The following is a 72,089-nucleotide window of genomic DNA, read 5'->3' on the forward strand; positions in this document are numbered from 1 at the left end:
GTCGGAACAGAGCGACCGCTACGGTCGCAGTTTCGAATCCGGCCTCGGGCATGGATGTGTGTGATGTCCTTAGGTTGGTTAGGTTTAATTAGTTCTAACTTCTAGGCGACTGATGACCTCAGAAGTTAAGTCGCATAGTGCTCAGATCCATTTGAACCATTTTTGAGACCATGGATGAGGTTACCGTTGACACTGCATCACACACAGGAGCGTATGCGATGGTGTACTCAACGTCGAACCTGGGTGCACGAATGGCAAAACGTCATTTTTTCGGATCAATCCAGGTTCTGCTTACAGCTTCATGATGGTCGCATCCGTGTTTGACGACATCGCGGTGAACGCCCATTGGAAGCGTGTATTCGTCATCGCCATGCTGGCGTATCACCCGGCGTGATGGTATGGGGTGCCATTGGTTACACGTCTCGTTCACCTCTTATTTGCATTGGCGGCACTTTGAACAGTGGGCGTTACATTTCAGATGTGTTGCGACGCGTGGCTCTACCCTACATTCGATCCCTGCGAAACCCTACATTTCAGCAGGATAATGCACGACCGCATGTTTTAGGTCCTGTACGGGCCTTTCTGGATACAGAAAATGTTCGACTACTGCCCTGGCCAGCACATTCTCCAAATCTCTCACCAATTGAAAACGTCTGGTCAATGGTGGCCGAGCAACTGGCTCGTCACAATACGCCAGTCACTACTCTCGGTGAACTGTGGTATCGTGTTGAAGCTGCATGGGCAGCTGTACCTGTACACGCCATCCAAGCTCTGTTTGACTCAATGCCCAGGCGTATCAAGGCCGTTATTACGGCCAGAGGTGAGATTGTTCTGGGTTCTGATTTCTCAGGATCTATGCACCCAAATTGCGTGAAAATGCAGTCACATGTCAGTTCTAGTATAATATATTTGTCCAATGACTACCCGTTTATCATTTGTATTTCTTCTTGGTGTAGCAATTTTAATGACCACTACTGTATTTGTCCAATGAACACCCGTTTATCATCTGCATTTCTTCTTGGTGTAGCAATTTTAATGGCCAGTAGTGTAGTTGGTTGTAGCCAGCGAGAAAATGTGAAAATCTCGCTGGTGGTTTACAAAGGCCAGCTATAACATTGCGGGTTGCGTAAAACGACAGCTGTAGGAGCAGCTGAATCATGCTGTATTTATATCTCCCTTGTCGCACATTCCAAGAAAATGTTATACAGCTGTGCATTTTAAATTTACTGTCACTAATTCTCGCTTAAAATCATCGATTGATGTTGGTCATCTCCAAATGTTGGTCGCCCTATAATATGGCAGGGGAATGTAGGTGAGTAAATGTATCCCTTAGGACATTCGAAGAAGCAGTATACTGTGTTTTCAAGAACAACAAACAACACTACTGTCCATTAAAATAAAAACTACAGGAAAGATAGCTTATATGGAAATTCTACTTATTATGCTTTACGCGTATACTGTAAAGTAGGATGCGCACAACATAAAATTTATAACTGATTTTGGGACACACAGGTTACGAAACAGAGTACAAAGACCTGCCACTTCTGGCAGCAACAACGGTTCTGCAAGTGCTGGCCATCGAATGGAAGTGATTTGGATGGCAGATACGGCTACAACATTTCATACTGCTTATACTCTGTCCCAGTGTTCATCGGTCGTCTTGGCTGCCGAGTACTGGTCTACCAGTGTCTTGGTAACCCACGATCAGATGTTTTCAGAGGATGAGAGATCTGGAGAACGTACAGGCTAGGACAACAACCTATTCTGCATCGAGGTAGCCCAGCAGAGGTGCTGATGCTGTGTACCCAATGCCACCCCTAACCATCCTATAGCTACTGGGTCCATATGACGGTGACAAATTCTATCTGGCAGCGTACGTTCTTCCCAGGGCTTCCGAACATGGATGCGTCCATCGCAATGCTGTGCGTAGAACTGGGAGTCGCCTGAAAAGACGATTGGGGTGACAGTAGAGTGTCCCGCGTTAACGTACCATTCTCGGCGCGTTTCTCTCCCCTACATCGTCAAGGGAAGCCAAAACACCACTCGCCTTGTGACAGTCCGTGGTGTTCCAGGCGTCGTCACATTCGGGTTCAAACCCGCGTCTGGCCATCTTGATCTAGGTTTTCCGTAATTGTTGTCGCACAGATGACAAAACGGTAGATATCGAATTAGACGACAGAAGGATAGAAAAACAATTAAAATCTCTCAAAAAAGGAAAGGCCGCTGGACCTGATGGGATACCAGTTCGATTTTACACAGAGTACGCGAAGGAAATTGCCCCCCTTCTTGCAGCGGTGTACAGTAGGTCTCTAGAAGCGCATAGCGTTACAAAGGATTGGAAAAGGGCACAGGTCATCTAACATCGATGAGTTGTAGAATTTTGGAACACGTATTACGTTCGAGTATAATGACTTTTCTGGAGACTACAAATCTGCTCCGTAGGAATCAGCATGGGTTTCAAGAAAGACGATCGTGTGAAACCCAGCTCGCGCTATTCGTCCACGAGACTCAGAGGGCCATAGACACGGGTTCCCAGGTAGATGCCGTGTTTCTTGACTTCCGCAAGGCGTTCGATACAGTTCCCCACAGTCGTTTAATGCACAAAGTAAGAGCATATGGACCATCAGACCAATTGTGTAATTGGATTGAAGAGTTCCTAGATAACAGAACGCAACACGTCATTCTCAATGGAGAGAAGTCTTCCGAAATAAGAGTGATTTCAAGTGTGCCGCAGGGGAGTGTTGTAGGACCGTTGCTATTCACAGTATACATAAATGACCTTGTGGATAACATCGGAGGTTCACTGAGGCTTTTTGCGGATGATGCTGTGGTATATCGAGAGGTTGTAACAATGGAAAATTGTACTGAAATGCAAGAGGATCTGCAACGAATTGGCGCATGGTGCAGGGCATGGCAATTGAATCTCAATGTAGACAAGTGTAATGTGCTGCGAATACGTAGAAAGAAAGATCCCTTATCATTTAGCTAAAATGTAGCAGGTCAGCAACTGGAAACAGTTAATTCCATAAATTATCTGAGAGTAGGCATTAGCAGTGATTTAAAATGGAACGATCATATAAAGCTGATTGTCGGTAAAGCAGATGCCAGACTGAGATTCATTGGAATAATTCTAACGAAATGCAGTCCGAAAACAATGGAAGTAGGTTACAGTACACTTGTTCACCCACTGCTTGAATATTGCTCACCAGTGTGGCATCCGTACCAGATAGGGCTGATAGAAGAGCTAGAGAAGATCCAACGGAGAGCAGCGCGCTTCGTTACAGGAACATTTAGTAAACGAGAAAGCGTGACGGAGATGATAGATAAACTCCAGTGGAAGACTCTGCAGGAGATACGCTCAGTAGCTCGGTACGGGCTTTTGTTGAAGTTTCGGGAACATACCTTCACCGAGGAGTCAAGCAGTATATTCCTCCCTCCTACGCATATCTCGCGAAGAAACCATGAGGATAAAATCCGAGAAATTAGATCCCACACAGAGGCATACCGACAATCTTTCTCTCCACGAACAATACGAGACTGGAATAGAAGGCAGAACCGATAGAGGTACTCAAAGTACCCTCCGCCACACACCGTCAGGTGGCTTGCGGAGTATGGATGTGGATGCAGATGTAGATTTCCCTAAATCCCTTAAGGCAAATGCCAGGATGGTTCCTTCTCCACCCTTCCCTAAATCTATCTTCTGCTCCGTTTTTAATGGCCTCGTGGTCGACTAGACGTTCTCCTCCTCCTCCTCCAGGCGTCGTTACATTCTCCGTACTGATACTAGTCTTCGAATTACTGACTCAAAGAGCGTGACGTGACTGTACAATCTGCATTACCGAGCGAATAATATGTCTATATTCCCGGGCCCTAGTCGCGTGGCGCCACTGAGGTCCCACATGGCGTTTAGTATTGGCTTCCTGAATCCATTGATGCATATTCACATGGAAGACGCGGGGTCGTGATCAACATTTATCGGGGCATCACACGATCTTGTCACAAAGAACACTCAAAAGTGATTTATGAATGAGAAATCCGCTGTGTGTTTCCTTATTCAGGGAGGTCCATTGATCGTGAACGGGCCAAATATCTCACGAAATAAGCGTCAAACGAAAAAACTAAAAAGATCGAAACTAGTCTAGCTAGAAGGGGGAAGCAAGATGACGCTATGGTTGGCCCGCTAGATTGCGCTGCCATAGTTCAAACGGATATCAACTGCGTTTTTTAAAAATAGGAACCCCCACTTTTATTACATATTCGTATAGTACGTAAAGAAATATGAATGTTTTACTTGGACCACTATGCCCCTTTGTGATAGATGGCGCAGTAACAGTCACAAACGTGTAAGTGCGTGGTATCACGTAACATTCCGCCAGTGCGGGCGGTATTTGCTTTCATGATACATTACCCGTGTTAAAATGTACCGTTCACCAAATGCGGACATGTTCGATATCATCTTGATGTATGGCAATTGTGATCAAAATGCCCAACGGGCGTGTGCTGTGTATGCTGCTCGGTATCCTGGACGACATCATCCAAGTAAGTGTTCGGACCGCCGGCCGAAGTGGCCGCGCGGTTCTGGCGCTGCAGTCTGGAACCGCGAGACCGCTACGGTCGCAGGTTCGAATCCTGCCTCGGGCATGGATGTGTGTGATGTCCTTAGGTTAGTTAGGTTTAACTAGTTCTAAGTTCTAGGGGACCAATGACCTCAGCAGTTGAGTCCCATAGTGCTTAGAGCCATTTGAACCATTTTTTTGTTCGGACCGTTCACCGGACAGTTACGTTATTTAAGGAAACAGGAAGTCTTCAACCACATGTGAAACGTTAACCACGACCTGCAACAAATGATGATGCCCAAGTAGGTGTTTTAGCTGCTGTCGCGGCTAATCCGCTCATCAGTAGCAGACAAATTGCGCGAGAATCGGGAATTTCAAAAACGTCGGTGTTGAGAATGCTACATCAACATCGACTGCAGCCGTACCATGTTTCTATGCACCAGGAATTGCATGGCGACGACTTTGAACGTCGTGTACAGTTCTGCCACTGGGCAGAAGAGAAATTACAGGACGATGACAGATTTTTTGCACGCGTTCTATTTAGTGGCGAAGCGTCATTCACCAACAGTGGTTACGTAAACCGACATAATATGCACTATTGGGCAACGGAAAATCCACGATGGCTGTAACAAGTGGAACATCAGCGACCTTGGCGGGTTAATGTATGGTGCAGGATTATGGAAGGAAGGGTAACTGGCTCTCATTTTATCGATAGGAATCTAAATGGTGCAATTTATGCTGATATCCTACGTAACGTTCTACCGATGTTACTACAAGATGTTTCACTGCACGACAGAATGGTGATGTACTTCCAACATGATGGATGTCCGGCACATAGCTCGTGTGCGGTTGAGGCGGTATTGAATAGCATATTTCATGACAGGTGGATTGGCCCGCACGTTCACCGGATCTGACGTCCCCGGACTTCTTTCTATGGGGAAAGTTGAAGGATATTTGCTATCGTGATCCACCAACAACGCCTGAGAACATACGTCAGCGCATTGTCAATGCATGTGCGAACATTACGGAAGGCGAACTACTCGCTGTTAAGAGGAGTGTCGCTACACGTATTTCCAAATGCATTGAGGTTGACGGACATTATTTTGAGCATTAATTGCACTAATGTGGTATTTACAGGTAATCACGCTCCAACAGCATGCGTTCTCACAATTCATAAGTTCAGCAAGGTACATGTATCACATTGGAACAACCGAAATAAAATGTTCAAATGTACCTACGATCTGTATTTTAATTTAAAAAACTTACCTGTTACCAACTGTGAGCCATATGTTCGTGACTATTACAGCACCATCTACCACAAAGCGAAAAAGTGGTCCGACTAAAACATTCATATTTCTTTACGTACTACACGAATATGTAATAAAAATGGGGGTTCCTATTTTAAAAAACGCTGTTGATATCCGTTTGACCTATGGCAGCGCCATCTAGCGGGCCAACCACAGCGCCATCTGGTTTCCCCCTTCAAGCTAGAAAAGTTTCGTCCTTTATAGTTTTCATGTTTGACGCTTATTCCGTGAGATATTTGGCCCGGTCACGATCAATGGACCACCCTGTATACAGCAATCGGATGGCGAAACTCCCACCTACTTTTAGTGCTGTTACAATGAGATGCTAATCATTTGCGTGCTCAAGCATGTAGTACTCGTAATGTCAAATCAACATGTTGCATTCCTCTTCATGGTGTTGCAGTTGTGTATTGAAAGTTGTGTGCGAGGTGAGTGCTGCAGTTCTTGATGCCTAGAAAAGTAAACATCAAAACGTATTCCTCAGCAAGTTTTGACCATTTTAAAAAGAACCCAACCGATTTTCGGCTCTAGTTTGTTATTTTCGAGGCGACATGGATCCTCTACTTCTCGTCAGATATGAAACAGCTGCAATGCAGTGAGTGGAAGCCTGAGACTCTGCACCAAATAGAGGCACGATCGATTTCATCTCTCTCAAAGTTTATGGTCTGAGTTTTGTAGGAAGGAGAAATTTTCTTCGTAATGATTATTGAATTAGTACCCTATTTTTTTAGTGAGTTTTTAGTCTTATGGCTTCCACCTACTTACACACATAAGGAAATCTTTCATAGACCGTCCACAATTATGTTTCCCGTCATTTCTCACACTTCCTTACAGCAGATGCCGTGATGACACGTTGGAAAAGGATACGGCAACTTCGTTTCTCATCTTTAGCCAACCCGTTCTCGTGAATAATCCATAACGATTAGACGTTAAACTGCAATCCTCCTTCCAACAGTGTCATCCGCCAACAGTTACACTGAGCTTCCGACGCTATACATCACATCATTTATACACATTGTTAACACCAACGATGCCATAAAACGCCCGCAACTACCATCAATTCCGACGATTTCACGCCTTTAAGGACGACGAGCTGATCTCTGTTGACTAAGATTGGATTTGGATTGTTTGGGGGAAGAGACCAAACAGCGAGGTCATCGGTCTCATCGGATTAGGGGAGGATAGGGAAGGAAGAGGGCCGTGCCCTTTCAAAGGAACCATCCCAGCATTTGCCTGGAGCGATTTAGGGAAATCACGGAAAACCTAAATCAGGATGGCCGGACGCGGGATTGAACCGTCGTCCTCCCGAATGCGAGTCCAGTGTGCTACCACTGCGCCACCTCGCTCGGTGTGTTGACTAAGAGGCTGTCGATACAGTTACTAAGTTGGTCCAGTGGCCCATAAGCTAGTATTTAGTTCCCAGAATGAGATTTTCACTCTGCAGCGGAGTGTGCGCTGATATGAAACTTCCTGGCAGATTAAAACTGTGGGCCGGACTGAGAGTCGAACTCTGGACCTTTGCCATTCGCGGGCAAGTGGTCTACCAACTGAGCTACCCAAGCACGACTCATGCCCCGTATTTAGTTCATTAGGCAGGCGACAGCGTGTAACTGTATCGACCGCCGCTTCTGGAATTCATGGGTGTGCATAGCAATCAGATTTTAACAGACTCTCTGTTCTCAGAATCCATGTTGATTCTTAGGCAGAAAGTTTTCGGTCTCCATAAAGGTCAAATTACATACAATTCTGTAGTTCTAGACCGACAGCGATATAGATATCTGTATGAAGACATTTCTTGAAAACATAAATGACTTGCACACCTTTTTCTTCCAGCAACTTCTAACACTTTGTTGCTCTAGCGAGCGATCTACACTACACTGCTGCTATTTCTTTGGCATAAACTAAACTCTGTCCGAACAGGCCTTGGAGACCCAACGGTACCGACTGAATACTGTGTCACCCTAAGCCCGTAGGCGTCACTGTATGTCGATATGAAGGGGCATGAGGCCACCACACCGCATTCCCGGCCATTGTCAGTTTACGAGACCAGAGTCGCTGCTTCTCTGTCAAGTAGTTCCTCAATTTGCCTCACAGGGGCTGAGTGCACCGCGCTTGCCAGCAGCGCTCGGCAAATCTTGACGATCACTCATCCAGATTCTAGCCAAGCCCGACAGCGCTTGCCGCGCGGAGTGGCCGTCCGGTCTCAGACGCCATGTCACGGATTACGCGGCCGCTCCCGCCGGAGGTTCGAGTCCTCCCTCGGGCATGGGTGCGTGTGTTGTTGTTAGCATAAGTTAGTTTCAGTAATGTGTAAGTCTAGGGACCGATGACTTCAGCAGTTTGCTCTCCTAGGAAATCACACACATTTTAACATTCTACATCTACATCTACATCTACATCTACATGGATATACTCTGCAAATCACATTTAAGTGCTTGGCAGAGGGTTCATCGAACCATCTTCACAATTCTCTATTATTCCAATCTCGTATAGCGCGCGATGAATGAACACCTATATCTTTCCGTACGAGCTCTGATTTCCCTTATTTTATCTTGGTGATCGTTCCTCCCTATGTAAATCGGTGTCAACAAAATATTTTCGCATTCGGAGGAGAAAGTTGGTGATTGGAATTTCGTGAGAAGATTCCGTCGCAACGATAAACGACTTTCTTTTAATGATGTCCATCCCAATCCTGTATCATTTCTGTGACACTCACTCCCATATTTCGCGCTAATACAAAACGTGCTGCCTTTCTTTGAACTTCTTCGATGTACTCAATCAGTCTTATCTGGAAAGTACCTCACACAGCGCAACAGTTTTCTAAAACAGGACGAACAAGCGTAGTGTAGGCAGTCTCCTTAGTAGGTCTGTTACATTTTCTAGCCGGCCGAAGTGACCGAGCGGTTCTAGGCGCTAGTCCGGAACCGCGCGACCGCTACGGTCGCAGGTTCGAATCCTGCCTCGGGCATGGATGTGTGTGACGTCTTTAAGTTAGTTAGGTTTAAGTACTTCTAGGTTATAGGGGACTGATGACCTCAGCAGTTAAATCCCATAGTGCTAGGAGCCATTTGAACCATTACATTTTCTAAGTGTCCTGCCAATAAAACGCAGTCTTTGGTTAGCCTTCCCCACAACATTTTCTATGTGTTCCTTCCAATTTAAATTGTTTGTAACTATAGTACCTAGGTATTTAGTTGAATTTACGGCTTTTAGATTAGACTGATTTATCGTGTAACCGAAGTTTAACGCGTTCCTTTTAGCACTCATGTGGATTACCTCACACTTTTCGTTATTTACGGTCAACTGCCACTTTTCGCGCCATTCCGATATTTCTTCTAAATCGTTTTGCAGTTTGTTTTGATCTTCTGATGACTTTATTAGTCGATAAACGACAGCGACATCTGTAAACAACCGAAGACGGCTGCTCAGATTTTCTCCCAAATCGTTTATATAGATAAGGAACAGCAAAGGGCCTATAACACCACCTTGGGGAACGCCAGAAATCACTTCTGTTTTACTCGATGGCTTTCCGTCAACTACAACGAACTGTGACCTCTCTGACAGGAAATCACAGATATAGTCACACAGCTGAGACGATATTCCATAAGCACGCAATTTCACTACGAGCCGCTTGTGTGGCACATGTCAAAAGCCTTCCGGAAATCAAGAAATACGGAATCGATCTGAAATCCCTTGTCAATAGCACTCAGCACTTCATGTGAATAAAGAGCTAGTTGTGTTTCACAAGAACGATGTTTTCTATATCCATGTTGACTGTGTGTCAATAGACTATTTCCTTCGAGGCAATTCATTATGTTCGAACACAATATATGTTCTAAAATCCTGCTGCATATCGACGTTAACGATATGGGCCTGTAATTTAGTGGATTGCTCCTACTACCTTTCTTGAATATTGGTGTGACCTGTGCAACTTTCCAGTCTTTGGGTACGGATCTTTCGTCGAGTGAACGGTTGTATATGATTGTTAAGTATGGAGCTAATGCATCAGCGTACTCCGAACGGAACCTAATTGGTATACAGCCTGGACCAGAAGACTTGCTTTTATTAAGTGATTTAAGTTGGTTCACTACTCCGAGGATATTTACTTCTACATTACTCATGTTGGCAGCTGTTCTCGATTCGAATTCTGGAATATTTACTTCGTCTTCTTTTGTGAAGGCTTTTCGGAAGGCTGTGTTTAGTAATTCTGATTTGGGAGCACTGTCTTCGATAGTATCTCCATTGCTATCGCGCAGAGAAGGCATTGATTCGACAGCGCTTAACTTCGGTGATCTGACAGGAACAGGTGTTACCACTTCGACAAGGCCGTTGACAGTTCTTTCGCATAACCTTTACGAAATCGTAAAGGTGTCCCACAAGGTCCACAGAACATCCCTCTATTGAGCAACTTCAGTTGATTTTCTATTCCGCGATCTGTTATTTCATCATCTATAATTACATCTGCCTGATTACATGTCGTATTGGTGACTGATCAATTATACTCGTGCTGTGCACTTGAATGATAGTGGCACAACTGAAATAATAATTAAAGTACAGGCAAGCACAAGAGGACGCCCGTGCTATATAAACCTGACCTCCATCGACTAAATTTTGTAGGTTGTTCGGTCAGGTACCGCGCCATCGTGGCACGAGAAGATCTAACGATGTTTACAAAACAGTTGTATTCAGAAGTTCCATACGACCCAGGGGTTTTAGTTTTCCGGCGGATTATGTACTGGGGGCTCAGAGAGCGTGATGGGTACCGAGATGGCAACACAAAATGAGAAGACATCAGAACAACAAAAAGAACAATCTGAAGGAATAGTACTTATGCTTAGACTCCACCAAACCAGTGAGAAGGGGCAAATCTTGAAAAAGACATATAGCAGCAGTGGCTCAGAACAGTTGGCCAGTATGTCAGAATCGAGCACTGTTTTCGTCTCACGGTGGTAATAATGTGAGCCAATTTATTCTTGAATTAGAAAGATCAAGACTGGACCTTTAATGAATTGAAGAACGTGTTCTTCAAAGATGAACAGATACATTATACTATAGTTTGTAGAATTATTATCGTCGTATATTCGTATGGTATTCCGTCAGTGGAAGCGGTAGCCGGCTCAGACAAAGAAACGTTACAGAAAAACATCAGTGGTCATGGGGACGTTCTATTGAAGGCATCATGCTGATGGGTGTACGCAGCTCTCCATCTTCGTTAGCAGTCGGAGGAACACTATTTACGCCCACAAATACAAAGATGAGATACTGCAACCACACGCGTGACCTTTCGGCAGAACGTTTGGTCCAGATTCCTTCCTCATTGATGGCAATATCGTTCAACACTCAGTTTCTCTCGTGTATGGTCTTCCCATAGGCGAATATATCATTCCAGGGAATGGCCAGTAAGGTCCCAGGATATGAGTCCCATACAGGAAGTATGGGATACATCAAGGAAACGAATCACATCTCTCTAGCAGCCACCAAGGACTATTCCAAACTCAGCACACCTCTTTCTCAGGAAAGTGAAAGACTACACACAGAAAAAGGAAGAAAAATTAGAGTATTACAAGCCATAGATAAGGACATCATTTGAGATGGAGCGCAACATCAGATTGTACAAGGATGTGAAAGAAACCCACCGAGTCCTTTTCAAAGGAAACATTCCAGAAATTGGATAACTGGATAACTAGATGGAACTTTAAAACCCTCTCCCTGCCCCCTTATGTGAGTGCACTGACTCAGCAACTGTGCCGCATCGTTAGGTGCAGGTAAACAACATTTGTGGTCGAGGTATGCTGCTATGTGTTCCCTCTTTTTTTTTCTTTCTTTACATAAGCCTTCTGATTAGTTTGATGTGGTCCACCACAAAGCCCTCTCCTGTGCCAACCTCTTCATAGCAGAGTAGCCTTTTCTCCCAATGTCCTGAGTTATTTGTTGGGTATAACCCAGTCTCTGTCTTCCTCTACAGCTTTTTACTCTCTACAGCGTGAGAAGTATTTAAACCGACAAACTCTGGGTGGTTGTAGGGGACATCAAAACAAATATTTTTCCCTAATGTCATTTTTTCCTATGAGGAGTAGTTAAACCGGTAGAGGAAGATTTCTCTGGCGGCAATTAATTAAACCAGCAACCACTTTTCCATTTTTTATGACCAAGAGACAACAACTAGGTAGCAGATACGGCCCAATTAAACAGTCTCCAACAACACAGACCCACACATTAACGAAGAACCGCACTTTATGAGCGCTAGTAACTGTGGCATGTGGGTCATCCTCATTCCAAACATGCGAATTGTGCATGTTGAAGACTTCATTACGCCCGAATGTTGCTTCATCGGTAAACAACACAGAGGATGGAAATGTAGGATGCATTTCACATTGTTCCAGGTACCACTGCGAAAACTGTGCTCTGGGTGGATAATCAACTCGTTCCAGGTTGTGGACACGCTGTATGTGAAATGGACGTAACAGTTGCTCTCGAAGGACTGTTCTTACATTCGTCTGATTCGTCCCCATGCGACATGCAATTGCTGATTGAAAGATCCCGCTCCACATGCTGCAAGACAGCTTCCTCAAATTGCAGCGTTCTTACCGTGCGACGGCATCTCTGTCTAGGTAATCTGCTAAATGACCTGGTCTCACGCAGACGTTGGTACACAGCATCAAAGGTCTTATGATGCGGGATACGGCGATTAGGATATTGTTGTTGATAAACCCGCTGTGCAGCTCGTCCGTTGTGTTTCGCTATGTAGTACGAACCAACCACATCAGTGTACTCACTCCAGGTGTATCGCTCCATTAGTAAACAGAGACAATGCACTACTACACTGGTGGACAGCAATTGCTTACAACTGAAGAGCGTAATACGCCCTCTAACAACTGAAGAGCGTAATACGGCCTCCAACGGTTTAAATAATCCTCGTAGGAAAAAATGACAGTAGGGAAAAATATTTGTTTTGATGTCCCCTACAACCTCCCAGAGTTTGTCGGTTTAAATACTTTTCACCCTGTATAGCTTCCTCAAGTACCATTGAAGTTACTCCTTGACCTCTTAACACATGTCATAATCATCCTGTCCCTTCTTCTTACTAATGTTTTCCACATGTTCCTCTCTTCACTGATTCTGCAGAGGACATCCTCATATCTCGTATTTTAACAGTGCGGACAGTTTTGAACATTGTAAGGTGGCGTGGTCTCCTGACCTTCATTTCTTACATTTCCACCCTCACAATCGTATTCTGCACATCAAGATGCTTCATTCGAACCCAAACTCGATAAGGTAGAGCCAATTTTGTATGAATTCATGTAAGTGATATGCAAATCTAATAAGTAAATCGCAAGTTCGCACCGAGGTTGAAAAAGTCGAGGCTGGCGTACACGACATGATGGCCACAGGAATTTTCGCTCTAAAGAGGAAACCAGCCCACTGGGAAGACCGTCTCTTCAGACAGCTGGGTCAACAACATACCTGCTTCGGCCGAAGCGACCGCCCAGAGAGAAGACAGCTTTTGCCAGAGGAAAGGGATAACGAACCTCATGTTCGACTTAAATTCCGCTACATTGTATGGGAGCGCCCAGAAGACGCATTTTTTCACAGACCGACTGCGTAGTTACGGAGTTCTCACGGGAGGACGGTATACGCCTAATGGAGATGCTATAGATTTCCGCGTTGGTCGACTCAAATGAAACGTCATTCTACCGTTTAAAAGACCAACGCTGATTGGCGGTATATTTCTGACGCAAACAGCCGGAGGAGTGAGGGAAGACAGCGAATGATATACCCTTGCAACTTTTCCAGAAAAAGGGACCGTTCCGTTGTCGCTCTTGGAGTGGGAACACATAACGAGAGCGAGTGCGCTCATATGTGTACGCAAAGAGCGAGGAACAAAGTCTCTCCTCAGTACTTCACTGGGAGAACACCTCTGTCGTTAGCGAATCGGAGTGACACTCTATACTGATTCGCTCGCGAGTAGGCGTTGTTCACTGTGTTGGCCGCCACACTTATTGTGCGGTGTGAACACGGACAGAGTACTAGTTAAACGCTTGCGAGCGAGTATTGATTGGCATCGCGGTGGACTGGTTATCTGACCTGTGTACCACGCCAATAGTTAGACTACAGGCGGATAGGAGTCCTTGACTTCATCGAGAGGTAGGGAGAGTTTGATTGGCGAAGGTCAATCCAGATAAAAAGAGATAGTTGTGTTATTTTTCAGCAGCGAGCGACACAGGCAACAGTCGTCGCAGCTCACGGTACTGTGTGCTACGTGGGAGCCCCATCTGTCCTCCATAACAGCACACTCCTTTACATTTCTCACACGACAGCCTTGACCGTACCTAGAAAAGTTATTCAAATTGTGTAGGCGCAGCTCTCAGCCATTCTGCCGAGTAAATAAAGGGAGAAAAGAATCTTTGCATACTTTGTAAAATAATAGCACTTCTATCCACAAGAGGCAATCTACTGTTCCGAAAAGAACCCGGAAATTTATTATTTTTTATATGTAAGAAAAAGTTTCATTTGATTTATCAGAATTTTTTGCAATAAATAATATTTTTCGTTCATTTAATGTTTTTCTTACAGTAACTAGCGATTCTCCCGTAACCAAGTATTCCACTAGTTATGTAAGAATATAGAATATTTTTGTGTCTTTTCCTTACAATGGACGACTCCAGAAGATATTTGTTGCTGAATGTTTTTCAAGCAGTTCTTTTTGGTACATTAGGAGCGACTGTCTGACTTCTGTAGTAGTGCGAGGTGGAAATTGTTTCTTACAGCAGCCAAAGGGTACTTCTTGGATCAATCCATTGCTCAACTTGACAGAATAAAACCCACACACTCACAACATCCTTCAATAGTATCACATCTGAAAAGCTTCAGTTCTCTTCTTTTCCAGTTTTCCCACTGTTTCGTACGACTTCGTACACTACGATAAAGAGAGGTGGGCTACAGAATGGTGTGGCAACTGCTGTCGTAGGAAAGCTGGGCAAGAGCAGAAATGATTAGCGAACAAGTAACACAGAAAACAGAAGATTTACTTAACTTTTATTTCTCCAAAAGGTACAAAGACTCGTTACAAGTCGTGCAACAAGAAACAACAGTAACAACAACGGAGTCAGAGAAGAGACCAGGTGGCTTCTGCGAAGCATCCCGAAACAAAGAGGCTCCAGACGCGAGTGAATTGAGCAGCTGCCACTGGCTGTCCCATCCTGCGGCGGCAGAGGGCGCTCGAAGTACAGAGCTGCTGGAAGTATACAGTCATGGAAACAAGTATTCATACAGTAGGTGGTGACAAACTGCGATGGTGTGTTGGGATAGTAAATCACCCACAGCGCCGATACGAATTAGTACGATGATGTAGCGTCAGATAACCATGTTCTTGGTAATGAAGCTTCCCGTACGCCATGAATCTATTCTGGGAAAATAAAATATGTTCCACTCAGCACGGTGTACGGCAGGGTAAAATGCATTCATACAGCGGACTACTTTCAACCAAACTAACGGCTAACGCAGCCCCGGAGTGCATGTCACACTTGTGTAGTCGTGTGGCGGCCGTGAAGCAACAGCACGTTGTACGTGGGTACCGTGGAACAGCAGAATGGGTCGCAAGGGGAAGGAAACGACCATCGAGGAACAAAACATCGTTGTCGCCCAATATCTTCAACACAATTCGTATGCCGAAACTGCGAACATCATAGGACGAAGTCGAGCGACTGTACAATCTATCATTAAGGGGGGTACGACGTCAAATGGGCCGACTTGGAGCAGGAGAGGCACCACAGGACATTTTAATTTCCACTGTCTATACTTTTACAAGTAAATTCATAAAACTTTGTCAGCATGCCCAGGAAGGATTCAGGATTCGCACTCGTAGCAGCGGAAGTTCAAAAACATAACAATTTTTTTTACATGTGAAATTTCATCATTTTTTCACTTACTATTGGCTGCATTTGTTGTTATAGGTACACTTTTCAACATAAGTAAGAGAGACTGTTCGATGAATTTTGAACAGCATACAAACCATACTTACAGGTGTCTGAAACTCTAGAATCTATTTAATTTACGAAAAAATGAATGAGCTGTTACGTTTTAAACTTTATGTTTAGAAAAAAATCAAATTTTGTAGTTAATGATCTCAATTTTTATCGAGGTTTTTAATAGATTTGGAAAATTCTAGAGTTTCATACACCTGTAAGTATGGTTTGTATGTTGTGCAAAATTCATCAAAGAATCTCTCTTACTTGTGAAGAAAAATGTACCTATAGCAACAAATGCAGCCAATAGTAAGCGAAAAAACAACGAAATTTCACATGTAAAAAAAATTATTTTGTTATGTTTTTGAACTTCCACTGCTATAAGTGTAAATCCCGAATCCTTCCTGGTCATGCTGACAAAGTTTTATTAATTTATTTGTAAAAGTATAGACAGTGGAAATTAAAATGTCCTGTGGTGCCTCTCCTGCTCCAAGTCGGCCCGTTTGACGTCCTACCCCCCTTAAGAGATATACATGCAGTAATAAACAGTGAACGACACGGTCGTCCACAGAAGCTTACAACAAGACAGACTAGAATGCTACAAAGAATCATCAAGAAAAACCCGAAAACGACAGCGTCGGCACTATCCGCATATGTAAATGACCACTTCCGAAAGGACATCACTCCAAGGGCAGTTCGTACCATTCTCAATCGTTCGTGTTACAGAACCAGGGTCCCGAGACGAAAGCCCTTCATCAGCAAAAAGAACAGGAAGTGGCGGATGGAATTCGCGAAACAGCATGTATCCAAGACAGCAGACTTCTGGGATACTGTATTGTTTAGTGATGAAAGCAAATTTAATATCGTGCACAATGATGGTAGCATCTTGGTCTGGAGAAGACCGAATACAGACCTCGACCGAAACAACATTCAACCCACGGTGAAGAACGGAGGTGGTGGAATGATGGTATGGGGCTGTATGTCAGCCTCCGGTGTCGGAAAATTAGTGTTTGTGGAAGGTACCATGGTCAGATTTGTGTATATGAACATTCTCAAACAGAACTTACAACAGAGTGTTGACGCCTTGGGTCTTCCTAGAAATTATTACATCCAACAGGATAATGATCCCAAACGTACGGCGCAAGTTGTCCGGCTGTGGTTGCTCTACAACACTCCTTACACTCTTAAAACACCAGCTCAGAGTCCGGACCTGAATCCCATCGAACACTTGTGGAGTGAGCTGGAAACACGAGTGAGAGAACACGATATCCGTAGTAAGGCCTCTTTGAAAGAGGCTCTCCTTCGAGAATGGGAAGGTATCACGTCGGAAACTACAAGAAAATTGGTCCATTCCATGCCACGGAGGTTGCGGGAAGTAATACATCGGAAGGGTATGCATACGAAGTATTAAACATGTTGTGGCTATGTTAGAAGTGTCATTTTCTGCTGGTGTGTGAATACTTAATTCCCATCGCAGTAGAGAACTTGGCAGACGTTTTTGTATTTTGTTTTGTAAAGGCTTGTTCATTCTCGTTCTATATACCAGCATAGCTGCATTGGCGACTGGCCAATGTGTATAGTGCTTCTTATTGTCAATAAAGGCAGTTTATTTTTCCACGCTCTAGTGTATGAATACCTATTTCCATAACTGTAGCTCAGCAAGCACGCTTCATTGGGTCCGTCAGGTCCAGTACGACCATTACCGGCTTTGGACGGGAACTTGTTATGGTTCAAATGCCTCTGAGCACTATGCGACTTAACTTCTGAGGTCATCAGTCACCTAGAACTTAGAACTAATTAAACCTAACTAAGCTAAGGACATCACACACATCCATGCCCCAGGCAGGATTCGAACCTGCGACCGTAGCGGTCGCTCGGTTCCAGACTGTAGCGCCTAGAACCGCACTGCCACACCGGCCGGCAGAACTTGTTATTCCACTGCCAACTGTCATACGACGGTATTGTGGTATCAGTATGTGATACAACACCAACAGTCCCTGATTCACATCCATACAATTCCATGCTCCAAATGTACAGTCTCAGAAATTTCTACCACGAATTATGCCGAGGTTTAATAGCAGTAGACTTCTTTTGGCCAGGAATTCCGTCTTTGCCTGTGCTAGCCTGTAGTTTAAGTCTTATTTGTCTCGTCTGTCATGTGTTATGTAGCATCCAAGATCCGCAGTTCGTGGACTAGTGATTAGTGTCGCTGCATCTACATCCCAGTGTCCCAGGCTCAATTCCCGTAGTGTCAGAGATTTTTTTCACTCGGGGATGAGGTGTCTGTGTTGTCCTACTTATTTCATCTTCATCGCCGCGAAAGTTGCTGAAGTGGCTACAAATGAAAAGACTTACAACAGGAGGGCAAATAACCCCAAAGAAGGTCTCACAGCCAATATAGCCGTACAATAATTCGTTCCTTCCAACGTAACAGAACTTCTTTACGTCGTCTTCTTCGCAGTCCATAATGTTGACTGAAAAATCTGCTGCAGTTGTAAATGTAGTCATGCTATTAAAATATCATTTACAACTGATCTTTCTTTCATAATTAATTGAAACCCTCAGCTGCCGACAGGTTTTATTGACATGCCGTGATGGGGACAGCTGAAAATGTGTGCCCCGACCGTGACTCGAACCCCGGATCTCCTGCTTACATGGCAGACGCTCTACCCATTCTTTTTTTTCCGTTGTTGTTCGTTGGGTTTGGTCGTTGCGGACGTCACATGACATCCGTTGAAGTTCGTTTGTTGATCCTTCCACTCAGTTTTTATTACAGAGGCCAACCACCTCTCTGACCGAACACGCTGAGTTACCATGCCGGTGTCCATCTGAGCCACCGAGGACACAGATGAATGGCGCGACTGCAGGGACTTATTCCCTGCATCCTTCCCGTGAGACCCACATTCCCTACTGTCCACAGTCTACATACGTAATGTTCCTAATAGGTATTTTGCCTATCCAGTCGTTACTCGCGCCCACGCAAGCTGACCATTCTCGTAAGAGTTCGGGTAACCTGTGCGCACTCGCACAGACGAAGGTCAATGGCCGGGTAGCCATTTAACTATATATGAAAATAGTAACTGTTCTCGAAAGAACAGATACGTTTGATGACCGTGCAGCTTCTCTAGAATAAATGATAATTATCATTTATTCTAGAGAAGCTGCACGGTCATCAATGGTATCTGTTCTTTCGAGAACGGTTACTATCTTCATATGATCTTTCTTTACCCGGGTTTTTTCAGTGTGATCTTCAGTTGTAGTTGTTCTTTATGTTTCTCGCTAATCTCGTTTCTGCTATTCGTCATTACTTTTGTCTGTTTTCGGTTTACTCTCAGTCCATAACATGAGTTCATTAGACTGTTCATTCCATTCGGTAGGTCCTGCAGTTCTTTCTCACTTTCATTGATGACAGCAATGTTATTAACGAATCTTATGATTAATATTCTTTCACCTTGAATTGTAATCCCAGGCTTGAATCGTTACTTTATTTCTGTCATTCTCTCTTCGATGCACACTGAAGTGACAAAGAGACTGGTAAAGGTATGGGTATTCAAATACAGAGATATGTAAACCTGCAGAATACGGCGCTGCCGTCAACAGCACATATATAAGACAACAAATGACTGGCGCAGTTCTTAGATCGGTTACTGCTGCTACAATGACAGATTATACCGTGAATATCAGGAATCCGACTAAACATCAAATCTCCAACATCGCTGCGGCCGGAAAAAGATCCTGCAAGAACGGGACCAACAACGACTGAAGAGAATCGTTCAACGTCACAGAAGTGCAACCCTTCTGCAAATTGCTATAGATTTCAGGGCTGGGCCATCAACAGGTGTCAGCGTGCGAACCATCCGACGAAATATCATCGATATGGGCTTTCGGAGCCGAAGGCCCACTCGTGTACCCTTGATGACTGCACGATACAAAGCTTTACGCCGCGCCTGGTCCCGTCAACACCGACATTGGACTGTTGATGATTGGGAATAAACTGTAAAAGATAATGGTTAACAAATTGTAATATAAAGATCTGTTAATTTGCTATAGCGTTCTTGTTATTTCCCTACCCTTTGCGTACAGAGTGAAAATTGTTGTTTATAATTTACCACATCCTCTTTCTATGGTGTCCATCACTAGAATGGAACCACCTACTCGAGTGCTCTAGTATTATGAGGAGGACGAGTTTCAATCCCATTGGTGCTGAGGATGATCTTCATTTTCATACCCAGAGACCACGTGACCAATTCCCAGAACTGCTTATCAGTCAGCTGGTTCGAGGCATTACATCAGATAAGTTGGCGGTGACCTTAAATATACCTAGTACAGTTTCCTCATGTGTAACCTGTAGTCTCTCGCAAGATTAAGTGTAACCTAACATTGGACTGTTGATCATTGGAAACATGTTGCCTCGTCGGACGAGTCTCGTTTCAAATTGTATCGATCGGATGGACATGTACAGGTATGGAGACAACCTCATGAATCCATGAACAATGCATATCAGCAGGGGACTGTTCAAGCTGGTGGAGGCTCTGTAATGGTGAGGGGTGTGGTGTCACCGCCAGACACCACACTTGCTAGGTGGTAGTTTAAATCGGCCGCGGTCCATGTAGTACATGTCGGACCCGCGTGTCGCCACTGTGATCGCAGACCTAGCGCCACCACCAAGGCAGGTCTCGTGATACGAGAGTGGACTCGACCCCCAGTTGTACGAGAACCAAGCTACCGCCCAGTTGTACGCGAACCTAGCTATCGCCCAGTTGTACGAAGCCTTTCTCTCTCATTAGCCGAGAGACAGAATAGCCATCAGCTAAGTTAATGGCTACGAACTAGCAAGGAGCCATTTGTATCAGTGCCTATAGCTTCGAGTATTCAAGAGAGATGTATTCCAAGGAATCAATAAAAGTTAAGTAAAAAGCATCTACATACTTTTCTTCTTATTCATTCATAAGTTCTCATGTTCCAGACTTCACGCCCGTCTGCGTTATGCCGAGCGTGCACTATCGGCCACAGCGTTAGTTTAGCATTCCTTTTCAGCAATCCACATCACGGTGTCGGTCCAGCTACCGACACTACAATTATTGGCGACGAGGGAAAAGGACCTTTTTCTGATTGCTTACATTTATTTCTGATTGCTTACATTTATTTGTGTCATGGCTTCGCCACATTCTCCAGATGTACTGTCCGAATTTTATCGCTTGCAGACTCAGCAGACGCAGGCGTTACTGGATGCCCTTGGACAGCTCGTCCAGGGTCAACGTACCATTCAAACCGATGCGGCCGCCGCCGCTTCTTCGCTACCGCTGCCACTGAACGCTGTTGCACCTCCCTTTCGACCATACGTGGCAGCCGATGAGACCTGGCAAGAGTGGTCTCGTCAGTTCGCCTTCCACCTTGCTGCCTACAGAATTCAAGGTAATGAGCGGCAGCCGTTTTTGCTTTCTTGTGTCGGTGTGTCCACATACCGTGTGATAGTGAAATTGTTTCCCCGCCGCGACGTAGCAACTTTGTCATACGAGGAAATTTTGTCTGCATTAGATGCCTATTTCAAAGAAACAGTTAATGTGGTTGCAAAACGGTATACGTTTTTTCGTACGAAACGTACGGCCGGTCAAACTAATAGGGAGTGGGTAGCAACATTGCAAGGACTTACTAGGGACTGTGCCTTTGAATGTGACTGTGGTCTTTCTTATTCAGATACAATGGTGCGTGATGCAATTGCACAGAACGTTTCTGATGTTCGCATACGGGAGCAAATTTTGAAACTCGTTAATCCCTCCCTTCAACACGTGATAGACATATTGGATAGACAGGACACACTGGACTGTGCTCAGGAATCTTTTGAAACTTCGCCAGCCGTGTGTAACATTAACCGGCCCGCTGGACGCGCTGCGCGGCCCGGTAACCGGGCCTCGCGCACGGACACACAGCGACCGCCGCGTGCTAAGCCAGGTGTGCCGCGCCGGCCCACAAATGCAGTGAAATCATGCCCGCGGTGTGCTACTAGACATTCGCGTGACCATTGCCCGTCACGCCAAGCTATTTGCTTTTTCTGCAATAAGAAAGGACATGTTCAAAGTGTTTGCCAGAAAAAGCTCAGATCAGACAATCACGATCATTCCAGGCCCTTTGCTTCGCGCCGGAATCGAACCAAGGACACTCAGGCTCGTGGACCTTCGCCTATGGACATTCATGTCGTTAATTCCACTTCGTCCAGTGACACTTTCTCTAACAGTGACTGTGATCGTCCCACAAAAACTGTGCGTCGACGTCGCCGAAAATCACGTCAATTAGCAAGTGATTCTGTACCAGTGTCTGTTCCAATTGCACAAAACAGTCGCTCTTGTCGTCAGCAGGACAATAAACTTTTTGTGGACTTAGACTTTGAAGGCCAAGTGATACCATTCCAGCTCGATACCGGAGCTGCAGTTTCATTGCTCAATCACGACACATACAAACAACTGGGCGCACCTCCGTTGCGTGCCGCAAATGTTAAGCTAACTACATATTCCGGACAGAAAATTCCTGTGTTAGGACAGTGCAGCCTTCTTGCAACATTCAAGGGACAAACAAAACTTGTGTCATTTTACATTCTTCGTTCTTCTTCTGCAGTGAACTTGTTTGGTCTAGATTTATTTAAGTTGTTTAACATGTCTATTGTAAATCAGGTCCTATCAGTGAATCAGACTGTGCCTACAGACAGTGTTTCCCGGTTGTGTGACGAATTTGCAGACATTTTTGCACCGGGCTTAGGTTGCGCTAAAAACTATGAAGCACATTTAGAACTGAAGGTAAACGCGCAACCAAAATTTTTCAGGGCGCGCAATGTTCCCCACGCATTGCGTGATGAGGTCGCAAGAACGTTACACGATCTCGAATCACAGGGTGTAATTGAACGTGTGCAAGCTTCTCTCTGGGCCTCACCCTTAGTAATTTTGCCAAAACCTTCCGGAAAATTGAGACTTTGCGTGGACTTCAAGGCCACAGTGAATCCACAGCTAGTGACTGCTACTTTTCCTTTGCCCCGCCCGGAAGATCTTTTTGCTAAATTGTGCCCGGGAAAATATTTTTCAAAGTTGGACCTAGCCGATGCGTACTTGCAAATACCGGTGGACGACGAATCCCAGCGCGTATTGGTGGTTAACACGCATCTTGGATTGTACCGCTTCAAAAGACTGCCTTTCGGGTGTGCATCCGCCCCTGCCTTGTTTCAGCAATATTTACAAACTATTTGTGCGTCGGTCCCTACTGCAGCAAACTATCTGGACGATATAGTGATCTCCGGACAGACAGAAGAAGATCATCTTGCGAATTTACGAACATTATTTCAGGTCTTGCGGCACAATGGTCTTCGCTTGAGGAAGGACAAATGTGTGTTTTTTGCTCGTGACTTGCCATACCTGGGACATGTCATTAATGCCCAAGGCATACATCCGAGTCCAGAGCACCTCCGTGCCATACAAGACTTGCCGTCCCCTAAAAATCTGAAACAGCTACAGAGTGTGTTGGGTAAAATTAATTATTACCATAAATATGTGCGCAATGCCTCTTCCATTTCAGCTCCGCTTCATCGCTTACGCCGTAAAGGTGTTCCGTTCGTCTGGACGACGGAATGCGAACGCGCCTTTCGCCAGTTGAAATCGGCGTTGCTTTCTAATACTTGCCTTACGCCATTCGATCCCCAGAAACCCCTTTTGTTGATGGTAGATGCATCGGATTTCGGGATCGGTGCTGTGCTTGCGCACAAAGTTGGCTCCCATGATCGCCCTATTGCCTTTGCGTCCAAATTGCTCTCGTCTGCGCTAAGAAATTATTCACAGATAGAGAAAGAAGCTTTGGCTCTCGTGTTTGGTGTTACTAAGTTCCATGATTTCTTGTATGGTCGTCACTTTACCATCATCACAGACCACAAACCTTTGACATCGCTTTTTCATCCGACCAAGCCTGTACCTCCACGTACAGCGCAGAAATTCATTCGCTGGTCTATTTTCCTCTCGCAGTACCGCTACGATATCTTGTATCGGTCCACTGCTAAGCACGGAAACGCCGATGCGTTGTCCCGTTTGCCTGTTGCTGAGGATAAAGCATTCGATTCTTCCGAACTTGCTTGCATGTTCATTGATTCGGAAACCGATGAAGTGGTCGAATCGTTTCCGATTGATTTTCGTCGTGTCGCTACAGCCACAGCTGCTGACCCTGTCCTTGCTACTGTTTTACGTTTTGTTGCTACGCAATGGCCTTTGTCAAAGTCTCGGATCGAGGATCCGTTGGTTCGCCGATTTTTTGCTCACAAGGAGAGACTTTTTGTTCGACGTGGTGTTTTGTTGTTGCGTTCTGATAATGATCAGTCCAGAGTCGTGGTCCCACGTTCGTTACAGTCCTCTGTTTTACGGCTTCTTCACCAAGGACATTGGGGTATAGTGCGGACGAAACAACTTGCTCGTCAGCACTGTACTTGGTTCGGAATCGATGCTGCGATTACGAAAATGTGTTCTTCGTGCCCGGCGTGTGCCGAACAACAGTCCGCACCGCCGCGGAAAGTCTTTGCGTGGCCAAAAGCCACTTCCCCTTGGCAACGCTTGCACATTGATTTTGCTGGTCCATTCTGGAATGCTCGATGGTTGGTCCTGGTCGACGCCTTCAGTAATTTTCCTTTTGTTGTCCGGATGTCTTCCACGACGTCCTCCGCCACCATCCAGGCGTTGTCTGCTATCTTTTGCATTGAAGGTCTTCCGCAGACTATTGTTTCCGACAATGGCCCACAATTCCTGTCCGCAGAATTTCAGTCATTCTGCCAGGCCAATGGTATTCAACATCTGACATCCGCGCCGTTTTCGCCTCAGTCCAACGGTGCCGCTGAACGATTGGTCCGGACTTTCAAGTCGCAGATGTTGAAATTGAAAGAGTCGCATTCTCGGGAGGACGCATTGTTGCTCTTTTTGTCTTCGTATCGCTCTCAGCCCCGAGATGGTCGCTCGCCGGCTGAGTTGCTCCACGGTCGTCCTCATCGCACCTTGATGTCTTTGCTGCATCCGCCGCATCAGGTTCCTGCGCAGCGGCAGACTCCTGCGTTTGCTCCAGGCGACGTTGTATTTTATCGCAACTATCGAGGTTCACGGCGTTGGCTCGCAGGGCGCATTCTTCGCTGCCTCGGCCGCGCGATGTATTTGGTTTTGGGGGCCTCTGGTGAGGTGCGTCGGCATCTCAATCAGCTGCGCCTCTGTCGTCGCTCGGGTTCTGCCGCTCCCCGTCTGCTTTCAGCGACGGTGCCGTCCGGTCAGCGCCCTGGGGACCCATCTACTGGCTCGCCTCATCCCCAGGTGTTGCCGACGATGCCTTCCATTTTGCCCCATGGCGACGCGCCGCCGCCGCCGCCGCAGCAGCAGCAGCCGCCGGCGCCGACCGCATTCGACGCTTCGTTGCAGCCGCCAGGCGCCTCCCAGGGTCACGCGCCGCCGATCGCTTCCCGTGACCAGCTGTCCTCCGCCATGGAACTCCAGCCCGCTCCGGACCACATGACGTCATCGCGCGTCGGCTACCCCGACGCCATGGAAATAGACCCTTCGGTCCCTCATGTCTTCTCACGGGCGCATACACCGCATGTTGACGTGCACCCTGGACTAGTTTTGCAGGCGTTTCCTAGCTCCCCTCGGACCGGATGGCCGGGTGCGGGTGGCACAGCCTCGCCTGTTGTTAGGCTCCCCACCTCATCGCATACGTCAACATGTGGTCCTCCCCACGGCGGGCGGAAGCCTTATCTCACGACCGTTCGCCGATTTGCGGGGGAGGAATGTGGTGTCACCGCCAGACACCACACTTGCTAGGTGGTAGTTTAAATCGGCCGCGGTCCATGTAGTACATGTCGGACCCGCGTGTCGCCACTGTGATCGCAGACCTAGCGCCACCACCAAGGCAGGTCTCGTGATACGAGAGTGGACTCGACCCCCAGTTGTACGAGAACCAAGCTACCGCCCAGTTGTACGCGAACCTAGCTATCGCCCAGTTGTACGAAGCCTTTCTCTCTCATTAGCCGAGAGACAGAATAGCCATCAGCTAAGTTAATGGCTACGAACTAGCAAGGAGCCATTTGTATCAGTGCCTATAGCTTCGAGTATTCAAGAGAGATGTATTCCAAGGAATCAATAAAAGTTAAGTAAAAAGCATCTACATACTTTTCTTCTTATTCATTCATAAGTTCTCATGTTCCAGACTTCACGCCCGTCTGCGTTATGCCGAGCGTGCACTATCGGCCACAGCGTTAGTTTAGCATTCCTTTTCAGCAATCCACATCACGGTGTCGGTCCAGCTACCGACACTACAAGGGGCATGTGCAGTTGGAGTGGTATGGAACCCCTGATACGTCTAGATACTACTCTGACAGGTGACACGTACGTAAGCATCCTGTCTGATAACCTGCATCCATTCATGTCCATTGTGCATTTCGACGGACTTTGGCAGTTCCAGCAGGACAATGCGACACCCCACAGGTCCAGAATTGGTACAGAGAGCCACCAAACTCCCCAGACATGAACATTATTGAGCATATCTGGGATGCCTTGCAACGCGCTGTTCAGAAGAGGTCTCCACCCCCTCGTACTCTTACGGCTTTATGGACAGCCCTGCAGGATTCATCATGTCAGCTTCCTCCAACAATACTTTAGACATTAGTCGAGTCCATGCCACGTGGTGTTGCGGCACTTCTGCGTGCTCGCGGAGACTCTACACTATATTAGGCCGGTGTACCATTTTCTTTGGCTCTTCAGTGTAAATACTGAGCAGTGGGGCGTCAGACGACATCCCCATCTTACATCCTTACTAATCCGCGCACTTCATATAAGTTACTACACGCCTGTTAGCTACACATACCTCGCTTCGGATGTGACAATCCATAAACTAGCTGCGAAGCAGTCCAGCCACCGTCACCGAAGACGAATGCAAATCCGTCGTGAAGGTTGAAACAAGTAGTGAAAAAGCGCGGAAGTTTCATAAGTAGTGAGTAGACAATAGAACGGTCGCGCAAGAGTGCCGCCGCCGCCGCCGGCGCCCGCCGCGGTCCACTTCACCGCTCTTTTCGCCGTACTGGACCACTGGAGAAAACCTCGACACGGCGCAAGACACAGCTTGTCTCTAGCAAGCCATCAAACTATCAGCATTTCCAGAACAGTTCCCGCACATGGGAGAACATTCGAAAGAGACGTCTCACGTGTAATAGGCAAGTAGGACTGGGGCTCGAACCCACATTTCGTTGTCGACGCTGTACCAGCTGATTTACTGCCTCGAACCAGTTGACTGATAAGGGCTTCTGGGAACTGTTCACTTGGTTTCTGGGTATGAAAATGAATATCACCCTCAGCACCAATGGAATTGAAACTCCTCTCTCTCCGATTTAGGTTTTCCGTGATTTCCCTAAATCGCTCCAGGCAAATGCCGGGATGGTTCCTTTCAAAGGGCACAGCCGGATTCCCTACCTGTCCTTCCCTAATCCGATGAGACCGATGACCTCGCTGTCTGGTCTTCCCCAAAACAACCAACCAACCAACCAACCATCCTCTCTCTCCTCCTCCTCCTCTTAGTACTAGAGCACTCGAGTAGGTGGTCAATTCTAGTGCTGGATATCATAGGGAGAGGACTGGTATATTATAAAAAGCAAAGGCAGGAGTGAGGGACGAAAACCAATAACCATAAGTGATGGGCCACTTGGTATTTACCTGAGCCAGAATCTGCCCTGCATATCTACTGCTGTTTGCTGTTGGTACAGAAAATATGATCACTCGAGCACCGGATATCTACCTTCGTAGTTTTTATCAGATTCTTCACCAGCATGCAATCTATGTTACTGGACCAAGCAATGAATTACATGGCAAGCGTCAGTGCCCTTTAGCATCTCATATTCCTCATAGACTTAAGCTAGAATTTCAGATGTACAATTGAAGTGGACAACGCATGTGTATAGACACTGATCAGCCAAAACATGTTGACCATCTGTTAAGTAGCATATTGGTCCACCTTAGAAACAGTAACGATTCTGTGAGGCAAGGATATATATTACGTCACTGGTAGGTTTCAAAGAGTATGTAGCGCTAGATGTTGCGTAGTCACACAGTTCCCGTACATTACTGACTGATAGTCTGTGGGCACAGAGCTGGCGTCCAATTCCGTCCCATATGTGCTGCCAATGGTATATTTCAGATGAATTTAATGCAAAGAGATCAAGAAATGTTCACTAACATGCTCCTCAAATCGCTGTAGCACGACTCTAGCCTTAGGACACTAACACTTATCCTGTTGAAGGAAGTCATCGCCGTCAGGTCAGGCATGAAGTATGAAGTTATGCAGCTGGTCCGAAATAATGTGAATGTAGTCCACAGTTGCCACGGTTCCTTAGAATTCTACCACAGGTCTCATGCAACCCCATGTGAATGTCGCTCATAGCATAATACTACCCACGTCGACTTGCGTCATTGTCGCGTTGCATGTTTCATTCAGCTGTTCCCTTGGTCACGGCGTATCCGAACACGACCATCAATCTGGTGTAACAAGAACGCTATTCATCTGGCTGGGTGACTCAGCTCCATTTGTCCGCAGAACAATCTCTATGATGCTGTGTCCACTGGTGTCACAATTGACGATGTCATTGTGTCATTATATGAACACGTAGAGATCGCCCATAACAGAGCCCCATGGTCAACAACGTTTACTGAACACTGTTCCGTAACACTTGTGTCTGCACCAACACTGAATTCTGTCGTCAGATCTGCCACAGATGGCCGTCTTTCCTGCTTTACACACCGCGTAAGGCCCCTACCTGGCAACGGCCTTGCCGCGGTGGATACACCTGTTCCCTTGAGATCACCGAAGTTAAGCGCTGTCGGGCGTGGCCGGCACTTGGACGGGTGACCATGCGCTGTTGACATTTTTGGGGTGCACTCAGCCTCGTGATTCCAATTGCGGAGCTACTCGACCGAATAGTAGCGGCTCCAGTCTAAGAAAACCATAATAACGACCGGGAGGGCGGTGTGCTGACCACAAACCCCTCCTATCCACATCCTCAACTGAGGATGACACGGCAGTCGGATGGTCCCGATGGGCCACTTGTGGCATGAAGACGGAGTGCAAGGCTCCTACCTCCACGTTCTGTCATGAGGTGTCGAGGTCGAACACTTCGTCACCTATTCCTAATTTCACTATCCTTCAGTAAGTCTCCATAGATGCTCACGATCGTAGGGCACCAACAACCGACAAGGCTCGCCGTTCCTAGATTGTAGTTTCCAGACGCTGGACATACCAATCTGCCCTTCATAATAAGCGCTTTCTCTATTACACCAAACCATTCAGTGCTAGATCTTTTGGAGTTGTATCCTGTGTTTGGAGACCTCAAAAAGAGGAGGAATGTATTGACTGGAAAGGAAATCAAATAAAGTGTAAAAGACACACTGACGAAAAAAGATCACAACATCAAAAATGATTTGTCCGACATAAAAGGAAGTTGGCAGGCATGTTTTCACATCTGAAAGATGATATCTGTTCAAATTTCAAGCCAGTAGCGTAAGAGTGGCCGTATTAGCGCCACTAAGAGGATGCAAATCAGATTTGGTTAAAATAAGGCTGTAAAGGTCGTGGGCGTTAGTTACCTTTCAGACTGGGAGTGATGAGTTGATGTTAGTCAAAAATGCCATTAAGGCGACAAAGACGCTATTATTAACATCTCACTGAGTTCGAACGAGGTCGTGTAATAGGGCTACGAGAAGCTGGATGTTCCTTCTGCGATACTGCAGAAAGAGTCGGCAGGAGCGTAGCCACTTTACGTGATTTCTGCCAGCAGTGGTTACGAGAATGTACGGTCGCAAAATGAACTACACTACTGGCCATTAAAATTGCTACACCACGAAGATGACGTGCTAAAGACGCGAAATTTAACCGACAGGAAGAAGATGCTGTGATATGCATTCACACAAGGTTGGCGCCGGTGGTGACACCTACAACGTGCTGACATGAGGAAAGTTTCCAACCGATTTCTCATACACAATCAGCAGCTGACCGGTGTTGCCTGGTGAAACGTTTTTGTGATGCCTCGTGTAAGGAGGAGAAATACGAACCATCACTTTTCCAGCATTGATAAAGGTCGGATTGTAGCCTATCGCGATTGAGGTTTATCGTATCGCGACATTGCTGCTCGCGTTGGTCGAGATCCAATGACTGTTAGCAGAATATGGAATCGGTGAGTTCACTAGGGTAATACGGAACGCCGTCCTGGATCCCAACGGCCTCGTATCACTAGCAGTCGAGATGACAGGCATCTTATCCGCATGGCTGTAACGGATCGTGCAGCCACGTCTCGATCCCTGACTCAACAGATGGGGACGTTTGCAAGACAACAACCATCTGCACGAACAGTTCGACGACGTTTGCAGCAGAATGGACTATCAGCTCGGAGACCGTGACTGTGGTTACCCTTGACGCTGCATCACAGACAGGAGCGCCTAAGATGGTGTACTCAACGACGAACCTGGGTGCACGAATGGAAAAACCTCATTTTTCGGATGAAGCCAGGTTCTCTTTACAGCATCATGATGGTCGCATCTGCGTTTGGCGACATCGCGGTGAACGCACATTGGAAGCGTGTATTCGTCATCGTCATACTGGCGAAACACCCGGAATAGGGTACCTTTGATTACACGCCTCAGTCACCCCTTGTTCGCATTGACGGCACTTTGAACAGTGGACATTACATTTCAAATGTGTTACGACCTGTGGCTCTACCCTTCATTCGATCCCTGTGAAACCCTACATTTCAGCAGGATAATGCACGACCGCATGTTGCAGGTCCTACACGGGTCTTTCTGGGTACAGAAAATGTTCGACTGCTGCCCTGGCCAGCACGTTATCCAGATCGCTCACCAATTGAAAACGTCTGGTCAATGGTGGCCGAGCAACTGGCTCGTCACAATACGCCAGTCACTACTCTTGATGAACTGTGGTATCGTGTTGAAGCCGCTGTACCTGTACACGCCATCCAAGCTTTGTTTGACTCAATGCCCAGGCGTATCAAGGCGCCCGTCTACCTCGCCGCCGTCGTGGAGTACCTCGCAGCTGAGGTGCTCGAACTGGCCGGAAACGCGGCCCGCGTCATCAAGAAGACGGGCATCATCCCGCGCCACCTGCAGCTCGCCATCTGCAACGACGAGGAGGTCAACAAGCTCTTGTCGGGCGTCACCATCGCGCAGGGTGGTGTCCTGCCCAACATCCAGGCCGTCCTGCTGCCAAAAAAGACCGAGAAGAAGGCCTAAAAAAATATCGTAACTCCACGCCGACATTGCCTCGCCCAGCAGCGCTGCGTGCACCCAAACTGCGTGAAAATGTAATCACAAGTCAGTTCTAGTATAATATATTTGTCCAATGAATACCCGTTTATCGTCTGCATTTCTTCTTGGTGTAGCAATTTTAATGGCCAGTAGTGTAGTTCCGGACGGCCACGTCGCACTTCCGGGAGAGGAGACCATCGTGTTCTGCGTTTGGTTGTGGCGCCTCGTACTGCATCTGCAGCACCAGTTCAAATGGTTCAAAATGGCTCTGAACACTATGGGACTTAACAGCTGTGGTCATCAGTCCCCTAGAACTTAGAACTACTTAAACCTAACTAACCTAAGGACATCACACACATCCATGCCCGAGGCAGGATTCGAACCTGCGACCGTAGCAGTCCCGCGGTTCCGGACTGCGCGCCTAGAACCGCGAGACCACCGCGGCCGGCAGTTCAAAAATGGGTCACATGGCTCTGAGCACTATGGGACTTAACGTCTGAGGTCGTAAAACATTCATATTTATTTACGTACTACACGAATATGTAATAAAAATGGGGGTTCCTATTTTTAGAAAACGCAGTTGATTTCCGTTTGACCAACGGCCACCCATAGCGCCATCTGGTTTCCCCCTTCAAGCTAGAAGAGTTTCGTTCTTTGTAATTTGTTTCGTTTGATGCTTATTTCGTGAGATGTTTGGCCCCGTCACCATCAATGGACCACCCTGTATACTAGAGGTGTACAATAACTAATGCAACACATTTTTTTCTGAAAGCAGGTTTGCTTTATTCAGGATTCCAACACACCATATTATTCCCACTCTTTCAGCTACAAAACCCTAGTTTTCAACATGATCTCCGTTCAATGCGGCCACCTTATGCCACTTTACTGCGACAGCTTGTATGGCCCCATGGTACCACTCTACTGGTCGACGTCGGAATCCAGGTCTTACTGCATCGTTAACCCCCCCATCACACATGACCGCTTCCCGCGGAGTGCAAACTTCATTGGGCCCAACGGGTGGTAATCGGAAGGTGCGTGATCGGGGCAGTAGGTTGGATAAGTAAGAAGAGTCCAATGAAACTTTGTGAGCTCCTCGCGAGTCCGCAGATTTGTGCGAGGCCTCGCGATGTCATGGAGAAGTTCGTTTGCGTCTTTGTTTCGACGGAGACGCTGAAATCGTGTCTTCAATTTCCTGAGGATAGCACAATGCACTTCCAAGTTAATCGTTACACAGTGAGGGAGGACATCAAACAGGATAACGCCTTCAGAGTCCCAGAAGACGGTCGCCATGATTTTAAAATGACTCTGAGCACTATGGGACCTAACATCTGAGGTCAGCAGTCCTCTAGAACTTAGAACTACACTCACGCTCATAAATTAAGGGTAATGCTGATACATGGTGAAACAACGCTCTGGTGGGCGGTTTGCGGGTATAAATCACCTCGGGGTATGACCATGCGGTGTATTTGACCTGAGGTCGTCGCACGGTGGCGCTGGCAGCAGTACACATACGCAGAGATGTGTTGGTGCATGTCAGAGTACGGTGCAGCGAGTAAGTGTACAGACGTATGTTGAACATGGCTCAAAGAACACGTTGATGACGTTATGAGGGGTAGAATACTAGGGCGACTGGAGGCTGGTCAAATACAACAGGTCGTAGCACAGGCCCTCCGTGTGCCACAAAGTGTGATCTCAAGATTATGGTAACGATTTCAGCAGACCGGAAACGTATCCAGGCGCCACAGTACGGGATGTCCACAGTGTATAACACCACAAGAAGACCGATATCTCATCAGGGGCCGCAGACGGCCACGGAGTAATGCAGGTAGCCTTGCTCGGGACCTTACCTCAGCCACTGGAACAGTTGTCTCCGACACACAGTCTACAGACGACTGAACGGACATCGTTTATTCGCCTGGAGACCTGCAAGGTGCAGTCCACTGACCCCTGGTCACAGGAGAGCCCGTAAAGCCTGGTGTCAGGAACACAGTACATGGTCATTGGAACAGTGGTCCCAGGTTATGTTCACGGATGAGTCCAGGTATAGTCTGAACAGTGATTCTCGCCGGGTTTTCATCTGGAGTGAACGAAGAACCAAATACCAACCCCTTTATGTCCTTGAATGGGACCTGTATGGAGGCCGTGGTTTGATTGTGTGGGGTGGGATTATGATTGGTGCACGTTCACACCTGCATGTCTTTGACAGAGGAACTGTAACAGGTCAGGTGTATTGGGACGTCATTTTGCACCAGTATGTCCGCCTTTTCAGGGGTGCAGTGGGTGCCACCTTCCTCCTGATGGATAATAACACACGGCCCCACCAAGCTGCCATCGTGGAGGAATATCTTGAAACAGAAGATACCAGGCGAATGGAGTGGCCTGCCTGTTCACCAGACCTGAGATGCTCTCGGTCGACGTATCGCTGCACTTCTTCAAACCCCTACGACACTTCAGGAGCTTCTAGAGGCACTGGTGCAAAAATTGGAGGCTATAATCCAGCAGCTGCTCGACCACCTGATTCAGATTATGCCAACCCGTTCTGCGGCCTGTGTACGTGTGCATGGTGATCGAATCCCATATTGATGTCGAGATACATGCACAGGAAACAGTGGCGTTTTGTAGCACATGTGTTTCGGGGCGGTTTTCTCAAGTTATCACCAATATCGTGGACTTACAGATCTGTGTCGTGTGTGATCCCTATGCCCCTATGCTATTAGCGCCATTTTTGTGTAGTGTCACGTTGTGTGACACCACATTCTGCAATTATCCTTAATTTATGAGCATTAGTGTACTTAAACCTAACTAACCTAAGGACATCACACACATCCATGCCCGAGACAGGATTCGAACCCGTGACCGTAGCGGTCGCGCGGTTCCAGACCGAAGCGCCATTATTTTACTAGCTGAGGATGCGGCTTTGAACTTTTTCTTCGGAGGAGAGGTGGTATGGCGCCACTCCACGGATTGCGTTTTTTTTCAGTTCGAAGTGATGAGCCTATGTTTCAGCGCCTGTGACAATATTGGACAATAAATTGTAACGATTAGCCTCGTAACGCGCAAGCAATTTCATGCTCCTTCGTTACTCTTCATGGTCTTCTGTTAGACGGCAAGGAACACACGGGTACACAACTTTGAGAACTCCAACTGATGGACAAGTCTGTCAGCACTACCAGCAGAGACGTCCAGTTGAGCAGAGAGGTGTTGGGTTGTGATCCGTCGATCAACTCGAATGAGAGTGTCCGTACGTTCTAACATTCATAGCTGTGTGCAGCCGGCTGGTACGCGGAAGATCGGACGGGCTTGCGCGACGTTGTTGCTATGATGACAGACGCCTCATCCAACGACTCGCCGTACTTTTTGCCTGGTCTCTGTAGGCATTCTGCAAGCGGCTATGAATTTCGATGCTCTGTCTTTCCGCCAAAATAAACTAAGTAATAGCTCTCTACTTGGATCGCCATTTTTAAGGCTAAGTATAGGGCCGCCACCTATCGGATCTTCATGAAACTATATGGCATGAGGCAGGAATATTCCATGATTTTTCCACACCAAATTCCGCATTCTTTCAACCGAAATTGGCCGACAAAACATGAGTTGTATTGCCCCTCGTACTAACTGTTTTGTTCTGCCCATAGATAGCATTTGATGTATGTGTGGAAGTTGTGACCGTATTGCAGTCTATGGTACGGGGGAATCCCTTTTGAGCTAAAATAAGCAAATTGAGGGTATTTGTCTCTCATGTTGCTTAGTTTCGTGATGGAATCCATCCTTACCCGACGCATTCACCAGCATCTCCGCCAGCACCGCCTCCTTCCCACTATCCAGTGTGGCTTTCGACCATCCTTCTCTGCCGATGACCTTCTCCTTCACCTCACTCATCTCCTCTCCGAGCAGCTCAACTCACGTCGATCCGCCATCTTCCTCTCCCTCGACCTTGAGCGTGCTCACGACCGTGTGTGGCGTTCCGGTCTCCTCTTCAAGCTCCAAACCTTCGCCCTTCCTATCAACTACGTCCGTCTGATCGGGTCCTTTCTTTCCCAACGTCCTTCCTACATCACCATCCACAACACGGATTCCTATACCTTCTACCCCTCCGCTGGTGTGCCCAAAGATTCTGTCCTCTCCCCTCTTCTCTGCCTTCTGTATGCGGCGGACATGCCGCCACCTTCACCCCCCCTCCTCCTTCTCCAGTACGCCGATGACCCGCCTTCCTTGCACTCGCCACCACCCTGCAACGCTCCCAACGCCTTCTCTAATCCCATATTGACCGGTTCACCGCTTGGTGCAACCAGTGGTTGCTCAAGGTCAATCCTTCTAAGACCCAGGCAATCACCGTAGGAAAAACCACCCCTTCCTTCTGTCTACTCAATCTCTGGGCAATCCAAGCCAAGGCACGTCCCTGACTCCGTCTCCTCAAGCTCCTTTCTGGCTGCACATGGAGTCTGGACCCCTCCACCATCCTCCACACCTATAAATCCCTCATTCGCCCTATCCTCTGCTACGCCCACCCTGCCTGGATCTCCGCCCCTCTTACCTTTTACAAATCCCCTCAAATCCTAGAACGCCATGCTCTCTGACTCACCTATCACATCTATCACCCTTCCCCCACACGGATGCTGTATGACCTTGTTGCATTCCTGCACCTCCTCCTTTTCTGCGAACGGCTACGGATACTCTACACCTCCCATAAACTTCATCCCCCTCACCTGCTTGTCTCTCCCATCCTCTCCCACCCCCATCCACTGCCGTGCCTGTATTCCCACATCCCACCTGCTCTCCATTTCTCCACTCTCCATACCCTCGCCCATGGTGGGTTCCACCAACTCCCCCTCCCTGATGATGTCCTCATCCCCTCCATCTACCCATGCTACCAACTTTGTTCCTCCCCTTCCACACCCTGTGTTTTTTTCTTAGGGCACCCTCTCTCCCTCCTCCCTTCCTCCCCCTATCTCCCCCCGACTTTTCCTACCCCCTCCCCTGTACCTTCTTCCCTCCCCCTCCCATCTCCTCTGCCACTGGCATCTACACTCTCCCTCGCCCCCCACCTTTTCCCCCTTTTGGCAGGTCCCCGGGCTCGCACACGTCAAGTGAACATTCGCGCGCCTGAGATCATCGCCATCGGTTTCTGTGTGTGTGCCATCATGTTAGTGCTTCAGTGTTCTCACCACCCGCGCTACATCGTTCACGTGTGTCATCTCAGTCATCAGTCTTCATGTACAGTGCTGACCGTTTTTTATTTTACTACACCTGTGAACGGCTCTGTGTTTTTCACTCATGTGTCTACTGTGTTTTTGTTCACCAATATATTTTGTTTTTCTGTGTCTTCCTTATTTCTATTTGTACTGTCTGTGGGCGATTAGTGGCGTAACATTGCCGCTGCCGGCCCACCTTTTGTATAAGGTGTTCAAATAACAATAAATTAAAAAATTAGTTTCGTGTGGGTACAGTATTTCACTCAGTTAGAGACAGAATTGTTTTTTTTTTTTATTGCTGTGAACTGAAGATTGGTTGATTTCGCGATGTATTTACAGGCTTTCTTCAGAAAAAACGAAGAGTGGAAGAAGAAATTGACCAAGAAGAACCTCATTTCTCAAAACGGATGGAAGAACAAGACACAATTGCTACTCCTAGTCCTATGGAAACGACTTCGGTGGGACATGTTGCTAATGTTAGCTGTGCTATTCCTTTTGACCAAAAGAAAACAGCAGATTCCTTGTGGCGGACTGGTTCAAGCGGTATAATTTTTTGCACCATTCTGTCGAGAAAGATACTGCATTTTGTCACTCTTGTCAACAATTTTTACCTCATGGAAGCAAACAGTCTTTGTACCCTTCCACAGGATTCAGAAACTGGAAAAATGCTACTGCTTCAAAAGCTGCCGCGAGTGGTAGTCGCGCGGTCTAAGGGCGCCTTGCCACGGTTAGCGCGGCTCCGCCCATCGGAGGTTCGAGTCCTCCGTCGGGCATGGGTGTGTGTGTGTTGTTCTTAGCGTAAGTTAAAGTTAGATTAAGTAGTGCGTAAGCCTAGGAAACGATGACCTCAGCAGTTTGGTCCCACAGGAACTTACCACAAAATTCAGAAGCTTGCTTTTGAAAACGTAAGAAATTCATTTCTCACACACAAGCTATGGCGATGTGGCAGGACAAAGTACATAGAATGTCTACAGCTAGCAGTGTTGAAATGTTGACCCATCAAAAAGCACAGAAAAAAACAGACATTACGTGAAGTCTACTATTGAAGTAATACAATTTATAGTTGTCAACAAATTGGCTTTGCGTGGAAATTATATTTTGGAGGAGGAAAAAGAAAAAAATGTTATTTCAGAATTAGTTTGAAGATTCAAATCTGAAGGAGTCTCTCAGTCATAGACCACAAAACGTAACATATCGTCCACTTGAAATTGAAAATTAAATAATTCGAGCAATGGCTCAAGCAGTACGAATTTCCATTGTTAAGGATTTTAAGGAATCTGACGTCAACTGGTGTTATCTGGTGTAAGATGAGACGGGAGATAAACATAACCGCGAAAATATTCCAGTAGCAACAGTAGAAATACGTTACGTTAATGACGGAATCGTTGCTCACAGTTGCAACTACAGAAAAGCTTGATGCAGACACTTTTACATGATTAACCTTAAATAACCTTAGAAAAATAACACTGACACCTCACGTACGCTAAGAAGTTTAATGAGTGGGAAATGAGTGGAAAATCCCTACGACCACTGCTACAGCCATTGCTTGCATTTGATAGTCATCAGGACTATCTCAGATATGACTTTCATTCGTTTACTTTTTTGTCGCTGCATCATGTTACATGAATTCTTTTACCATGAAAAAATTGTCGCCTTGTGTGTTGGAAAAAGCAATGGCCGGCTCTTCGAACAGGTTTGGTAAGTATACTTGGAGGTTACAGAAAATGTAAACAATATTTATTCATCGATTCTGAAGAATTTAGATGAAACAAAAAATGAAATATTTAAAATTTCCTCTCTTCATACCTCCTTTGTGTTACCGCAGATGCCGTTTTACTGGTCTCATCTGTACTAAGATTGCAGTACACGCGAGGTGCCTATTTGCTTCCACCGCCTTGAGTGGAATGTATACAGTAAGTTCTGCATAATTTTCTCCAACCTGCGGTCTTCTATAGATGCACAGAAAACATCCGTTATGTTGAGGCTGTAATAAGCTATTAGCGAGGAACTGTTATTGTATAAATAACTAAATTTTCAATTAGTTTGTTTATACGGGATGCCACACGCTTTTTATTAGCAGAATACGAGAAACTGCACAATTATATTCCACTTTATGGATCACAATAATGAAGTGCGTGTTTGCATGATTACTATCAAACTGCTTCTCAATTACGTGTCTAAAAAAACACAGAGTGTTAATTAAGTGTTAACTTATACCTGTCGCGGCATACAACATACCTGTTCTGCGAGACTGCCGAACTACCTCTGATCTAACAGCCGAAACACTTCGCCCGCCGTCCAAGTTAGGCACAATCCGAAGATCTCCGAAGTGCTTCGTCTGCCGTTTCGTTTACCTATTATTCATTATTCTGCTGATAATTAACACTTCCGAAATAATGCAATGATAGCCTGACATTCAGAGACGATTTTATATGAAATGCAAGTGAAATTCACTGTTTTTCTAATAATAATAACAGAATTTTATCATTTTGGAGCGCTACTTTCGAGTGCAGCAGCCAATCGCGCAAGAGGACCACAATTTAGGCGGTCTTTCTCACGATATCCGTACCCAACAAACCATCTGTTATTGTTACCTCACGCCAGATTACTTCATCTTCCCACTGTTGCCTTCTCAGCAGCTCTAAGAAGAGCTTCTTGTAGTTGAATATGACGGCTGTAAAGCCTGAAATTTTACAGTTTGCTTTAAAAAAGTCATGTTCAATTTGGAATTCCGAATGGCCATGGTTGTGGCCAAGAAAATCTAATCATGCTTCAGCCTGTAAATGCAGCTTCACAAGCCTGAAGTTCAGGACTGAAAGACACCATAACAATCTTAAAGTCAGTCGAAATGAAATGACGAAGGTGAGATCAGATGAAATGTATCATCAAATTTTGGAAGAGGTTGGGTCAATGACAAGTGGAGTTCCCGCAAATACGACACAGACCCAAAAATGACACGTCAAAAAATCAAATACGATGGATGACCACTTAACGTACAGCCCTTCCTTTAGAAGACCAGGGTGTTCAACCATCTAAATCTGAGTATTTCGAAACGTTGGACATACACTGAAGTTATGGGATAGCGATATGCGATATGAAATGACGAAGGTGGGATCAGATGAAATGTATCATCAAATTTTAGAAGAAGAAGTTAAGTCAATGTAATAGTAGGAGTAATCCACTAAATTACAGGCCCATATCGTTAACGTCGATATGAAGCAGGATTTTAGAACATATATTGTGTTCGAACATTATGAATTGCCTCGAAGGAAACGATCTATTGACACACAGTCAACATGGGTTTAGAAAACATCGTTCCTGTGAAACACAACTAGCTCTTTATTCACATGAAGTGCTGAGTGCTATTGACAAGGGATTTTAGATCTATTAGTATGCCTGGATTTCCGGAAGGCTTTTGACACTGTACCACACAAGCGGCTCGTAGTTAAATTGCGTGCTTATGGAATATCGTCTCAGTTATGTGACTGGATTTGCGATTTCCTGTCAGAGAGGTCAGAGTTCGTAGTAATTGACGGATAGTCACCGAGTAAAACAGAAGTGATTTCTGGCGTTCCCCAAGGTAGTGATTAGGCCCTTTGCTGGTCAATTTGGGAGACAATCTGAGCAGCCGTCTTCGGTTGTTTGCAGATGACGCTGTCGTTTATCGATTAATAAAGTCATCACAAGATCAAAACAAACTGTAAAAAGATTTAGAAAAAATATCTGAATGGTGTGAAAAGTGGCAGATGACCACAAATAACGAAAAGTGTGAGGTCATCCACATGAGTACTAGAAGGAACTCGTTAAACTTCGGTTACACGATAAATCAGTCTAATCTAATATTCAAATAAATACCTATGTATTACAATTATGAACAACTTAAACTGGAAAGAACACATAGAAAATGTTGTGGGGAAGGCTAACCAAATGCTGCGTTTTATTGGCAGGACACTTATAAAATGTAACAGACCTACTGCGCTTGTCCGTCCTCTTTTAGAATACTGCTCCACGGTGTGGGGTCCTTACCAGGTAGGACTGACGGAGTACATCGAAAAAGTTCAAAGAAAGGCAGCACGTTTTGTATTATCGCGAAATATGAGAGAGAGTGTCACAGATATGATACGGGATTTGGGCAGGAAATCATTAATAGAAAGGCGTTTTTCGTTGCGACGGAATCTTCTCACGAAAGTGCTATCTCTAACTTTCTCCTCCGAATCCGAAAATATTTTGTTGACACCGACCTACATAGGGCGGAACGATCACCACGATAAAATAAGGGAAATCAAAGCTCATACGGAAAGATATAGGTGATCATTCATCGCGCGCTATACGGGATTGGAATAATGGAGAATCGTGAAAGTGGCTAGATGAACACTCTGCCAGGCACTTAAATGTGATTTGCAGAGAGTATCCATGTAGATGTAGAATGTCAATTGGAGTTTCCGCAAATAAGACCCAGACCCAAAAATGGCTCGTCAAAAAATCAAACCCGATGGACGATTACTTTATGTATAGCCCTTCCTTTAGAATTCCAGGAAGTTCAACCATTTAAATGTATTTCGAAACGTTGGACGTACACTGAAGTCATGGGATAGCGATATGCATATAATGGCAGTGTTATCACATACACAAGACATAAAAGAGCAGTGCATTGGCGGAGCTGTCATTTATACTCATGTGATTCATGTGAAAAGGTTTCTTACGTGATATTATGTCCGCACGACTGGAATTAACAATCTTTGAACGCAGAATGGAAGTTGGAGCTAGATGCTTGGAACATTCTATTTCCGAAATCGTTACGGAATTCAATATTCCGAGATCCATAATGTCAAGAGGGTGCCAAGAATACCAAATTCAGGCATTACCTCTCACCATGGACAACGCAGTGGCCGACGGCCTTCACTTAACGACCGAGAGCAGCGGTATTTGCATAGAGTTATCAGTGCTAACAGACAAGCAACACTGCGTAGAATAACTCAAGAAATCGATGTACGAAATCGTTAGGGAATTCAATATTCCGAGATCCATAATGTCAAGAGGGTGCCAAGAATACCAAATTCAGGCATTACCTCTCACCATGGACAACGCAGTGGCCGACGTCCTTCACTTAACGACCGAGAGCAGCGGTATTTGCATAGAGTTATCGGTGCTAACAGACAAGCAACACTGCGTAGAATAACTCAAGAAATCGATGTACGAAATCGTTGGGGAATTCAATATTCCGAGATCCATAATGTCAAGAGAGTGCCAAGAATACCAAATTCAGGCATTACCTCTCACCATGGACAACGCAGTGGCCGACGGCCTTCACTTAACGACCGAGAGCAGCGGTATTTGCATAGAGTTATCGGTGCTAACAGACAAGTAACACTGCGTAGAATAACTCAAGAAATCGATGTACGAAATCGTTAGGGAACTCAATATTCCGAGATCCATAATGTCAAGGGGGTGCCAAGAATACCAAATTCAGGCATTACCTCCCACCATGGACAACGCAGTGGCTGACGGCCTTCACTTAACGACCGAGAGCAGTGGTATTTGCATAGAGTTATCAGTGCTAACAGACAAGCAACACTGCGTAGAATAACTGAAGAAATCGATGTACGAAATCGTTAGGGAATTCAATATTCCGAGATCCATAATGTCAAGAGGATGTCAAGAATACCAAATTCAGGCATTACCTCTCACCATGGACAACGCAGTAGCCGACGGCCTTCACTTAACGACCGAGAGCAGCGGTATTTGCATAGAGTTATCAGTGCTAACAGACAAGCAACACTGCGTAGAATAACTCAAGAAATCGATGTGCAATGTACGACGAACGTATACGTTAGGACAGTGATGTAAAATTTGGCGTTAATGGGCTATGTATGACAGCATACGACCTACGCGGGTGCCTTTGCTAACAGCACGACATCGCCTGCAGCGCCTCTCCTTGACTCTTGACCATATCGGTTGGCCCCGAGACAACTGGAAAACCGTGGCTTGGTCAGATGGGTTCTGATTTCAGTTGGTAAGAGCTGATAATAGGGTCTGAGTGTGGTGCAGACCTCACGAAGACATGGACACAAGTTGTCAACAACGCACTGTACAAGTTGATGGTTGCTCCACAATGGTGTGGCGTGTGTTTAGATGGAATGAACTGGGTCGTCTGGTCCAACTGACTCGGTCATTGAGTGGAAATGGTTATGTTCGGCTATCTGGAGACCATTTACGTCTAGTCATTGACTTAATGTTCCCAGACAACGATGTCGTGTCAGCGGGCCACAAATGTTCGCAACTGCTTTGAAGAATAATCTGGACAGTTCGAGGGAACGGTTTCGCCACCCATATCGCCCGACTTGAATCCCACCGATCATTTGTCGGACATAATCGAGAGGTCAGTTCATTCACAACATCGTGCACCGGCAACACTTTCGCAGTTGTGGTCTGCTATAGAGGTAGTGGCTCAAAATTTCTGCAGAGGACTTCTAGCGACTTGAGTCCATGCCACATCGTGATGCTGCACTATGCCGGGAAAGGGGAGGTCCAATACGATATTAGGAGGTACCCCATGACTTTTGTCACCTCAATGTACTAATTGCTCAATTAAAAATAAGATATTCGGACAAAGACGAGCTACGAAATTCGTTAGCCAGTCTCGATGTGCTGCATGTAGACACAATGGTAACACTGAAAAATTTAGGTCAGTATTTGAGAGAAGTGAAAATTACTGAACTATCAGTTTAATAAGTCACGGCTGCGAAATACTGACGCGAATTCTTTACAGACGAATGGAAAAACTGGTAGAAGCCGACCTCGGGGAAGATCATTTTAGATTCCGTAGAAATGTCAGAACACGTGAGGCAATACTGACCCTACGGCTTATCTTAGAAGCTAGATTAAGTAAAGGCAAACCTACGTTTCTAGCATTTGTAGATTTAGAGAAAGCTTTTGACAATGTTGACTGGAATACTCTCTTTCAAATTCTGAAGGTGGCAGGGGTAAAATACAGGGAGCGAAAGGCTATTTACAATTTTTACGGAAACCAGATGGCAGTTATAAGAGTCGATGGACACGAAAGGGAAACAGTGGTTGGGAAGGGAGTGAGACAGGGTTGTAGCCTCACCACGATGTTGTTCAATGTCTATATTGAGCAAGCAGTAAAGGAAACAAAAGAAAAATTCGGAATTCGTATTAAAATCCATGGAGAAAAAATAAAAATTTTCATGTTCGCCGATGACGTTGTAATTCTGTCAGAGACAGAAAAGGACCTGGAAGAGCAGTTGAACGGAATGGACAGTGTCTTGAAAGGAGGATGTAAGATGAACATTAACAAAAGCAAAACGAGGATAATGGAGTGTAGTCTAATTAAATCGGGTGATACTGCGGGAATTAGATTAGGAAATGAAACACTTAAAGTAGTAAAGGGGTTTTGCTATTTGGGAAGCAAAATATTTGATGATGGTCGAAGTAGAGAGGATATAAAATGTAGACTGGCAATGGCAAAGAAAGCGTTTCTGAAGAAGATAAATTTGTTAACTTCGAGTATAGAACTAAGTGTCAGGAAGTATTTTCTGAAAGTATTTGTGTGGAGTGTAGCCATGTATGGAAGTGAAACATGGACGATAAATAGTTTGGACAAGAAGAGAATAGAAGCTTTCGAAATGTGGTGCTACAGAAGAATGCTGAAGATTAGATGGGTAGATCACATAGCTAATGAGGACGTATTGAATTGAATTGGGAAGAAGAGGAGTTTGTGGCACAACTTGACTAGAAGAAGGGATGGGTTGGTAGGACACGTTCTGAGGCATGAAGAGGTCACCAGTTTAGTATTGGAGGGCAGTGTGGAGGGAAAAAATCGTAGAGGGAGACCAAGAGATGAATACACTAAGCAGATTCAGAAGGATGTAGGCTGCAGTAGGAACTGGGAGATGAAGCAGCTTGCACAGGATAGAGTAGCATGGAGAGCTGCATCAAATCAGTCTCAGGACTGAAGACCACAACAATAACAACAACATTAGAAAATTAAACAAAACTATGTCGCTGCTTGAAAAATATTAGTGTTATTTATTTGTGTCCAAGTCACAATTTCAAACGATTTTTCAGGTCTACCAGTTACATCAAGGAAAGAGGCTACTGTGGTCAATGCTTATTTGAGTCGTCGAGAGGATAAAATGGAAAATATAATGCAAGTTTTGTACAAGTATCGAGAGGCGTTCAAAGATAGGTCTGAACCTTTTGCTTGTGCGACTGCTGTGTGTGAATCTACATTTTCAACTTTGGTTTCAATCGATAGGCCACAGAGACTCTTAGTGGGTCACGTAGGAATGGCAGGCTTGTTATTTCTGGGCTTTGAAAAGAAAAGAACGAAATCAGTTGAACTGAATGAAGTGCTTCGGATTTTTAGTAATACGGCGAATCGAATCAGTCAGCTGTTTTAAGGGAAGACCTTTTATTATTATGTTGAATATAATATGATTGGAGAAATAGTATAAACCTGAATAAATGAAGTTTTTGCTCTTATCCATCTAGCACTCCCTGCCGACACTTAATTACCACCTGACTCACACTCACAAGTCAAACACGACGCAAATCGATTGACGAGATCATATCAAGTAAAATTTTTACTTCCGCCCTAGCTATGACCTTCGCTGCCCTCCACAACTCTGGCAACAGCCCTGCATCGTACTCAGGCAAACAAAGATCGTAAGATTCAATGTATTCGAGACTCCGGAGAAATGCATGCACCAGTCAACACAGCCTCACAGTAAACTGAATAAAAAGACTGGCAACTAATTTTTAAAGAAAATAATGATTTTCGGTAAAAACTATTTCTTCCAACGACCAAAGGTAGAATCATATGTTTCGCAAGTATGTAACCTTTAAAAGCAGTGTGTAGAGTTCCACTGAGATGTAAATAATAATAACATTGGTACTCATGTAGCCAAATACTTTTGCAAACAGTCACAACGACAAAATATTAAGGCATGTTATACAAAACTGCAACTACCCATCTCTAATGTAAAGTCAAAAATAGTATATCTGTGGGTACTCCAGACCACTTTGTTTACATTGTATGTTCTCATCCAGTTGGTTTACATCACATGACGCTGGTCATTGACTTCTCCGTGTCACGAACCGCACCCCCATATCTATCACGTGACAAAACTCTGGCTCCCCCCCCCCCCTCCTCCTCTCCCTCATGGCCCCTGCCCTCTCTAGCCAATCAAAATCTTAGATGGCGGAACTAGCCCAGGTATGCTAGAGGGAAATTAAGAAAAGTACAAAATGGTGGAATTAGTCAAGTTGCGGTTTGAGCCCTTGCGCCCTTCCCCCATTTCCCTTGCCTGCTCCCTTCCCCAACTATTCTCAGTGTGTCATTACAATGAGGCAGCCCAGCATAACGTAGTTTCAATCAGCAAACAAAACAAAAGAAAACGAAGTACTTTTTGCACACAATATCTCTCTTACAAAGTAATCCAGAGTTTTGTATGAAAAGTTTCATTTCATTTTGCACCCAACGCAACAGATTTATCCAAAATTTCAGTAAATGTGTAACTCGCAATGAAATTTCGATAAATATGTAACTCGCAATAAAATTTCAATAAACGTGTAACTCGCAATAACATTTCAATAAAGGTGTAACTCGCAATATTTCATAGTAGTTTAAAGGATGCTCAGACGTTTCCAAACATTCTAAATCTACTTGTTTGCTCCTTTTTTATTCACAAAATTGCGCAAAGCAACACTTGCCAATCTCTAAAGTTCGAACAAAATCTCAAGTTAATTGTAGAATTTGAGAGTGATCAGTTCAAACATCAGCTGTTGGCAGGTGATGTCTGAATTGATCGCTGTCTCAAAACCAGTCATTGAATGCTGGCCCCCACTTTTATTGGACCAGAGGTGGAAATCTTCCAAGGCGACGGTCGGGGGAGGGGGGGGGCTTATAGAAGGCGTAATATATCGCCGAAACTGGTAGCCCAATAAAACAGCAATTTAGAAATTTAGCCGGCTGGTAAGTGTTTGATTTGGCATTCTGTACTGAACAGTCGATGTCGCGCAACCATCTGTGAAAAGAACATACAAAGACCTCATGTTAATTATTTTCCATTTCTAAATTTTTGTCAAGTGTCACAAAGTACTTTGGCAGGCAAGCAGCAGCATGAATAAACTCGACGACAATCCATGTCGCAAGCCTCTACTTCTCGTAGAAATGCAAACGTCCACTTTTGTCGGGTCGGCGATATATAACATGCTTGGTGATTACGAATATATTGACTTACTGAATAAATACTTTTGATTTTTCCGACAAATCTCACATCCGATCAGCGTAATATGACATGCATGCCGCACTGCGAAACAGACATGGGCGCTTCGGCTTAATATACATTTATCAACAAGATTAAAATGTTATTACCATGTCAAAAACTTGTCTGATATCAAAGTCAATAGTGATCCCTCAAATTTAGACAAACATTATTGTGATCCTTCAAATTAATTATTTTCCACTTTTATGAAGCTTACCAGTTAGCACGATGTTCTTTCGACATTTAAAATATCTGAAAAAATTCGTCAGAGGCGCAGAAAGAGTAATGGTTACATCATTTTGTGTTTAAACATGAGCGAAAGCTCCAAAGTGAGTACCCCAACGCTATTTTCGAGTACAAACATATGTGTCCTGCTAATCATGCAGGTGAACACCTAACGGAATATGAGGACGAGTATAAAACGTACTCTCCATAAATACACTACTGGCCATTAAAATTGCTACACCACGACCATGAAGTGCTACAGACGTGAAATTTAACCGACAGGAAAAAGATGCTGTGATATGTGAATGATTAGCTTTTCACAGCATTCATACTAGGTTGGCACCGGTGGTGACACTTACAACGTGCTGACATGAGGAAAGTTTCCAACCGATTTCTCATACACAAACAGCAGTTTACCGGCGTTGCCTGGTGAAAAAATGCGTACCATCACGTTTCCGACTTTGATGAAGGTCGCATTGTATCCAATCGCGATTGCAGTTTACCGTATCGCGACATTGCTGCTCGCGTTGGTCGATATCCAATGACTGTTTGCACAATATGGAATCGATGGGTTTAGGAGGGTAATACGGAACGCCATGCTGAATCCCAACGGCCTCGTATCACTAGCAGTCGACATGACAGGCATCTTATCCGCATGGCTGTAACGGATCGTGCAGCCACGTCTCGATCACTGAGTCAACAGATGGGGACGTTTGTAAGACAACAACCATCTGCACGAACAGTTCGACGACGTTTGCAGCAGCATGGACTATCAGCTCGGAGATCATGGCTGCGTTTACCCTTGACGCTGTATCACAGACAGGAGCGCCTGCGATGGTGTACTCAACGACGAACCTGGGTGCACGAATGACAAAACGTCTCTTTTTCGGATGAATCCAGGGTCTGTTACAGCATCATGATGCTCGCATCCGTGTTTGGTGACATCGCGGTGAACGCACATTGGAAGCGTGTATTCGTCATCGCCATACTGGCGTATCACCCGGCGTGATGGTATGGGGTGCCATTGGTTACACGTCTCGGTCACCTCTTGTTCGCATTGACGGCACTTTGAACAGTGGACATTACATTTCAGACGTGGTACTACCTATGGCTCTACCCTTCATTCGATCCCTGCGAAACCCTACATTTCAGCAGGATAATGCACGACCACATGTTGGAGGTCCCGTACGGGCCTTTCTGGATACCGAAAATGTTCGACTGCTGCCCTGGCCAGCACATTCTCCAGATCTCTCACCAATTGAAAACGTCTGGTCAATGGTGGCCGAGCAACTGGCTCCTCACAATACGCCAGTCACTACTCTTGATGAACTGTGATATCGTGTTGAAGCTGCATGGGCAGCTGTACCTTTACAATCCATCCAAGCTCTGTTTGACTCAATGCCCAGTCGTATCTAGGCCGTTATTACGGCCAGAGGTGGTTGTTCTGGGTACTGATTTCTCAGGATCTATGCACCCAAATTGCGTGAGAATGTAATCAGATGTCAGTTCTAGTATAATATATTTGTCCAATGAATACCCGTTTAGCATCTGCATTTCTTGTAGGTGTAGCAATTTTAATGGCCAGTAGTGTATTTAGCACCTGGAAAAAAGAAATCTTTTAAGAAATAACAACTCAAAACTTTCTGAATTTTTCTACACGATACCACATACGGCAAGTTTATGTATCTCATAAGTGTTTTGTTTTTTAGTTGCGTTTGGAAATCAGGGAAGCTTGGACATCCTGTATAAATAATTCTCGTGCTCGTTCTGACAGGTACAAAAGGCCCTGGACGTAACAGAGCTACAGAATTGTAGAGTGTGGCATTATTGAGAAAACGTCTATCGAGGATAGAAAAACTGCTTATTTCTCTCTGTGCTATACTGCATCTAAAACACAGTAAAAATTTGCTACGTGTTTTGAATAGTCACTTTATCACAGCGACGCGACTTGAAGGGAAAAACTGCACTTTCTCAACCTGGTGTGGGGCTGGATGAAGTTGACGGCTAAGTGGTGCCGCGGGAGGATGATTCACTTAACAGCGTGGCGGAAGGCCAGCGGCAAGGTCACTGCCTCGAATTCCTGCGCGCCCTGTCACACGAGCTGCGGCTTGCTGCTGCGTGGACTGGAACTATGTTTAACCTTCCAGAATGAATCTTCCACTCCGAATCGGAGTTCGGAAGAAACGTCTTGCCTTTCACCGAAACTCTCAGAGCAGTGTATATGGGTAGCTCGCCCGGTAAGGGCACTGTTCTCGATGGGGAGGTTAGGTGACTCTTCCTGCAAAGGGATTCCAGGAAGAATGGTCGATATGCAGGGATATGGCAGGAACGATCATTTGATGAAAAAAGATCTAGTAAACATTGGTACTAAACTGCGTACCTTAAGAGCTATGAGCACTTCTTCGATACTATGAAACAAATTGCTTCTGCTGACCAAGTGTTAAGGTATACATTTTAGAGCTGATGTTTACTAGACAATTTCTTGTTGTTTTGATCGCTATTAACTTATCGCAAAATATGGAAATTTTTCAGTAGAAGAGATTCGTTTCACAATACCCGCCAGGGTAGCAGAGAGCGCTAACGCGCTGCTCCCTGGACTCAGGTACGCGCGCCGGCCCCGGATCGAATCCGCCCGGCGGATTGCCGACGGGAGCCGGTGTGCCGGCCAGCCTGGATGTGGTTTTTAGGCGGTTTTCCACATTCCACTAGGTGAATACTGGGCTGGTCCCTCGTTCCGCCTCAGCTACACAGCTCGCAGACATCTGACCACATTCACACTATTTTATGGATTCCACTAGACACAGACAGTTGGGGTGCACTAATTCCGTCCTGGGGGGTACGGGGTGGCGGCAGGAAGGGCATCCGGCCACCCCTTAAAATTAACATGCCAAATCCGACTGACTATGGCCGACCCTGCGTAACCGCAGGACAAGGCGCAAACGATAGAAAAGATTCGTTTCACATTATTTAAGACGAAGGAGTGCTCTCCTTTAGAGAACCTTTAAGAGCCCATGTTCATAGACATACTTGCTTCGAATGATCGTTCCTGTCATAAACCTGAATATTGAACACTTCTCTTGGGACACCCTGCACACACTCTTTAATTTTGACGTGAATGAAGCCATGTAGTCAATCAGTAAGTAACCGAACTAACTGCAGAAAGAAAGGCTAGCCGAATTTTGCGATCTTCTTGACGTTCTGAAAATGTTGAGAATCCACCAGGAAACTTAATTAGACAGAGTGGTTTTAATTAAATTTTTTCTGCTTTACCCAGTGTAGAAGGAAGACTATTTACCTTATCCAATTTTATAGAAATGATATTCAGACAGTGCGCTGCAGAATTTGCGTTGTTTGCAGTGTTAGTGTCATGACTTGCTGCGAGGCGCCGGTAGTGGTGGGGCGGGCTGAAACACGAGCCTCAGTGTGTCATACAGTTGCAGACACTTAACGTGAGTCTGGGCAAGGTGAGCAGGAGTTTATAACGGTAAAGTCGTTTTATCAAAACAACAGCAATTGTGCTGTTGCGCTTCGCGAATCTTGACGCATTAAACGAACACATAGACGCCTTGGCCGGCCGTTGTGCCCGAGCGGTTCTAGGCGCTTCAGTCTGGAACCGCGCTACCGCTACGGTCGCAGGTTCGAATCCTGCCTCGGGCATGGATGTGTGTGATGTCCTTTGGTTGGTTACGTTTAAGTAGTTCTAAGTTCTAGGGGACTGATGACCTCAGATATTAAGTCCCATAGTGCTCAGAGCCATTTGAAACATATTGTTTCCACACTAGGGTTGAAGAACACGATCCGGAAGTTAGATTATCTGGCGATCTGGAAATTGCTCCGGGGAGAGGCCAGCGGCCAATTGCGCGAAAAATTGTTGAAGAAAGTACTGTTGCCATGGCTGAGAACGCTGAGCACAGGTATTGATGACCTCAGCAGTTTGGTCCCTTAGGAATTCACGCACACATGCTGAACGAAATACGATCTTCAAGCTGTGTCACGACAGCTGAACATTCCACGGTCCAACATCCTGCATCAGATGTTTCGGGCATCAGCAGAGCAATCTGTAGTGCGCTTCCACACTATCGTGTATGCAGATAATCGTTACAATGAGCTACGTTTGTAACCTCGAACGTAAACATGGAATGCAGTTACCAAACCTTACCCTTTCACGTGGAAATTAAGATGTGTTACTCTCAATATTTCAGTCGTTCTTCCTGTTCCAAATGTCCTTACAAAAGTTTCCACAAAGTTTCATTATCCCACAATCACTCGTTTTTCATGGAGGCCCTCTCAAGTAACGAAATTTTTAACTGCAGCTTTTTCCCACTGGGATAGTCATCACTCAAACAAAAAAAAATGATTTCTCTTTACTCGTCTTATCAAACTTTTTGTGTGATGAGTGTGGTGTCACCGCCAGACACCACACTTGCTAGGTGGTAGCCTTTAAACCGGCCGCGGTCCGTTAGTATACGTCGGACCCGCGTGTCGCCACTATCAGTGATTGCAGACCGAGCGCCGCCACACGGCAGGTCTAGAGAGACTTCCTAGCACTCGCCCCAGTTGTACAACCGACTTTGCTAGCCATGGTTCACTGACAAAATACGCTCTCATTTGCCGAGACGATAGTTAACATAGCCTTCAGCTACGTCATTTGCTACGACCTATCAAGGCGCCAGTACCAGTTACTATTGATATTGTAAATAATGTACAGACAAGAGCGACGCTCATCATTAATGGATTAAAGTTAAGTATTCCACCAGCTACGTCCGTTTTTCTAAAGTCTAAATTCCTTGTCCTGTTCTAGACCTCACGCCAGCCTGCGTGAGCTAAAATGCGTGCCTTTCGGCTTCCTCTAGTACCCGGTGTTGGCTCTCCTGCCAGCCCACAACAATGAGAATTATTCTAGATGTAATACTTTGCCTAATATTGCATATGTCCGCAAAACCTTTTCCAGTACTGTCGTTTGCACTTTCTTAATCATAAAAAAATTCGGAAAAATAATTTCACTGTTGCTAATAAAACATATATTTACTTCTTACATCGAAACAGCAATTATCATCCGAAATAGGTGAACGACTAATCTCAATATACATATTATCACTAGGGCTGTTACTCCTTGTTCTTTCTTCATTTTCTACAAATAATTATTTCATGTGTGGCCCGTCAGGTAACCGAAGTTAAGCGTTGTCGGGCTGGGCTAGCACCTGGATGGGTGACCATCCGGTCTGCCCAGCGCTGTTGGCAAGTGGGGTGCACTCAGCCCTTGTGAGGCAAACTGAGGAGCTACTTGACTGACACGTAGCGGCTCAGGTCCCGTAAACTGACATACGGCCGGGAGAGCGGTGCGCTGACCACATGACCCTCCATATCCGCAACCACTGACGCATGTGGGCTGAGGATGACACGGCGGCCGGTCAGAACCGTTGGGCCTTCATAGCCTATCCGGTCTGAGTTGATTTTTTTTCTGTTTTACGCAGGGGTATCTTAATTAACGGTGACAAGCGACACGAGTGAAAGTGTACGATAATAAACGACGATTCGAGTGCAGTTAGATGGGAAGCTGGTCAAAATGTTTACATTTCAAATACACTTGCATGAACTAGAACAACATTTCACACTGAAGACAGTGGCAGTCCAGAAACAAGGAATAGCAGTCACCACGCAAACGCCTCTTCTGCGGACCCGTGTTTACTGGAATTTTTTTGCTTCCATTCTCGCCACTAACCTTAATGTGACCACCTGTCAAAAACCTGAATAACCACCTTTTGTAGCGTGGATCGTTACGAGACATGCAGGAAGAGAGTCAGTGAAGTTTTTCCAAGGCCGAACCGAGATGTTCCCACAGATTCTCGACTGCTTTTTAATCTGGGGCGTTTGGTGGACAGGAGAGTAAGGTAAACTCACGCTGGTTCTCATCGAACCACGCATGTACGCTGCCAGCTGTGTCACGTCTAATTGTCCTGCTCGTAGAAGTCATTATGCCGAGGAGAAAGAAACTGCATGTAGGGGTGGACGTGGTCAGCAAGAATAATTGCAAACTTGTATTGATTCATTGTGCCTTTCAGAATCACTATATAACCCAGGTAATGACACGAAAACATTTCCCTGACCATAACTCTCCCTTCTCCGGTCTGGATCCTTCCGACGATTAATGCAGGATATTGCTTTCAGACGTTCACGCCGATTCAGCATAAAACGTTTCCGAAATGCCTTCACAAAAGAAGTAAATATTCCAAAATTCGAATCGAGAACAGCTGCCAACATGAGTAACGCAGAAGTAAATATCCTCGGAGTAGTGATGCAACTCAAATCACTTAATAAAAGCAAGTCTTCTGGTCCAGACTGTATACCAATTACGTTCCTTTCCCAGTATGCTGATGCATTAGCTCCATACTTAACAATCATATACAACCGTTCGCTCGACGAATTATCCGTACCCAAAGACTGGAAAGCTGCACAGGCCACACCAATATTCAAGAAAGGTAGTAGGAGTAATCCACTAAACCGAGCGGGGTGGCGCAGTGGTTAGACACTGGATTCGCATTCGGGAGGACGACGGTTCAATCCCGCGTCCGGCCATCCTGATTTAGGTTTTCCGTGATTTCCTTAAATCGCTCCAGGCAAATGCCGGGATGGTTCCTCTGAAAGGGCACGGCCGACTTCCTTCCCATTCTTTCCCTAATCCGATGAGACCGATGACCACGCTGTTTGGTCTCCTTCCCCAAACCAACCAACCAACCAAGTAATCCACTAAATTACAGTCCCATATCGTTAACGTCGATATGCAGCAGGATTTTAGAACATATATTGAGTTCGAACATTATGAATTACCTCGAAGGAAACGGTCTATTGACTCACAGTCAACATGGGTTTAGAAAACAACGTTCCTGTGAAACACAACTAGCTCTTTATTCACATGAAGTGCTGAGTGCTACTGACAAGGGATTTCAGATCGATTCCGTATTCATGGATTTCCGTAAGGCTTTTGACACTGTACCACACAACCGGCTGGTAGTGAAATTGCGTGCTTATGGAATATCGTCTAAGTTATGTGACTCAATTTGCGATTTCCTGTCAGAGAGTAGTAATTGACGGAAAGTCATCGAGTAAAACATAAGTGACTTCAGGCGTTCCGCAAGGTAGTGTTATAGGCCCTTTGCTGTTCCTTATCTATATAAACGATTTGGGAGACAATCTGAGCAGCCGTCTTAGGTTGTTTGCAGATGACGCTGTCGTTTATCGACTAACAAAGTCATCAAAAGATCAAAAAAATTGCAAAATGATTTAGAAAAAATATCTGAATGGTGCGAAAAGTGGCAATTCACCCTAAATAACGAAAAGTGTGAGGTCATCCACATGAGTGCTAAAAGGAACTCGTTAAACTTCGGTTACACGATAAATCAGTCAAATTTAAAGGCCGTAAATTCAACTAAATACCTCGGTATTACAATTACGAACAACTTAAATTGGAAAGAACACACAGAAAATGTTGTGGGGAAGGCTAACCAAAGGCTGCGTTTTATTGGCAGGACACTTAGAAAATGCAACAGACTTACTAAGGAGACTGCCTACACTACGCTTGTCCGTCCTCTTTTAGAATACTGCTGTGCGGTGTGGGATCCTTACCAGTTAGGACTGACGGAGTACATCGGTAGAGTTCAAAGAAAGGCAGCACGTTTTGTATTATTGCGAAATATGGGAGAGAGTGTCACAGAAATGATACAGGATTTGGGATGGACATCATAAAAAGAAAGTTGTTTATCGTTGCGACGGAATCTTCTCACGAAATTCCAATCACCAACTTTCTCCTCCGAATGCGAAAATATTTTGTTGACACCGACCTACATAGGGAGGAACGATCACCATTGTAAAATAAAGGAAATCAGAACTCTTACGGACAGATATAGGTATTCATTCTTTCCGCGCCCTATACGAGATTGGAATAATAGAGAAATGTGAACGTGGTTCGATGAACCCTCTGCCAGACACTTAAATGTGATTTGCAGAGTATCCATGGAGACGTATATGTAGATCTGAAAAAGGCACCTGTTGCCAGTGGGCGTCCATTTGCGGCGTGCAAATTCCAGATGTCGTCGCCGACAAACAGCAGTCAGCATGGGTGCATGAAACAGGCGACCGCTGCGGAGGTCCATAAGCAGCTACGCTCGCTAAACAGTCCTTGAGGAGACACTGTCGGTAACCCATTGATTCACACGGGCGGTCAGTTACTCAATAGTTGCACTTCTGTTCGCCCCTACACACCTCCGCAGCCATCGGTCTCTCCTCTCATCTATGGCGCCGTTTTGCCATGCATGGTATACTTTAACAATGGCGGCATGCGAACAGTTTACGAACAGTTGCCGTTTCGGAAATCAGTGATTGCCATTTTGAACGTCAGATAAATCGCTCCGTTTCCGCCCTGCAACAACGACTGCGCTGATTTCGGAATCCTCCCGATACGCTTTATACGCTGAAGCGCCAAAGAAACTGGTATAGGCATGCGTATTCAAATACAGAGATGTGTAAACAGGCAGAATACCTCGATACGGTCGGCAACGCCTATATAAGACAACAAGTGTCCTGCCCAGTTGTTAGATCGCTTACTGCTGCTACAATGGCAGCTTATCAAGATTTAAGCGACTTTGAATGTGGTGTTACAGTCGGCGCACGAGCGATGGGACACCACATCTCCAACGTAGCAATGAAGTGGGGATTTTCCCGTACGACCATTTCACAAGTGTACCATAAATATCAGGGATCCGGTAAAACATCAAATCTCTGACATCACTGTCGCCGGAAAAAGGTCCTCCAAGAACCGGACTAACGACGACTGAAGAGAATCGTTCAGCTTGACAGAAGTGCAACCTCCGCAAATTGCTGCAGATTTCAATGCTGCGCCATCAAAAGGTGTCAGCGTGCGAAGCATTCAACGAAACGTCATCGATATAAGCTTTCAGAGCCGAAGTTCCACACGTGTACCCTTGATGACTGCGCGACACAAAGGTTTACGCCTCACCTGGGCCCGTCAACACCGGCATTGGACTGTTGATGACTAGAAACATGTTGTCTGGTCGGACGAGTCTCGTTTCAGATTGTATTGAGCGGATAGACGTGTACGAGTATAGAGACAACCTCATGAATCCATGTCACCAGAGGACTGTTCAAGCTGGTGGAGGAGGCTCTGTAATGGTGGGTTCATGTGCAGTTGGACTAATATGGGACCCCTGACACATCTAGATACGACTCCGACAGGTGACACGTACGTAAGCATCCGGTCTCATCACCTGCATCACGTTCATGTCCACTGTGCATTCCGGAGGACTTTGGCAATTCCAGCAGGACAATGCGACACCCCACACGCCCAGAATTGCTACAAATTGGCTCCAGGAACACTCTTCTGAGTTTAAACACTTCCGCTGGTCACCAAACTCCCAAGACATGAACATTATTGAGCATATCTGGGCTAGCTTGCAACGTGATGTTCAGAAGACATCTTCACCGTCTTCTACACTTATGGATTTACGGACAGCCCTGCAGGACTCATGGTGTCAGTTCCCTGTAACACTGCTTCAGATATTGGTCGAGTCCATGCCACGTCGTGTTATGGATAGCCCTGCAGGATTCACGGTGTCAGTTCCCTCCAGCCCTGCTTCAGACATTATTCGAATCAATGCCACTTCGTGTTGCGGCACTTCTGAGTGCTCGTGGGGTCCCTACACGATATTAGCCACGTGTACCAGTTTTTTTGGCTCTTTAGTGTACATGTCATAAATTAATAAAAAATTAGTAGTTTTTAACTTATTGTCGTTGTTTTGGTCTCGAGTTCGAGAACCGGTATGATGCTGCTCTCCAATGTAGTCTATCCCGTGCAAGCTTGTTCACTCGCATTCGGGAGGACGACTGTTCAATCCCGCGTCCGGCCATCCTGATTTAGGTTTTCCGTGATTTCCCTAAATCACTCCAGGCAAATGCCGGGATGGTTCCTCTGAAAGGGCACGGCCGACTTCCTTCCCCATCCTTCCCTAATCCGATGAGACCGATGACCACGCTGTCTGGTCTCCTTCCCCAAACCAACCAACCAAGCTTGTTCATTGTTGGGCAACTACGGCAGTCTTCGTCCACTGGATCCCTCTTATTGAAGCCAAGCCGTGGTCTCCCTCTAAAATTTTTACTCAGCAAACTCCACCCCCCACTCCACCCATTACCAACGTGACTGTCCCTTGATGCCCTAGGATGTGTCCTATCAACCAATCCCTTGTTTTAGTCGAGTTGTGCCATAAATTTCTTTTCTCCCACATTCGATTCAATACCTCCTCATTAGTTATCCGGTCTTTCCTGATGGCAACATCCTACTGAGTAATCCTCTCCTGGATATCCAAATGGGAAATTATTTTAGCACCGGAATATTTTACCCAAAAGATTTTCCGTTGTTAACAGTACCAACACAGGTCCACATAAGTTAATATTACAAGGTCAGGTCAGTCCATCGTCCCGACTAGTGCCCATGTATCTACTGACAAAGCTTTTGCCCATCTTCAGGACCCACATGTCAGACTGGTGACTTCACAGGTAATTCTTCATTGTGGGTGCACCTACGACACGGCTATATGTATCGTTAAGGCAAGTACGCTACGCTACTGTTTCAAGGTGTATGATTCGTGGAAGGTTTATTAGATAATTCAACAAATGGAATTAATGACTTTACTTTTGTATGGAGCCACAGTCACGTAAAGCTTTCTGTAAGACATAACCGCCATTTGACTACACAACGGGTTTTATTTCAAAATCTAGATTTTGTTCTGAGGCCATCATCAAGTGTTACAACTGCAACATATTAAAGCACAACAAAATTACAAGTATCAGACAAAGTATCAGAAGATCAGCAGGGTAAACAGTTAAATCAATGTATGGGCTGTACGATTTGTTCGCTTACTTACGTATTATACAACATTAGACTTGAGTAGAACCCAAATCATTGCCAAAACATGTATCTTCGGTTAAATAAACCAACATTTGTGTAATATAGGTAAAAAAATCACGGGTTAAAATCTTTGCTAAACTGTGACTAAGCAGCCATTGACATAAACATAAGTGAACCGATCGTCGAAGATCAACATAAAGGTATCCCAGCTTACACCGTGCGACCTGTGGTGTGTCATGGGAACAGGCAGTGGGACTCTTTATTATACAGGCTGGTTACATTAATATTGAAATGGACAGAGGATGCCAGTGTTTACATAATATGGCGTGTAGAGCCAACATCACAGTGTACATGTAAAAACGTGACTTACAACATCGTAATTATAGATTTGTAAAAGCACAATCTTATAATTTTGTTCAAATGGTTCAAATGGTTCTGAGCACTAAGGGACTTAACATCTGAGGTCGTCAGTCACCTAGAACTTAGAACTACTTAAACCTAACTAACCTAAGGACATCACACTCATCCATGCCCGAGGCAGGATTCGAACCTGCGACCGTAGCGGTCGCGCGGTTCCAGACTGAAGCGCCTAGAACCGCTCGGCCACAGCGGCCGGCTTATAATTTTGTAAGTCTGCCTTTATTATGATCTTTGACGATCGTTTCACTTCTGTTTATGTCAATGGCTGCTTAGTCACAGTGTAGCAAAGTTTAAACCCGTGATTTGGTCGTCTATATTACACACATGTTGGTTTATATAACGGAAGATACATATTTTGACAATGATTTAGGTTCTACTCAAGTCTAATGATATATAAGACGTAAGTAAGAGATCAAATCATGCAGTCCATACAGTGATTTAACAGTTTGCAGTGCAAATTTTCTGATACTTTCTCTGATACTTGTGCTTTTATTGTACTTTAAACTGTTGCAAGTGTAACACATGATAATGACCTAAGGTCAAATTCCGGATTTTGGAATCAATTCCATTGTACTGTCAAATGGCGGCTATATCTTTCAGAAATAAACAGAATGACCGAGGATTATAGCTTAGAAATTCTGCCAATCACATATAATATTTTATTACACCAATGTCATTTACATAGTTGTAACAGAATATCTATGGTCCATAAGCCCCATTTCCAAATAATATACAGGGTGGTCCATTTTCGTGACCGGGCCAAATATCTCACGAAATAAGCATCAAACGAAACTCGTCTAGCCCGAAGGGGGAAAGCAGATGGCGCTATGGTTGGCCCGATAGATGGCGCTGCCATAGGTCAAACGGATATCAACTGCGTTTTTTTTAAATAGGAAGACCCATTTATTATTACATATTCGCGTAGTACGTAAAGAAATATGAATATTTTAGTTGGACCACTTTTTTCGCTTTGTGATAGATAGCGCTGTAATAGTCACGAACATATGGCTCACAATTTTAGACCAACAGTTGGTAACAGGTAGGTTTTTTAAATTAAAATACAGAACGTAGACGCGTTGGAACATTTTATTTCGGTTGTTCCAATGTGATAATGTACCTATGTGAACTTTCCACTTCTGAGAACGCATGCTGTTACAGCGTTATTACCTGTAAATATCACAGTAATGCAATAAATGCTTAAAATGATGTCCGTCAAACTCAACGCATTTGGCAGTATGTGTAACGTCATTCCTCTCAACAGCAATCAGCATACATTGCACCATTTAGATTGCCATCGATAAAATGGGGGCCAATTATCCTTCCTCCCATAATGCCGCACCACACATTACCCGCCAAGGTCGCTGATGTTCCACTTGTCGCAGCCATCGTGGATTTTACGTTGCCCAATAGTGCATATTATGCCGGTTTACGTTACCTCTGTTGGTTGATGACGCTTCGCCGCTAAATAGAACGCGTGCCAAAAATCTGTCATCGTCCCATAATTTCTGTTGTGGCCAGTGGCAGAACTGTACACGACGTTCAAAGTCGTCGCCATGCAATTCCTGGTGCATAGAAATATGGTACGGGTGCAATCGATGTTCATGTAGCATTCTCAACACCGACGTTTTTGAGATTCCCGATTCTCGCGCAATTTGCCCTCTACTGATGTGCGGATTAGCCACGACACCAGCTAAAACACCTACTTGGGCATCATCATTTGTTGCAGGACGTGGTTGACGTTTTACATGTGGCTGAACACTTCCTGTTTCCTTAAATAACGTAACTATCCGGCGAACGGTCCGGACACTTTGGATGATGTCGTCCAGGATACCGAGCAGCATACACAGCACTCGCCCATTGGGCATTTTGATCACAATAGCCATACATCAACACGATATCGACCTTTTCCGCAATTGGTAAACGGTCCATTTTAATACGGGCAATTTATTACGAAGCAAATACCGTTCGCACTGATGGAATGCTAAAAAGAAATGCCTCCAAATTCCGTATGTGAAAACTCTTAAAACCTTTTAAATGAAACGAACTTTATTAACATTCCACATCTTTAATCTTCATATCTACATATTTGCAGCCCTCTGCCGCCAGATGGCTCCGAATTGTAGCGTGGAACGTGGTGATATGTAACATAAGTGTGTCGGTGCGTGACATATAGCATGCTGTAGTCGAGTTCAGAACCTGAAGAGTTCGTCTACGCATGCGGCACCCTCTCCTTCGACATAACAATACCAGACCACATACCAGCTCTCCGACATCTTCAATAGCCTGAGACCTTGCTTTCACAGTTATCGAACATTCTCCATACACTCCCGACATGGCCACATCCGATATTCCTCTATTTCCAAAATTTAAAGAACACCTTTGATACTGGTGGAGCGGTGCAAACACAAGTTAGGTTGTGACTCCGTCAACAAAGTAAAAAATTCCACAGTGACGGCATCAACAAACCGGTCTCTCGTTGTGGAAAATGTGTTCGTCGTCAGGGTGACAATGTTGTGAAATAAATATGTAGACACGAAGAAAAAAATATAATAATGTTTGTTATATTTAGAAAGCCAACGGTCCTGCCGCAGTGGTAACACTGGCTCCCGTTAGATCACCAAATTCAAGCGGTGTCGGGCTGGGCTAACACTTCGATGGGTGACAAGCGGGGTGCACTCAGACAAACTGATTGGGAAGTAGCGGCTCCGGTCTCGTAAAATGACATACGGCCGTATTGGCATCCAGTGATGCCTGGGAGCTGTTGATGACACGGCGGTCGGTCGGTGTCCTTAGGCCTTCGTGGCCTGTTCGGGCGGAATTTAGTTTTAGTTTTTGTTATTTAAGAAGCTTTAAGAGTTTTCACATAAAAATTCAGAGACACTAGTCTACTTTGCAACACGCCCTCGTAGAAACAGAGTTGTGTGCAAATAAAAAAAATAAAAATAAAAAAAAACTTCGAGGGGGGGATTATTTTTCTGTACTGTTAATCTAGAAAGATATACACTCCTGGAAATTGAAATAAGAACACCGTGAATTCATTGTCCCAGGAAGGGGAAACTTTATTGACACATTCCTGGGGTCAGATACATCACATAATCACACTGACAGAACCACAGGCACATAGACACAGGCAACAGAGCATGCACAATGTCGGCACCAGTACAGTGTATATCCACCTTTCGCAGCAATGCAGGCTGCTATTCTCCCATGGAGACGATCGTAGAGATGCTGGATGTAGTCCTGTGGAACGGCTTGCCATGCCATTTCCACCTGGCGCCTCAGTTGGACCAGCGTTCGTGCTGGACGTGCAGACCGCGTGAGACGACGCTTCATCCAGTCCCAAACATGCTCAATGGGGGACAGATCCGGAGATCTTGCTGGCCAGGGTAGTTGACTTGCACCTTCTAGAGCACGTTGGGTGGCACGGGATACATGCGGACGTGCACTGTCCTGTTGGAACAGCAAGTTCCCTTCCCGGTCTAGGAATGGTAGAACGATGGGTTCGATGACGGTTTGGATGTACCGTGCACTATTCAGTGTCCCCTCGACGATCACCAGTGGTGTACGGCCAGTGTAGGAGATCGCTCCCCACACCATGATGCCGGGTGTTGGCCTGTGTGCCTCGGTCGTATGCAGTCCTGATTGTGGCGCTCACCTGCACGGCGCCAAACACGCATACGACCATCATTGGCACCAAGGCAGAAGCGACTCTCATCGCTGAAGACGACACGTCTCCATTCGTCCCTCCATTCACGCCTGTCGCGACACCAATGGAGGCGGGCTGCACGATGTTGGGGCGTGAGCGGAAGACGGCCTAACGGTGTGCGGGACTGTAGCCCAGCTTCATGGAGACGGTTGCGAATGGTCCTCGCCGATACCCCAGGAGCAACAGTGTCCCTAATTTGCTGGGAAGTGGCGGTGCGGTCCCCTACGGCACTGCGTAGGATCCTACGGTCTTGGCGTGCATCCGTGCGTCGCTGCGGTCCGGTCCCAGGTCGACGGGCACGTGCACCTTCCGCCGACCACTGGCGACAACATCGATGTACTGTGGAGACCTCACGCCCCACGTGTTGAGCAATTCGGCGGTATGTCCACCCGGCCCCCCGCATGCCCACTATACGCCCTCGCTCAAAGTCCGTCAACTGCACATACGGTTCACGTCCACGCTGTCGCGGCATGCTACCAGTGTTAAAGACTGCGATGGAGCTCCGTATGGCACGGCAAACTGGCTGACACTGACGGCGGCGGTGCACAAATGCTGCGCAGCTAGCGCCATTCGACGGCCAACACCGCGGTTGCTGGTATGTCCGCTGTGCCGTGCGTGTGATCATTGCTTGTACAGCCCTCTCGCAGTGTCCGGAGCAAGTATGGTGGGTCTGACACACCGGTGTCAATGTGTTCTTTTTTCCATTTCCAGGAGTGTAGATGCAACAACAGTTTTCTTGATAAAACTACGTAGTTTTGTTACGACATTCGTTCGGTTGTAAAAGAAGTACAGTGATAGTACATGAACTGTTGAGTGCCAGTGAAAGAGTAACGCGTTCCATTCACAATATTAATGCAAAACCTACTATAATGCCCAGGATTCTGCAACGTACATTTTCTGAAGTTCGTATCATTCTACGTAAAAATCACCAGATCCTTAGTTGTGTAAGTGGGCGAAAGAAGAATTTTGTACGTGCTCAGAATCCTGCTGCTTTTTCTGAGAAACGACCCACGTAAGCAGGGAGTATCATATGATTACGAAGCATCATAAATTTCTAGTGGTGGGCGCAGTTTCATTCAGTTTTCAATAAGAATAACTTTAGGAAAAAGGGTTTTAGACACGCCTTCCATTAGGGACCGTCAAATGTATTCCACTGTAAGGACTTCTCTGTCACCGCCGCAGCGTCTACAAGCAAAAGGGAAAAAAGAAAAGTGAGTTCGGTGAATGTAAATAGTGATGAAGGCAGATGTTTTGTCGTGGCAGGGCTAGGGGAACAGAGGCGTCACACAATGCAGCGAGCGGCCGACGCCCCAGACAGGAAACGCCGTGGGTGTCATCTGCGCGCACTGGCCGACTGCAAACCGCGCCCACACCCACCTCTTCATTTTCACCACGCCATAAATCCTCGACTCGATCACACTTTACATGGAACATGGCACGAGACGTTTTATGCTCATCGGATGGCTATGTCGAGAAAGAGAGGAAACACCTGCTTCAGTTAAATCTTCGTCAGCGTACTGAAATCAAAACAGTCAAGCTTCTGACGAGAATTATTTATACAGTTGCGAAAATTAGAGCTATGTATTACCAGAGTTCAGTTTCATTTTCGCGATAGTTTGTGTTCGAGTGCTTATCGAAATGACAGGGGTTTCGATCTGCAGTTGGTGCTAGCACAGCGTGTGTGACAATGTTTTGACTAGCTCAAATCTGAATAACTCACAAACTAATCGCGGAATAAAGTTAAACATTTTACACAAAGTATAAAATTTATTCAAGCTCATTTACGAAATATTATATCGGACAAATAACGACCATTAAGGGCTACACAATACTCAAGGCGTTTCACACAGTTTTTGGACACATCTTTCGTAACTGCTGGAGCACTGGAAATTTCATAGTTAATTCGATCTTTTAACTCCTGCAAGCTTCTCGGCCGGCCGCAGTTCACTGTCGCCTTCAAATAATCCCATAGGCAAAGGTCTGGCACGGTTAAATCAGGCAAGCAAGGCGGCCATTCGACTCAAGCGCATTTGGAAATCAAGCGGTTAACAAACGCTTCACGGAGAACCTACAAGGTCGTTTTGGATGTATGGCATTTTCAGCGTATGGGTACGCTTCCGTAATGAACGACGAGGGCTTGACTGTAAACTGCTACGCACGCCTTCGATGTTCTCGGAAGTTTGGACAGTTTTCCGAGTGCCAGTTGACTTTCGATTCGATGCGCTGGTAGTTACAAGTAAGTTTCTTACCTAGTTCAATTATATTGCACGAGAAGGAATTGGATATCGCGCCTGAATCTAGAAATGCTTATGAAAGGCACGTACACGCGCTCGACAGATACGAAACCACTCAATCGCGAACGCACTGTGCTATTTCCATCAGTACGATATGATTACTTACCTGTATCTGACTTCTAAAAAGGCCTGATTAGCGCCGAATATTTGGGCGTTAAGGAGGGACAAAAGGGGAAGAAGTTAAACATTTTGGAAGAAATTGAAATATTTAGCATATGGAGGACAAAGATTTGCCCCTCCTTAATGACGATCTAGAAAGGTAAGGTCTGATCATAACGTTTCGGCAATATGATTGCATTCCTGAGTGTCCGATCATTGGTGAATTCTCTTATCCGTTTTTACTATTTTACATTTCTAGTATTTACTGAGGTTAACGAAGGCGATGTTGACCTGATGGACTCGATGATGCCCTTTAGCTACATTGTCTAAATGATCATCCTAAGAAATACCACACTAAGGTATTTGCTTTTTCAGTATTTAATCTGTTTATATATGCTTTTAGGTTACCCAAGTCTGCAAAACGCGATCGCGATCCTTAAATAGATGTATTAGTTCTCTGTTTTCTATGTATATCATCAGCCTGAAGATGCCTACATAAGGTTAAACGCGTTGTTGATAAACAAAAAAATAAAAGTGCAACCAAGACTGTTATCAATTCATACTATTAAACACTGATTTGCTGATTCATGCCACAGTTGGAGTGGAAGAATTTCGTACCAAGCTCTTCTTTTATTCAACTCAGGCCATAAATTTCTAGAAAACTACACTACTGCTCACTAAAATTGCTACACCAAGAAGAAATGCAGATGATAAACGGGTATTCATTGGACAAATATATTATACTAGAACTGACATGTGATTATATTTTCACGCAATTTGGGTCCATAGATCCTGAGAAATCAGTACCCAGAACAACCACCTCTGGCCGTAATGACGGCCTTGATACGCCTGGGCATTGAGTCAAACAGAGCTTGGATGGCGTGTACAGGTACAGCTGCCCATGCAGCTTCAACACGATATCACAGTTCATCAAGAGTAGTGACTGGCGTAGCGTGACGAGCCAGTTGCTCGGCCACCATTGACCAGACGTTTTCAATTGGTGAGAGATCTGGAGAATGTGCTCGCCAGAGCAGCAGTCGATCATTTTCTGTATCCAGAAAGGACCGTACAGGACCTGCAACATGCGATCGTCAGACAGGTCAGGCGTGCACTACACACCGGAAGCAGCTACTAGGGTAGCAGAGTACCTGTGGCGTGCACACGGGGGTTTTTTAGGTTAGAGGGACCCCCCCTTGGGCGAAACGATAAAATACCTGACGGCTTACCAGAGAGGACATTATCATCGTTGATAAAGAACGTCCGTCCTCAGAGACCAAAAACAGGAAAAGTTAACGTAATATTGGTAAACTGCAGGAGTATCCAGGGCAAGGTTCCTGAATTAGTATCTCTTATTGAAGGAAATAGTGCGCATATAGTATTAGGAACGGAAAGTTGGTTAAAACCGGAAGTGAACAGTAACGAAATCCTAGACACAGAATGGAATATATACCGCAAGGATAGGATAAACGCCAATGGTGAAGGAGTATTTATAGCAGTAAAGAATTCAATAATATCCAGTGAAGTTATTAGCGAATGCGAATGTGAAATAATCTGGGTTAAGTTAAGTATCAAAGGTGGGTCAGATATGATAGTCGGATGCTTCTATAGACCACCTGCATCAGCAACCGTAGTAGTTGAGCGCCTCAGAGAGAACCTGCAGAACGTCGTGAAGAAGTTTCGTGATCATACTATTGTAATAGGGGGAGACTTCAATCTACCAGGTATAGAATGGGATAGTCACACAATCAGAACTGGAGCCAGGGACAGAGACTCTTGTGACATTATCCTGACTGCCTTGTCCGAGAATTACTTCGAGCAGATAGTTAGAGAACCAGCTCGTGAAGCTAACGTTTTAGACCTCATAGCAACAAATAGACCGGAACTTTTCGACTCCGTGAATGTAGAAGAGGGTATCAGTGATCATAAGTCAGTGGTTGCATCAATGACTACAAGTGTAATAAGAAATGCTAAGAAAGGAAGGAAAATATATTTGCTTAACAAGAGTGATAGGGCACAAATCGCAGAATATCTGAGTGACCACCATCAAACGTTCATTTCTGAGGAAGAGGATGTGGAACAAAAATGGAAAAAATTCAGAAACATCGTCCAGTACGCCTTAGATAAGTTCGTACCGACTAAGGTCCAAAGCGAGGGGAAAGATCCACCGTGGTATAACAATCATGTACGAAAAGTACTACGGAAACAAAGAAAGCTTCATCATAGGTTTAAGAGTAGTCGAATCATAGCTGATAAGGAAAAGCTGAACGAAGCGAAAAAGAGCGTAAAGAGAGCAATGAGAGAAGCATTCAACGAATTCGAACATAAAACATTGGCAAACAATCTAAACAAGAACCCTAAAAAGTTTTGGTCATATGTAAAATCGGTAAGCGGATCTAAATCCCCTATTCAGTCACTCGTTGACCACGATGGCACCGAAACAGAGGACGACCGAAGAAAGGCAGAAATACTGAATTCAGTGTTCCGAAACTGTTTCACTGCGGAAAATCGTAACACGGTCCCTGACTTCAGCCGTCGCATGGACGCCAAAATGGAAAATATTGAAATAAACGATATCGGAATTGAAAAACAACTGCTATCACTTAGTAGCGGAAAAGCATCCGGACCAGACGAGATACCCTTAAGATTCTACAGTGATTATGCTAAAGAACTTGCCACCTTTCTATCAGCAATTTATCGTAGATCGCTGGAAGAACGTAAAGTACCTAGTGACTGGAAGAAAGCGCAGGTCGTTCCCATTTTCAAGAAGGGTCATAAATCAGATGCGAATAATTATAGGCCTATTTCGCTTACGTCAATCTGTTGTAGAATAATGGAACATGTTTTGTGTTCTCGTATTATGACGTTCTTAGATAATACAAATCTCCTTCATCATAACCAACATGGATTCCGCAAACAGAGATCATGTGAAACTCAGCTCGCCCTATTTGCCCAAGAAATTCACAGTGCCGTAGACACTGGCGAGCAGATTGATGCCGTATTCCTGGACTTCAGGAAGGCATTTGATACGGTTCCGCACATACGTTTAGTGAAAAAAATACGAGCTTACGGAATATCGGACCAGGTTTGTGATTGGATTCAGGATTTCCTAGAAGAAAGAACACAACATGTCATTCTTAACGGTTCAAAATCTGCAGATGTAGAGGTAATTTCGGGAGTACCGCAGGGAAGCGTGATAGGACCTTTATTGTTTACAATATACATAAATGACTTAGTTGACAACATCGGTAGCTCCGTGAGGCTATTTGCAGATGACACGGTTGTCTACAAGAAAGTAGCAACATCAGAAGACTCGTACGTACTCCAGGAGGACCTGCAGAGGACTAATGCATGGTGCGACAGCTGGCAGCTTTCCCTAAACGTAGATAAATGTAATATAATGCGCATACATAGGGGCAGAAATCCATTCCAGTACGATTATGCCATAGGTGGTAAATCATTGGAAGCGGTAACGACCGTAAAATACTTAGGAGTTACTATCCGGAGCGATCTGAAGTGGAAAGATCACATAAAACAAATAGTGGGAATAGCAGGCGCCAGGTTGAGATTCTTAGGAAGAATTCTAAGAAAATGTGACTCATCGACGAAAGAAGTAGCTTACAAAACGCTTGTTCGTCCGATTCTTGAGTATTGCTCATCAGTATGGGACCCTTACCAGGTTGGATTAATAGAAGAGATAGACATGATCCAGCGAAAAGCAGCGCGATTCGTCATGGGGACATTTAGTCAGCGCGAGAGCGTTACGGAGATGCTGAACAAGCTCCAGTGGCGGACACTTCAAGAAAGCCGTTACGCAATACGGAGAGGTTTATTATCGAAATTACGAGAGAGCACATTCCGGGAAGAGATGGGCAACATATTACTACCGCCCACATATATCTCGCGTAATGATCACAACGAAAAGATCCGAGAAATTAGAGCAAATACGGAGACTTACAAGCAGTCGTTCTTCCCACGCACAATTCGTGAATGGAACAGGGAAGGGGGGATCAGATAGTGGTACAATAAGTACCCTCCGCCACACACCGTAAGGTGGCTCGCGGAGTATAGATGTAGATGTAGATGCTGCTGAAATGTATAGGTTCGCAGGGATCGAATGAAGGGTAGACCCACGGGTCGTAACACATCTGAAATTTAACGTCCATTGTTCAAAGTGCCGTGAATGCGAACAAGAGGTGACCCAGACGTGTAACCAATGGCACCCCCATACCATCACGCCGGGTGGTACGCCAGCATGGCGATGACGCATACACGCTTGCAATGTGCATTCACGCGATGTTTCCAAACACGGATCCAACCATCATGATGCTGTAAACAGAACCTGGATTCATCGGAAAAAATGACGTTTTGCCATTCGTGAACCCAGGTTCGTCGTTGAGTACACCATCACAGGCGCTCCTGTCTGTGATGCTGCGTCAAGGGTAACCGCAGCCATGGTCTCCGAGCTGATAGTCCAAGCCGCTGCAAGCATCGTCGAACTGTTCGTGCAGATGGTTGTTGTCTTGCAAACGTCCCCATCTGTTGACTAAGGGATCGAGACGTGGCTGCACGATCCGTTACAGCCATGCGGATAAGATGCCTGTCCTCTTGACTGCTAGTGATACGAGGTCGTTGGGATCCACCACGGCGTTCCGTATTACCCTCCTGAACCCACCGGTTCCATATTCTGCTAACAGTCATTGGATCTTGACCAACGCGAGCATCAATGTCGCGATACGATAAACCGCAATCGCGATAGGCTACAATCCGACCTTTATCAAAGTCGGAAACGTGATGGTACACAGAGACGTGAAGTTTCTAGGTCGGAAAAGACGTAAATTCCTTGAGTTAATATTTTCTCTAGTTCTGTGGAGTGTAACACTGTGAAACATTTAGTTACCAATCCTACAGCTCACAAGAAGTGGCAACATGATAACGTGTCAAACTGGGGAGAAAAGGACTGTCTGTCTTGAGCGTCAGTCAGTTCTACTGGCCAGACTGAGGACTGTTTTGGGTCGAAACAGCCTGGATGACACTTAATGCAAACAGATACAGTCCTGGAAATGGAAAAAGAACACATTGACACCGGTGTGTCAGACCCACCATACTTGCTCCGGACACTGCGAGAGGGCTGTACAAGCAATGATCACACGCACGGCACAGCGGACACACCAGGAACCGCGTTGTTGGCCGTCGAATGGCGCTAGCTGCGCAGCATTTGTGAACCGCCGCCGTCAGTGTCAGCCAGTTTGCCGTGGCATACGGAGCTCCATCGCAGTCTTTAACACAGGTAGCATGCCGCGACAGCGTGGACGTGAACCGTATGTGGAGTTGACGGACTTTGAGCGAGGGCGTATAGTGGGCATGCGGGAGGCCGGGTGGACATACCGCCGAATTGCTCAACACGTGGGGCGTGAGGTCTCCACAGTACATCGATGTTGTCGCCAGTGGTCGGCGGAAGGTGCACGTGCCCGTCGACCTGGGACCGGACCGCAGCGACGCACGGATGCACGCCAAGACCGTAGGATCCTACGCAGTGCCGTAGGGGACCGCACCGCCACCTCCCAGCAAATTAGGGATACTGTTGCTCCTGGGGTATCGGCGAGGACCATTCGCAACCGTCTCCATGAAGCTGGGCTACGGTCCCGCACTCCGTTAGGCCGTCTTCCGCTCACGCCCCAACATCGTGCAGCCCGCCTCCAGTATTGTCGCGACAGGCGTGAGTGGAGGGACGAATGGAGACGTGTCGTCTTCAGCGATGAGAGTCGCTTCTGCCTTGGTGCCAATGATGGTCGTATGCGTGTTTGGCGCCGTGCAGGTGAGCGCCACAATCAGGACTGCATACGACCGAGGCACACAGGGCCAACACCCGGCATCATGGTGTGGGGAGCGATCTCCTACACTGGCCGTACACCACTGGTGATCGTCGAGGGGACACTGAATAGTGCACGGTACATCCAAACCGTCATCGAACCCATCGTTCTACCATTCCTAACCCGGCAAGGGAACTTGCTGTTCCAACAGGACAGTGCACGTCCGCATGTATCCCGTGCCACCCAACGTGCTCTAGAAGGTGTAAGTCAACTACCCTGGCCAGCAAGATCTCCGGATCTGTCCCCCATTGAGCATGTTTGGGACTGGATGAAGCGTCGTCTCACGCGGTCTGCACGTCCAGCACGAACGCTGGTCCAACTGAGGCGCCAGGTGGAAATGGCATGGCAAGCCGTTCCACAGGACTACATCCAGCATCTCTACGATCGTCTCCATGGGAGAATAGCAGTCTGCATTGCTGCGAAAGGTGGATATACACTGTACTAGTGCCGACATTGTGCATGCTCTGTTGCCTGTGTCTATGTGCCTGTGGTTCTGTCAGTGTGATCATGTGATGTATCTGACCCCAGGAATGTGTCAATAAAGTTTCCCCTTCCTGGGACAATGAATTCACGGTGTTCTTATTTCAATTTCCAGGAGTGTAAATATACATTTTTCACAACACATTTTTCGTCTTTAACCACGTGATAAAGATTTGTAAGGAAATATGTAGATGACTTCAAAATAGTATAACCAGTTCATAAAATTTAATTCTTGTTTCTCCACTTTGAAGAGCATTAATTAGGGAAATATGTTGGAAGGTCGCTGCTTTTACTCATATACAAGATTTCACGTGTCGTCCTCTCTCTCTTTATATTCCCAACTTACAACTTTCAGTGTTAACTAAAGCTGATTGACAGATTGTTGTTGTGGTCTTCAGTCCTGAGACTGGTTTGATGCATCACTCCATGCTACTCTATCATGTGCGAGCTTCTTCATCTCCCAGTACGTACTGCAGCCTACATCCTTCTTAATCTGCTTAATGTATTCATCTCTTGGTCTCCATCTACGATTTTTACCCTCCACGCTGCCCTCCAATACTAAGTTGGTGATCCCTTGATGCCTCAGAACATGTCCTACCAACCGATCCCTTCTTCTAGTCAAGTTGTGCCACAAACTCTTCTTCTCCCCAATTCCATTCAATACCTCCTCATTAGTTATATGATCTACCCATCTAATCTTCAGCATTCTTCTGCAGCAACACATCTCGAAAGCTTCTATTCTCTTCTTGTTCAAACTAGTTACCGTCCATATTTCACTTCCATACATGGATACACTCCATACAAATACTTTCAGAAACGACTTCCTGACACTTGAAACTATACTCGATGTTAACAAATTTCTCTTCTTCAGAAACGCTTTCCTTGCCATTGAAAGTCTACATTTTGTATCCTCTCTACTTCGGCCATCATCAGTTATTTTGCCCCCTAAATAGCAAAATTCCTTTACTACTTTAAGTGTCTCATTTCCTAATCTGATTCCCTCAGCATCACCCGACTTAATTCGACTACATTCCATTATCCTCGTTTTGCTTTAGTTGATGTTCATCTTACATCCTCGTTTCAAGACACTGTCCATTCCATTCAACTGCTCTTGCAAGTCCTTTGCTGTCTCTGACAGAATTACAATGTCATCGGCGAACCTTAAAGTTTTTATTTCTTCTCCGTGGATTTTAATACCAATTCCGAATTTTTCTTTTGTTTCCTTTACTGCTTGCTCAATATAGAGATTGAACAACGTCGTGGTGAGGCTACAAACCTGTCTCACTCCCTTCCCAAACACTGCTTCCTTTTCATGTCCCTCGACTCTTATAACTGCCATCTGGTTTCTGTACGAATTGTAAATAGCCTCTCGCTCCCTGTATTTTACACCTGCCACCTTCAGAATTTGAAAGAGAGTATTCCAGTCAACATTGTCAAAAGCTTTCTCTAAGTCTACAAATGCTAGAAAC

The sequence above is a fragment of the Schistocerca piceifrons genome, chromosome X (assembly GCF_021461385.2).
Source record: "Schistocerca piceifrons isolate TAMUIC-IGC-003096 chromosome X, iqSchPice1.1, whole genome shotgun sequence".
NCBI classification, from domain to species: domain Eukaryota; kingdom Metazoa; phylum Arthropoda; class Insecta; order Orthoptera; family Acrididae; genus Schistocerca; species Schistocerca piceifrons.